This window comes from Solea solea, chromosome 2, assembly GCF_958295425.1.
Source record: "Solea solea chromosome 2, fSolSol10.1, whole genome shotgun sequence".
NCBI classification, from domain to species: domain Eukaryota; kingdom Metazoa; phylum Chordata; class Actinopteri; order Pleuronectiformes; family Soleidae; genus Solea; species Solea solea.
In genome coordinates, this window is record NC_081135.1 from 25,473,470 (window position 1) to 25,534,417 (window position 60,948).

Sequence of the window (60,948 nt, forward strand, 5' to 3'; positions counted from 1 at the left end):
GAGCCTCATCGTCAATCCTCCTAGCCTCACCCAGCAGAAGCACCACCACACTTCTTGGGACGCGTCATCCAAAGAAGAAAGAGGAGGGCGGGCTCACAGCCACCACAGCAGCAGCAGCAGCAGCATCATTCCCCCCGTCACACTTGAGGGTAGGGGACAGGGGCGGATCCTCAGTGCAGAAAGGGTCTCAGGAGGAGGAGGAGGTCTCCCTTCCATCTATATTCTCCTAATCCCCTCTCTTCTTCCTCCTGCCCCTCTTCAATTTGAGGTCCTTAACTCTGCCGTTCCCATTGTGGTTTCCTCTTCACTTCCCCCAGAGTATACTAACTCATCCAGTCTAAAAGACCCTCAGCCAACAGCTCCTCTACTACCACACAGCTGCTATTTTTCGTCTCACTGAAAAGTGGAAGAGTCGCCTATTCTGGGTTTGAAGGAAGTGTGGCTGTTTTGCATGGGCCTGAAATCATGTCATGTCCTGTCCTGCCTTTTTACTCACCATGCCTCCTCCAGCATAGACTGCTGTCCTTGTCACTCACTGAGTATGTTCAGTGTCCAGCCATGACCTGTTTTTGCGGTTGGCTTTTCTCAACCTCCACGTCTGATAATTGGTTTAATGGATTTCTATTTTCCTCATGGAAAATATATCCATCTTTTTCAAAACTGACATCGGAAATGTTGTTGTCATTCTGCCCCTCATTGTGTCCTACAGTACGATAAGTTTAGGATGAGGCTAGTGGCACCATTATGCAGGAAGAGCCCTAATTTGTGTTTCTTTTTCCTCAGCTCAGTGAGTGGGAACGAGCCCTACATAATGCATGTGCACGCTACAACAAGCTTTGATCATTTCTGATAGAACACGAAACCCCTGAAATGAACACTAACATTCCAAATGACAAGGCCACGCTATCAAAGTAAAAATAATACTAAGTGCAGCAGAAGCTGCTTCCACTGCCAGGCCTGTTTTGTCTTGTTGAATGTGTGTTCGTTTCCATGTTTGGTCCTGTCGCATCATTCAGATCCTGTCTGAGGATCCACTCATTCTCTGGCTTTATGGTTGGTGTTTATCTCCATTACCATCCCGTCTTCCTCCTATGATCTTTCATTAAATCTTTAGAGATGTTTGATGAATCAAAATCAGCCAGCCAGTTCAGGGAGAACGCTAATTAGTTTGTAGAAGCCAGGTCAATATAGCCTTGTTTCCATCGAGTGTAGCAGTTCGGTTTGGTACATCCATCCATCTTCTACCGCTTTATCCTCCACAGGAGCTGTGCCGATCTCAGCTGACATAGGGCGATAGGCGAGGTACACCCTGGACAGTTTGCCAGTCCATCGCAAGGCCACGTATAGAGACAAACAACCATTCACTCTCACATTCACACCTACAGTCCATTTAGAGACCAATTTACCTAATCCCCATATAGCATGTTTTTGGACTGTGGGAGGAAGCCGGAGAACCCGGGGAAACCCCCCCCCCCCCACACACATGGGAAGAACAGTTTGGTACAGTGCCATGAGATAGATATTAGAATAGTACCAAAAATGACTAGCCCCTGTTGTTTCCTTTTTTGACACCTTTCTGTTTGGGTACCAGAGTAAAATGGTACAGTCAGGGTGGAGCTCCACCCATGACAGTCAGCTGATTGGGTGACAGAGAAACTTCACTCCCTTGTTCCCTTTCTCTTCAACGGCCACAGTCTATTCTCTTTCAAAGCTTGACATCTTGTTGAGAGACTGCTGGTTCCCCTCCATTGTTCCCCTCCATGGTTTTTATTCTTCTCTGTTATGTCCTGTTCAATGTCGTCCTTCGCTGTCATAGCACCAGTACAGCTTCACTCTACATATCTCAGTGACATAGCCATTGGGCACAGCCCGCCTTACCAAGTAAAGGTACTGTTCGAAACGTAAGCCTGACCCAGGGCTTTGCCTTTCCAAACTGTATCGTACTGTACCAAACCGAACTGTAATGGAGACAAAGCTGCACAGTTACCTGGTTTAGAGGACTTTTACTTGCAGACATAAATAACATGACCTTGAATTTGGGGATGTATTGCAGAGAAGTTAGAAATGAACACAAGTGGTTTAATCTGGATATTTTCCTTGCGTGACAACCATACAACCGCAACTTCTTGATTGGTTTTTCCTCCTAATAATTGTTTGATTCCTACAGCAGTGTATTAGAGCCGTTGTACATGAAAATGTACATTGTAAAATACAAAGCTAAATGCAAATTGGTGAACTATTCCTTTAATAATATTTAACATCATATCAGATGGGTGAATGACTTAATCATATTATACTTCACAGGGAAAGAAAGGGATTGCCACATTAAGAGTTTCAAAGGTGACCTTGAACCCACTATTTATTAAGTGTTAAGTCTTCTAATGGTCAGCTGTGTTGGTGCACAATGGATTACATCATTAAGCGAGAAAGGACAAAAACCTCTGCAGGCTTCTTTCCACATCATACTGTAAAGAGTGGAAACCGGAAGGAAGTATTACAGTATTCACCCAAACTGTAATCCAGACTAAAACATGCAAACACACACACAGTCTATTAATTACAACTGTGTGTGTGTGTGACTGTTGGGATTGGGTCGTCCTGAGATTGCTCGCAGTCTGGCCCACTTCGGTTTGTGTCCTGTCGACTCCAACTGGAGCGTAACTGATCTGACGAGGGGTTTGAACCCGCCTCGCTGGTCGACACAGATTGGCGTGTTTCGTCTCGGTCGTCCAAACCGTGTGATTGCTGGGCCACTGTTGGCAGGAGGTGGGGGGGAGCATGTGACTTCTCCTCATGTTGGATGTGCATGCTGGTTCCAATGTGCTGCCTGTGATTCCCTCTTGTGCAGTTGTGCTTGTCCCAACTATGCATGACGGAGACAGACAGCTGATTCTCTGTCTGTTTACTGGATGTAAATAACATGCTTCTTTTTCTTCCCCCCTAACTGAACTTATCGTCTTTTCCCTTCCAGCTTTCAAACAAAAAAGGAGGTCATAATGAACAAATGTGTTTTAGTGTTCAGATTCATGTGCCTTTTATGAAGTCTACTAAATCATCACTAGATATGAATGAATAGAATTTGATTGTTTTGCTAATTAGGCATATTATTTACCTTTTTGTTTCGTTTTTAAGTCGATATGAATTACATAAGATCATTAGTACTCAAGGTCATTATTTACCAAATTGAGTTGTTCCGCTGTCTGGTGAATGAGTGAGGTAATGAAGCAGCACACTACAGTCAGTCCGTATCATTGTCATTGTTTAGATTAATTAAATTGTCAAGCGAGTTGACATCATTTTTAATATTAATCAGCAGGAAGGGTTTTAGAATTGGATTTTGAATGCTATTTATAGCATCTTCTGACTATAATAACATTTTTATAGAAATAAGAGTTTTGTTTTAATCATAGTGGGATTATATTACCACTTTAATCTCAATTGTTGTTCACCCCACTCACTTGCTTGTCTGTCATGCTTTCTCTCTCTCCGTGTGGCCATGTTTATGTTCAGATGCTGACGGCATGAGTGGCGGCGAGGACTCCTTCAACATCAATGACCCGGATGAGGGTTTCTCCTCCGGGGCGTCCAACAGCAGCCAGCCCAGCGGCATCAAGGCGAGCGGCAACGTGGGGCCGCGGCACGACAGCCTGAACAGCAGCAGCAGCAGCATCAAGAAAGCCATCACAGCACGGCTGACGCGGGACAAGGAGAGGGAGCGAGAGAGGGAGCGAGAGAGGGAGCGAGAGAGGGAACGAGAGAAGGAACGAGAGAGGGAACGAGAGAAGGAACGAGAGAGGGAACGGGAGAGGGAGCGAGCGGCAGAAAAACAGGCAGAATTGTCTGCAGATCAGCAGGCTGCTGTGAGGAGGCATCACCAGAGGCAGCAGTCGCCTCGGGCCAGCATTACCCTGGATGCCATCCAGCTGAGCCCCATACGGAAGCACCTGAGCTTCCCCGTGGGGCCCACGCTGGTGCGGACTGGCAGCACCTCCTCCAGCAAGTCCTTTGATTTCATGAATCTGAACCTGAATGGAGACAAGAACGAGCAGGGCGAGGCGCTGGGAGGCTCCAAAAAGGAAGCCGGGCTCCCCACCGGCGGCTCCCACCGCCACTCCACCATTAGCTTACAAGAGGAGCACCTCATCAGGCCGGAGGACGCACAGGACCTCCTGTCTCCTGGAGCTCCTCTCACCAAGCAATCCCGCTCCCCCAGCTTCAACATGCAGATCATATCACAGGTCTAACAGGGGATGTGGGGCATGAGACACACAGACACACACACAAAACAAACACTGTACTTACTCATAACACACCACCTCTTGCAGTTTTTCCTCTGTGACTCTTTTCAGCCTGACTACCACTACTACACAACTACCTACTGTACGTGTGTGTGTGCGTGCGCGTGTGTTTTAAGGAATACGCTCATTTAACATCCATCAAAGGTATAATTGTGGCCTGCAGTTACGGAGAATGCAACAGGAGTAAAGTAGTAAATAAATCATAACTGTACACTGGTGTAATGACAGTGGAGTGTAAATGAGTCGCAGCATCCTCCCCGTCTGTCCTCACAGGAACTCTCCTCCCCTCCTTTGTTTGGTAAAAAGGACGCCACGCTAGCTGTAGGATGTTATGACATCTCAGATTCCTTGAGCTCCTGACTGAATGAGTTGTCATGAATCAGCAATAACACTCACCTTTTTTGCTCATGTGGAGAAGAGCTGGAAATTACGGCTCTCTCCCTCTCTCTTCATTCCTTCCCCATCATTCCCGGGCTCACGTGCAATCGTTCTTGCGGATTATCTTCCTCTAGTTCACTGCTGATTTTAAGTACGCAGAAATGGTTTTATGAAAAAATAGAGAAAAGAAAATATGATTTAAATGTCTGTTAATCACAATCCAAAGAAGGTCGATTGTTTTGTTCCTTATCACGTCGCTGAAATCAGATGTTTGTCTCAGACCGTGTGACTCTGATTTAAGATTGTTGTCGAACCAAACTGGAATGTGCTTAGAGTTCGTCTTACATTTTAACTGGACACATCTGAAGTAATCACTACTGTGCAGCTATACAAAGAGGAAAGAATTTGTCTTTTTTTACTTGATTTAAAATCTGAAGCTGATGAACTGGAGTGGAACAGTGCGGGTTTCTGTTAAAAGCTAAAAGGCAATGACTGTATTTTGTACTGGACTGTTGTTCTGGTTGAAACCATCTAATGGGCGTTGGTGTTTGTCAGTCTGTGCTAAGGTCTCAGTCAACTCTGATCTGTTAAACTACTGCCCCCACTGGAGGCTTGTAGAGCTGCAACTAACGATTATTTTCATAATCGATTAATCTGTCGATTATTTTCTCGATTAATCGTTTGGTCCATAAATTATCAGAAAACCTTAAAAAATGTTGATCGGTGTTCGTCATACCTGGAAATGATGATGTTCTCAAATGTCTTGTTTTGTCCACAAACCAAAAATGATTAACTTTTAATGATTTCTTTGTTATCCAGAGCAAAGAAATTAAGAAAATATTCACATTTCAGAAGCTTAACCAAACGGAAATCTTGTTTGAATCATGAAAAAAAAGCTTCAAACCGATAAATCGATTATCAAAACAGTTGTCGATTAATTTAGTAATCGATTAATCCATTAATTGTTTCAGCTCTAGAGGCTTGTAGTAGTCACTGTGCGTCAGCGGTGACCAACGGTAACGGTCGTCGTCGCCTCCTGCTTTGTTGCTCTGATTGGATGATCATGAAACATTTTGTTCTACCTCATTGTGTGTGCTCACCTGCCACTCGCGTACAATCACATGCAGGATGAAAAGGCCCCATTTATGTGTTGAGTTTGAGAGTGGAGCACTTGAGCAGCCCGGGCAATGGGACAGTGGAGGACCAGTACGGACTCGCACTGCAAATGTGATGGCATTGTAAACATCGGCGTGAAGAGCTTTTGACTCAATATCTCTGGTCCTGCATTTCAGTTCACGTCATGAACGAAAATCTAACACGACTGCCAACAGGTTTTCACATTTCCTGTCCTATGTCAAGACAACCACACTGGCAGTGAACCCTGATTCATCTTTTTTTATTATTATTATTGTTGTTGTTATTATTATTCATCCATTTTAAAAGTGCAGTTGAGTTGTGCATGGAGTTGAATCGTCTTTGCTGTCAAATGCCTGCGTCTGCACACAGTGGTAGCTTGTGTTCATCGCGCTCTCTCCGCTCAGACTGAGTGATTTTGTCTGCATGTGTAGCTCCCGACAAAGCACTGCTGTTTTTAGATGCGTGACGTGGCCAAGTCAAACCCAAGTCTTTTTCTTTTTTTTTTGCCAGATGTGCCAAAACATCCTCTTAATCTCTTTTTTTTTTTTTTGTCCAGTGTCTTAATTTAAAATGCCTTGTTTTTCTTTTCTCTTCTTTCTTTTAAAAAGTTGCTTCACCCTCTTTTTTTTTGCCATTGTGCAGCACACTGTCCTTTCACAATCACGTCTGAGCTCTGCCGCACATGTAAACACAGAACATTATGCATTTGTGTAGTGTAGGTGATGTCAGCTGTTGTTGCTGTTGTTGTAGCGCATCCCCCCCCCCCCCATGTCTTGCTCTCCTGCTCCTGAAAACGAGGGTGAACGGTCGATGTATATAAAAGTCAGTTCCGTCTGCAGTGAAACTCTTGCACAACACTCATGCTCGCGTGGTGCTGGAAAAACCTTCACCACCACCGCTGCTGCTTCTGGTTTCAAGTGAGCCCCCTTTTTTGTGCTCCCCCCCCCCCACCCGTAAAACATTTAAAGCAAAAGAGCTTCGATTGCAGGCTCTTGGGCTTCACAGCGCTCCTCTTCCTCCTCGTGCTGGACTTTGACTGTGGAGGAAGAAGAGTGTGGTGACGGTTCACTCTCTCACCTGTTCTGTCTGCTGTCACATCTCTGTGCTGTGTCTCTCTCTGTGTGAGCCCAATTACCATATGCTGTATTTTGCTGTGAGTTGAGTGACATTTTATTTCCTGCTGTTTTTAAAACTTGGTGAAATGTTCATGTCATTGTAATATACGAGTGGCCCTGACTGAGATTACCAGCAGCCATGTTGGTTCTGTATGTTGACCTACAGTAATCCCTCACTGTCTGGTTTTATTTGCATTTAAATGATCAGGGCGGGAAATGAACAATGTCAAAAAAAAGAAAAGAAAAGAAACTTGGCTGTGCCTGAATATGTTCTCTTCTGTTCATGTTTGCAGAATAAGATCAGAAAACTTAAAGGAAATCACTTTTTGTCAGGCACTGCCGCAGGTGGACAACGTTCATTTCCTGTCCTGCATGTGATAACTGTGGGCTTTTGTTTTCATACAGTATAATGCACTTTAATCCATCCACCTCTCTCTCCTCAAGATAATTATTGAAATGATATATTATAGATGTGCTAATGTGTATACACTCAATGCAGGGTTTTAGTCTCTTTAAAGTAGTACTTCTATGTGATGTCACATCCAACAACAATGCTATTTTTGTTAGTCTAAGGGTACAGCTATCTATTTTTATTTTTTATTTTTAAAACCAAAAAAAAAAAAGAATAAGAAAAGAATAAGTTACGTGGTCCAGAAGGTCTCAGGAGTAAATCGGAATGCCACATTTTTTTTTTTAAATGGCAGCACCAAAATTTCTGTTTTCAAAGTCAGACTTGATTCTATGCAACATTTTCCTCCCCCCCTTTTATTTTTATTGATACACAGGCTTTCATTGATCCTTGTCGTGTGGGAAGAGGCAGATGCATTTGATCTAATACTTTTAAGGTGCAAGTCCTCGGCCATATCCCCATTCAACAATTCTGTTTATACACCCTGTTGTGGTGCTATAGAGTGAAGGACCTTTCTCGTGTGGGTGAAATAACTGGACCATCCATTTGTCATCTGGACGCCCTCAAAGAGAGAGAAAGCCACGGCTGGACTTTGGTGCATGACGAGCCCTTATGTCGGTTTATTTCTCTGTGGCTCAAAGACGTCGGTTTGGCGAATGAGACGTAAACGGATTTATCAGCGGTGAATCTCAACGGAGACGCTTCGAAAGGAAGCTGCTGTAACATGTGGTAACACTGTACCATTGATGTTGTATAAATGGAGAGAAAGACTTATTTTAAATCTTGTAAATAACAGATGTTAAAACACAAGAGCAAGGTAAATTAAAAAAGAGAAATCTACAGAGCAGTGTGATACGTAGGGAGAAATTTAATCTGTATATTGTTGAATAAATATTGTGCCGTAAGGGATCTGAGATTTGAGTCTGTGCTTTGTGTGGTTCATTCTCAACTCTTCTCATCTAACAATTATGAAGCAGCTCATTGTTCATAATAATATATATATATATAATGCTGTAATTCTTTCCTAACCTCAGTTAAGAATCACAATTTGAAAGAACAACGAATCGCAAATTTTGTTAGAGCTGCAACAGTTAATTAATTAATTGATTAACTAAATACTAAATTAATTGTCAACTATTTTGCCTGTCAAAAAACTGATTTCTGGTTTCAGACTCTTAAATGTGAACACTTTTACATGTCATTTAGCAGACGCTTTTATCCAAAGCGACTTACAATGGAATTGAACACTTGGTTCCTTCACAGTGGACAAAACCTTTGACAACGCTAATAAAATTTGAGAAACTTTCAATGGAATACTTTGCCAATTTGCATCTAGCTTTGTATTACTAGAATATAAATTGTGCTTCCCAACCTCAGAGTTGAGAAATATCTTCTTTCTTTGTGACACTTGGTCCTGTTAGCATAACAATTAGCAAAGATGGCCGACACTGTTTACATTCCCGCGAATAAAGTCCCGTCCCCCTACGAGTGGGTCTGAAAGGTGAGGAATTAGCGTTGCAGTTTCAAGCCTCGGACCAAGGCTTGACCCAAGTGTCACTGGTGGGCACGTAACAACAACAAAAAAGAATGAAGATATTTGTCGACTCGGGAAACTGAGGTTGGGAAGCACAATTTTTATACAATACAAAGCTAAATGCAAATCGGTGAAGTATTCCTTACGTGCTGGATAGCAGTTAATATATTTTACCGGAGTTTATGTAGTAATGTCCCATCTTGTTTTAAGTCTTTAAGTATTTAATTGAAACTTGACTTCAAATATACATCACAAATCAAATCACAGTAGCGACATATGTTAGAAAACCTTCAGCCATCACTGTTTTACATAGAAAACTTCAGTGTATTTGTGTGTACATTAAGGAGGAGGAACAGCCAGTGTAATATTAATTTGGTGAAATTTAGGATTAATGTTCACCCTCTTGGTTCTTTATGAAAGTGTAGAACTGGTCTCAAACTCACGTTCTCAATGTTCACTTTAAAGTTATAATGAAAACTTTCCCGTCAACATGGATGGATGGAATAATAATAATATTAATATTACATTAATACACTGGCTTACTTTTATCACATTATTAAATGTATAAGTGTCTACATTTAATTATAGGCAAGCTTGTCTGGTGTTTTGTTTGTTATGTAAAGATTAATTTTGCATCTTCATGTTCTTTTTTGTTATTAAGTATCAAAACAAACACTTTTACTTTGAAATGTTGTGCAGTCTCATGCTGACTAATTTTAATTTGCAACATCATGACGGATTATCAAGATATTATTTTAATTTGTAATTACTAAACAGGACTTTTTTCACTTGATCGGCCCGGGCCCCTTCCTGACCAGACTAGAAGTTCACCAGCCCCCAGGTCATTTTGAGTTTGAGGCCCCTGGTGTAGAGGCTCTGTCTGCTCTGAATTTTAGCAAGTTAATATAATCAGAAGAATCTCAGCTGAAGGAAAAAGGTTATTCTGAAGACGCTAAACACTACTTATTCATTCATTCATTCATCCATCCATTCATTCTTTTATTTATTTTCATAGTATTACGCCATTTTGGATAAACTCCCCTCACACGCTGCTTAGAAAAATGAAGGCAGCATTTTTTATGATGACTTTCTTTTGGTTTGCTTTGTGAATTTGAGAAGAATTTGAAATGAGTGATATCATTTATATCAGTGACGATTTTCAGCTGAAATATTTAGTTCCTCTAGTTTGTATGTGTGCATCTCCACCTTTTCTCCACAAGATGGTGCTCTTCTTATTATTATTGTTTTTTTCCAGGGAGTTTACGGTGAACTTACTCTTGCCACTATTCATGGAATAATTAGATTAAAGCTTGTAATAAAAGTTGTAGTGGTAGTAATTGCAGGTATTTTAATTGAACTGGTTCTCCATTCCCCCTGTGCAAACCCTTGACTGTTGTTTTATATTATGTGTTATATTATGTATAACTGAACTGTGACTGGGGAGCAGTCTTGGACAGGCTTCCCTCTTTAAAAAAAAAGAGAGATTTCTCTCGCACGGGATTTCCTGTATGAATAAATGTGAAGTAAATGTTTTTGGTTTTGATTTGAACCGGTTATTTTAACCTAAATCTCTAGAGCAGTAAAACTCTCCAGCTTGTGAGCAGCTGTGATCAGCGGTGATGTGCTGCCATCTGGTGGTGGAGACTCAAAACAATGGCTTAAACCTGTAAGACACAAATAAATGTGACTTTTTTCTTCTTCTTTTTTTACATTTCTCGACAGGATGCATCGTTCTTTTATAGCAATTTGTTTTACATTTAAAAAATATAATGAAATGTGATTTCAGACCAGAAAAAGTCACTAATTTTAATGATTTTCCATGACTGTGAAAGGTGGAGATTTCCATCTTAACACAATTCCTTATCAGTTCATTTGTGTTATATCGATGTTTAAAGAGTCTTAAAAGCTGAACTTCGACCCAAGTCTCTCGTAAATGAAGTAGCAGCATGATTAGCCCCAGTTTCCGATGGTGTTAAACACACACTAACTTTTAGAGTTAACTTTGCAAAATCCAACATTAGTGAAGTGAACTTCCACAGAATAGTTTTTGCTCAAAAGTATTTAGCACATAACACTATTATGTTTAAAGAACTGGGGGACATTAATTCATACTACATTTATACTTTATAATCCTAAACTCCACATATTCCACCTGACATTTACACCATGACCCTCTCACTAAGAGGACTCGGATGGTTTTAATAGTTCCAAATGTAAGATGTGTAAGAAACTATAGAACATTGTAACATTTTCATTTCACTGTCTGGTGTAAATGACGGGGGAATTCTTCCTATAGATGTTCAGATAATTCACTGAAAATGATAATATTATAAGATCCCTGTAGAACCAGCCCATTCAAATGGTGGCCCTCGGGCCCAAGAGCAACCTCTTAGTGGCCCAGCCAGTGGTCCCACAATGAGAAAAAATGAGACAAAAACAAATATTCCTACATATTTACCTACAGTAGCACTGACCATGTGTGGGTCATATGTGACAATAATTGATCTTATTTCAGATAATTGATTTTATGCACTTTGAGTTGCACCTGGTGTTAAATATGGCAAACTAATTTATTTATACATTTTAAAGAGAAACAACTGTGACAGCTACTAGAGTGCACATGTTTTTGTTTAGGAGCGAAACATTATTGCTACTGTCTCAGATTCTGTTGACGTACAGTTCTTTTATTATATTTATGCAATCTTTGTTTTATTAAAGAAAAAAAAAACTTTTCATGCATTTGTGCTGTTTGAATTTTGTCTTGAAAGAAAGAAAGAAGTTACACAGGTACTTTTAACAACAAGCCACGCTTCCTTCAGTAACCAGATCCCCACAGTGAAATACTCTGGAGGCGTCACCTGGCAACATGTGTTGACTATGGTTCTAACACCTGGAAAACGACATGAGACATAGAGCACTTCCACTGTGTAGTTCAGGAACAACTTCATGCTGTCGCTGTCATTTGTCCAACTGAAAGGAAGCTCTGAAGACTGTCCAAAAGGTGTTGTTATTTATTTATTTATTCTCAACATTTTTCTGTTTTCAGATTTGCAAACTGATTGATTTTCCTTGTCTTGAAGAGTAGCCGTCTTGAATGTGTTGAGGCCAATAGCCTATACTGTTTATATAAATCCTTGTGGTGTGCTGAAGCCTGAGTGGATGGTGGATTATTAACATTCTGGCAGAATTTCACTTAAGAAAAAAAAGAAAAGGGCGGAGCCATTTAACAGTGCAACAAAACAAGGAAATTGCAGTTTATCTCCAGGAGAACAATCACGTTTCTCTATTGCCACTGCGGGACATGGCGGCTGAGTCAGTGGGTCAGTGTGGATTTGTGCCTCGTCTCATCCATTTGTTGAAGTTGAGAGTTTCTTGTGTTTTTTTTTTAGTCCTCAGTGGAGGTAGTAGAGATAATGCAGAGCAGGTCACATGTCAGTGAGATAAAAGCATCTGTCAGAATACTTAAGTCCTGTGCAGGGTTTACAGATGAGGAGTGCATCACTGATAAGTTGCGTGCTCTGCCCTTTCCCTCACAGGAGATGATCACTTAGTACTTTTTCTCTGACTTGCTGTGTTGCTTCTTCAGACATGCTGCCAAAATCTGAGAATAAGGTTCATCCACAGGATTTGACTCAGCAGTTCACCAAACCTGGACTAAATCGGGCGGTTTCTCGTTTTAAAAAGGTGAGTGTGGATCAAAAAGTGATTTGTCATGAGCAGCATGGGACACGAGTGAGGTCAACCCCTTTTTGTTTTCGTTAATAATCTATAAAAATATGTAACCCAGTTGTAACTGTAGATATGCATGCTCAGATAGGACAAAGATAAACGCAGTTCAAAACGAAAGTGTTTCTTTTATGGGTGTTGGTAAAAGCTGAGGTTCTGAAGGTGTATGTCATGTAAAATCACGAAAACTTTCATTAATATTGAGATCAAATAAAAGCAATAGATAAATAAAATAATAAATAATATTAAATATCTAACAGCTTAAAATGTTGTATAGTAATATAGGGAATTGATTTTTTTTTTTTTTACAATATTTAGACCTGAATGTATTGGAGTAAAATCATACAACAACTAAGTTTTAAGACTCAAAATTGCACCTAGACACAGTACATGTACAATATTAAATGTATTAACTATATTCCTCACACACATTTTTTAAAAAGAAATTCTGATTATTATGTGCCGTTACCTGCTGCTGTGGCATGTTGCCATGCTTTTAATCTATTCCTAGAAATGCTGTGAGTGATTGATCCAGATCTGGGGCCGGGCTCCTTCCTGTTGGTCAGATTTGCGGCTGCTGTGACTCTGCTCTGACATCACTGATGCAGTGCTGACTGATGCGAGCCAGCACCCACAGCAGAAACAGCAGCAGCAGCAGCACAGCGTCTGCCAACTGAGAACTGCTCTCAGTTCTCAGCCCGCGGCAGATCTGTGCAGTGTAACCCTCCCATGTTCCCTCCAGGAGAAGTAAAGCTGACATGGAGTCCCGAGTGGTTCAGGCTATGGCACTCAACACAGTCAGACCCTCTAAGCACCTCTGTCTCTCTCCTTCCTTCCAGCATTGTGCCTTTGGCTCCTGGATCAGGGAAAACATCCGCAAGAAGGAATGTTGCCTCTTTGAAAAAGGTGTCAGGTAGGCTGAACTGCTCTCAGCTGTGTGGTTTTGATGTAGAAAGCCTCTGAACTGACCTTGCCATTGATGTACATACAGTATGTGTATACACAATAACACAAGGTTGTGTTATTGTGGTGATGCAAGGGGAGTCACTTCCCTGAATGTCTGTGTGAGAGAGGATGAAAATGTGATTAGTTCTTCCCGGTTTCTTCCCAGTAGCTGCTACTCTTGTCGAGCTGTCTGTAATCTGTAATCGTGAAAAATCACGCCAGTACATGAACGCTTTACACTAGATAAATAAAAACATACAAAGTGTAGTGAAATAGGCGCAGGGCAGACATTAAAAAAAGAATACAATAACAATATACAACACAGATAGAATAACACGCACACTAAAACATTACAGACCTACTAAAACTACATCAGACTGTATAAAACAAACCGTTTAAGACCGATACACCACAGTGAACAAGTGCGTCTTTAAATGAAGAGCTATCCGATCTCTGATCACAGAAAACGCACTCTAATGCCAGGTGTAAATGGCCCATGAGTGAGGTCTGATAGTATTGCTTGACAGAGCAATGTTGCAGTGTTTTTGTTCATGAAGACCAAACAGAAAAACAAAACTCACCAAAGGTTACATCCTGCAGCTTTAAAGTTGTGCATGAAAATGCCATAACTTTTGGTTTCTATGCTCCCACTCTAGAGAGGATGTATGCAAGTGTGGTTACTTAAAAACTGATCATGTGGACGAGGCCATCAAGCCCGAGGACTTCACTGGAGAGTCATGGGACAAACACAGACATGTTCACGAAGTGCCGACGGATGCTTTTGGGGACATCAGCTTTGGTGGGACTGGCCAAAAGACAGGCAAAGTGAGACAATGCTTTTGTTTTTTCATGTGTGCCTGCAAGCATGTCTTACCCTTTACATTCACACCTGGCTTTCCACGTGTGTGTCCACTCTCAGTATGTGCGCGCGTCCACTGACACCAGTCCTGAAGTCCTGTACCGCTTACTGACGGAACAGTGGAAACTGTCCCCTCCCAACCTGCTCATCTCAGTGACAGGAGGAGCTAAGAACTTCTATCTTAAAGCTCGTCTCAAGAACATGTTCCACAGAGGTCTCATCAAAGTGGCTCAGACGACAGGTCAGTCAGTGAGGAGAGACCAAAACAAATGTGTGTGTGTGTGTGAGAGAAGTCTGTCCCCTGAAAAACTTGAGGATAAACTCAGGTTTCCTACAGTGGAGTGGGATGACTTTTCGTGAGTGCTGAGATTTTTTTTTGCTTTAGTAAAATAAGTGGTTTCAGAGCTATTTTAGACAAATTCAAAACATGTACGTCTTGGTAAAGTGCACTTAACTGTGATTGTGCAGGACGTGCAGGACGTCTGTCCCTTTTAGATTGGTTACATTTGATTGCTAGTGGTAGTTTCATATTGACTGTCCAGACTGGTGTCAAACTCAAATGTCCTGAAGGCCAATGAGCATCTAGTCTGGTCAACAGGGGGCCGGTGTAGAGAAAAAAAAGTAAGGACATAAAACAACTGTTCAGTATGATCTTAATATTATTGCACACTTTTCCATCATGATACTGCAATTAAGATATTCATGATGATATTTCACAGATTTCAATGTAAAAGTGTTGAATGTAATATGTTTTATAATGCAATAATGTCTTATTACATATTACATATATTATTCAGTATTACATTCTATCACCTCGCTGGCTGCTGTTCCTCAGCCACACATGCTGTGTTTAAAGGAAGAGGAGAACGCAGGCCACGTTTTCATTATAATATGATATGAAGTGGTGAGCCGCATGTGGCCCTCAGGCCTTGAGTTTGACACCTCTGGTCTGGACAATAGAGTGGTATCAGTTCATCTACTCCCCAAGAAAAAAAATGCATGATCATAAATTAAACTGTTAATGTCCATAGCTTTCTCATGTACTGTATATGTAAAACTGAATTTGTACACACGCTGTGTTGCATTCAGGGGCGTGGATCATCACCGGTGGCACCCACACAGGTGTGATGAAGCATGTGGGGCAGGCGGTGAGAGACTATGCCCTGAGCAGCAGCTCCTCACAGGGTCAGATCGTAGCTATCGGAGTGGCAACATGGGGAGCGATTCACAACAGGGACGCTTTGGTGCATTCAGAGGTACAGAAAACACATTTACACTTGTCTGCTCTTTTCTCTTTCATGTGAATCTGAATCATCTGAATTGTAAATTCCTTTTACGCCATGCCCCACCTCTGCAGGGTTGTTTCCCAGCGCATTATTTGATGGACGTCAATGGTCAGGGCCGACTGTCCTGCCTCGATAACAACCACACCCACTTCCTGCTGGTGGACGACGGGACCCACGGTCATTATGGCGTGGAGATTGAACTGCGTAGCCGTCTGGAGAAGTGCATCTCCAGAAAGCATCTTGGAAACAGAGGTCAAAATGAGCTGATGCATCTGTTTCCAAATGCAGTAACCTCTCATACATACAGATACTGTCTCTGTTTCTTTTTCCCTTTTTATCTGCCCTGCTTTTAACATTGATTTCTCATTGTCCAACCTCCAGAGAGTGGCGTGACCATCCCTGTGGTGTGCGTGGTTTTGGATGGAGGTCCAGGAACTCTCACTGTGAGTAATCATTTTCAAGCCTCTTTATCTTTGTCCGTCGCGTCTGACTTTGAGTCTCCTTCCAGACCATCTATAACGCCATGCTGAATGGTACACCCTGTGTGGTTCTGGAAGGCTCTGGGAGAATAGCAGATGTGATTGCCCAGGTCGCGGGGCTGCCAGTGGGCCGTGTCACCATTGCCCTCGTCCACCAGCTGCTGAAGAAGTTCTTTAGCCAAGAGTATGAAACTTTTGCTGACCTGAAGATCATACAGTGGACCAAGATGGTACGTGACCACATTAATGACCTGAATCCAATTTCAAGTTTAAATTCAGTTAACACTTTCTGAGGAGTGTATAGGGGGCTGCAGCCTTTAGTATGAGTGATAGAGTCATTTTTATATATATATATATTTATTTTATATATGTATATATATATATGTATATATATATATATATACATATATATAATCTATCCATATTCTTTAACCTCCACATGAGGGATTTATGAGATTTAAGAACTACAAAAAGAAAACTGTTGACATTTCACCCAACCTCATATAAAGTGAAGAAAACAAAGTACTTTGAAATAAAACAATATTTGTATTTTGAGTATGTGGATCCAAAGATGGACACAACGACAAATGTGTCTTTTTCATGTGCACATTACTGAATTTAAGTGTCTGGAATGGCTTCCCATATTTCAATTTGGACATTGGATGTCATGCACAGAATATTAAAACACTTTTATTTATCAAAAGCTAAAAAAACAGTTGCTGACCCCTGATTTAATACGATGTACCACAGTATAGTTCATCCTCCAATGTCTATCTCCCCTGTAATGTGCCTCAGTGCTGTGACTTCATTAGCAAATAAGTTAATATTCTGTATTATGCAGATAACGATCTAATTTCATTTACTAACAACACCCAGTACCCAGTGACGAAATCCTCTCGTTTACTGAATCAATGACATGAAGTGCTCAGGACTGCTTAGACTAGCCAAAGGTTACAGTGTCGCAAAAGCTTTTTTGTATTGAATAAACAAACAGTATATTATAATGAGTTTATTAGTAGACATCTTCGGTGATAGTTTGTCAAAAGCTTTACCCGAGTATGAAGTGAAACACCCTGTTTGCTCTCCGTTGTAGATTCAGGACATCATCAGGTTGCCGCACTTGCTGACAGTATTCAGAGTGAGCGAGGACAGTCATGGGGATGTAGACGTGGCTATTCTTCAGGCATTACTCAAAGGTAGGAGTTTGTTTTCCACAAAATACGTAGTGACGGGACTGACGAAAGATGCAACAACACAGCATCAAGCATCAAGACAGAAATGGTGCCATTTCCAAACAGGCTCTTAGCACTTATCGTGTTGCTTCTCGAACAGTAAATTGTGGCCTGTGGTATCAAATGTGCATAACTGACATAGATACGCTTGCAGATATTTTCAGCTTAAAGATTTTCTTTCCTTACAGAGACACATTATACGCTTCTTGCAATTGTCTGGAAAGAGATTTATGAAACCTGCACAGGCCCAGCTTAATCATGCATTATTGTGATAATAGAAAACTAATATGAAGAGTGAGCTCGCCGTCCTGGGCGTTCGCTTTTGTTTTAATCATAATGAATCATTGGACAAGCTAAAAGAAGGTGTACGCTGTTTCCCTGACTGAGCTTTTCTGCACTAATTAAAATACATTTTCAGGGAACGGTCCAATCTCTTACAATCTTGGCAGTGGTTTCAGTAAAATCTTGCTCCTCGCTGCCAGACCATGTCCAGACCATAATGTTTATGTATAATTATTAGTGTAGATCATTACTCAAGTAATGGAGTTTAGGTAAAATTCATCAGTACATTTTACAGTATAATAATAATAATAATAATAATAATAATAAGGTAGTCAGTTATCAGACAAAAACAACGGCATTCTCTGGTTTACTGATTTGCTCCTACATAATTTTCAATTAAATATATTTTGGCTAATAAAATAGTTTAAGATATCATCTTAAAATTGCTTTTAAACAATAGACATAACACATGATATTAATGAGATAACTAGCTGCTTGTTGCACCATTATATGGGCTTACTGAAACCTCTTTTTTGGAATATTAATTCTTTTCTATACATTTTCTGCTCAGCTTCGAGGACCAGCGAGTCACAGTGCTGGAAGAGGCAACTGGAGCTGGCTATAGGCTGGAACCGAGTGGATATAGCTGAGACTGAGATTTTCACTGAGGAGAGCCAGTGGAAGGTGGGTCTGTCTGTCAGACATGGTCTTCAACTTTGAACCTGTGCTACAATCTTTCTTGTCCTTGTAAAGATAAGGGAAACTAGTATACATATTCAGAAAGTGACCCAGTTTTTTTCTTTTTTAAACTGGAAATTCACAGATGTCACCTGCAAACAGGCACCTATTGGATGGCACTAGCCGTCAATCACACTGGGGTCCATTCAACAGTGCGGTGCTTTATCATCTGTTTGTCATTCAGTGTGAACATAAAAGCGTTTTAGACCATTAACTCCTCAGGAAAAGGTTAACTGACTTTATACATCAAGTGAACAGCTTGAGGCTCATTTTCCCATAAACATCTAATTAAAAGGAATTCTTTTTTCTTTTTTTTCAACCAGCGGAGTCGCCCCCTGGTGGCTGACTGCTGCTTTCATCCAACTTCCTAGGCGTCTCTTTTTAGACCTGAAGACTATGTCTTTTTTCTTTTTTATATAAAGTCTATAGTTTGTGGGGAGTGTGGGAAAAGTGAATATGTATTTTTTTTGTGCCTAAACTAACAAAAAGTTATTAAAATTTTATTATAGAATGTATGACACTTTGGCTCACCTTACTTACTGTCTTCATCATCATGTTCTAGTCCACTGACCTCCACTGGGCCATGTTCTCAGCCCTCGTTGGCAACAAGCCTGAGTTTGTGAGTCTGTTGCTGGAGAACGGTGTGAGTCTGAGGGATTTCCTGCACGACCAGGAGACTCTGTCCGAACTCTACAAACAGCTCCCAAACTGCTTCTTCCTCCACAAGCTGGCCAAGCGGCTACACAGCTCCTTTCGCAGTGGGCGAACTCCATTCAGCCTGAGGCCTCGAGCTCACTTGGGACAAGGTGAAGTCATCTCCATGACTCACGTGTGTGGTGAGGTGCGTCACCTGCTGGGCAGTTTTACCAAGCCCATCTACCCTCCCTCCACCACGAGAGACAACTTCAACATGACTTTGGATGATTCATCTTCATCTGTGAGTATGTTCATCTGTCATATATTGGGCTTTGCACTGAATTCTGGCCACCAGTCGATACATTTCATGATAACATTTACAGGATTTATGCAGTGCATAACAGAACAGTGATCAGTGAAGGTAAAAACAGTGATTTTCTCTATGGACTTTGGTTCAGGAAAGTGAGAAGTTTACAAATGTCAGTTTCCAGTCGGGGTGAAAAGCTTTGCTCAAGACCACATTTCCCATGTTTCCCCATCTTTCAGACGATCCCGTTCTAGTTTTTGCTGCCACTTCCAACCATAAAAGGCTCTACTTCACATATTTAAAGCCAAATGTATCTTCTGCGTATGGACTCTTTGAATTTTATCAAGACGCTGTGGGAGGGCGACCTGAAGGAGTTCACAAATCTTCCATTTCTGGGAGAATTCAATGCACCAATTATACCAATGCATGATTATCTACTGTAAGTTTTATGATGGGATGTCCTCTGCATGCAATAGGTGCATTCATGCATTCACCTGCTGATCTAATACAGTACATACACAACACATTAAGCCGGATGTTGTTGGTGGACTGCTTGAAGTCTGTCACATTAATTGGCTTTGAGACGTTCTCCACTTTCTTAAACTAGAGAAACTTAGACTCTATAATATTATAGGGTAAATATTTTCAATATATTAGGCACATAAACTTCCCAGTTATCCCAGACTGACACTGATATAACATCATAGACATAATAGACAACATCTATATACGTATATATATATATATATGATGTTGCGTACTGACTATGTGTTAGTACCTCATACAACCACAATGAAAAGAACCTAAACTATCACTTTAACTTCTCTCCTTTAACTCCTCTAGCTGTCCAAAAGTCAAGCAGATTCCCGAAATCAACTCAGGGAGGACAGAAGTGAAGCAGCGATCCAGCGGGACTCAGGCACAGACCTTTTCCTTTGGGCTGTTGTCCAGAACAACAAGGAGCTGGCTGAAATCTTTTGGGAGGAGGTGATGAAAACGTCAAACCTACACGAAGAGAAACATTTACATAGTATCGTTCTGTGTCTGAAAACATACCCATACCTGTGTCTCTGTACAGTGTTTAGACTGTATATCTGCTGCGCTGGCTGCCAGTACGATCCTGAAGAAAATGGCGAAAGAAGCAAGTGATGCTGACGAGTCAGAGGATATGCAAGACCTTGCCAATCACTATGAGAAACAAGCCATTGGTATAATGACAGACTTAACTGATGTACCTGGCGTTTATAGTATATACAGTCGTTTTTAAAAAGGTTTGCATTGATGTTGAGTGTGTGCGCGCTCGTGTGACAGGTGTGTTCAGCAGGTGCCACAGCGATGATGAGGAGCGCGCTCAGAAGCTGTTGGTCCGTGTGTCACCACTGTGGGGAAGTACAACGTGCCTGAGGTTGGCTCTGGAGGCTAATAATAAAAGTTTTGTAGCTCAGTCAGGTGTTCAGGTAGAGCAGCATCTTCACTTTCACCTGTCTTTAGACTTATTCAAATCGGATCTAGTGTTATTGATACACATATTACAAGTTCTTAAGTTCTTAAATACTATGAGCCAATCTGAAAACACGTGTGTCCTCCAGGCTCTTCTGACTCAAATCTGGTGTGGTGAGCTTTCAGTCATCAACCCTGTGTGGAGGGTACTGGTCTGCATGGTCTTCTTCCCCTTTATCTACACTGGCTTTCTGGTTTTCAGGTCAGTCTTATTGATGATTTTTTTTTTTTAATCTGCTTCCTGTTATGTGATCTTGTTAAGAAATGATCTTTTGTGTGCATTTTGTGTCGACTAAAAGTTTGATTCTAGATGTTGTGAGTAGTGTTGCTTGTACTGCGCCCCTGTGTCATCCTTTCCATTTGATTTGATATTCTTGTTTTCCTTAGACGCGATGAAACCATCCAGAGAGAGACTGAAAAGCACGAGGAGATCAAGACAGTGCAGTCTCTGACAGGAAGTACACTCAAAACAAATTCTCGTGCCCTGTAAGTAAGCATTTATGTATGTATATTTTCTCTAAGAAAATTCTCTCACACACAATATTCAATATTTTATACGGTATGTTTGGAATTCACAATGTCATTGTTATAATTCATATAACATGCAAAAGCAAGAAAATGTCCTTGGGTAAAAACAACAGATAAAATTTAAAGTTACATAAAGTTACAACACTCGCACACACAGACAATGTAGACTGAAACGATTCCACCAGAGCTTTAAACTCATTCAATGTAAGTAGATGCCAACTCAATTTGTTGACTATTTCTTATTAAAATGTTTAAAGGGGTTTTTTTTTTCATTACATGAAGTTATTTCTAACTGCAGTGACCTTGTTTGTCCACAGTGACTCCCCCAACCTGCGGCACCTGAAGCCTCTGAGCAGCTGGTCCAGACTAGTTCACCTGTACAGTGCCCCACAGGTCAAGTTTTACTGGAATATTGTGTCTTACTTTGCCTTCCTCTTCCTGTTTGCTGTGGTGCTGATGATGGACTTCCAGACTACGCCCTCTGCAGGAGAGGTGCTGCTCTACATCTGGCTAATCTCGCTGGTGTGTGAGGAGGTCAGACAGGTGAGAAGCTGCAGCTAAGACTGACTGACATATTGCTTATGCCTGTGGACAGAACTGTGGGGTTACGGTAGCTGTTTTACTGAGACTCTTGTAGTTTGGCAATTGTAGTCACAATCCTTTTTTCTTGTGGGTACAAGGCCGACAGAAGACAGTTTTTTGAGTAAGTGTGCAGGTTCTATACCTCTTTTGAACTTTGAGTCTCTTTTAGGACCAAATATTGGAGAGGTGGGGGTCAGTCTTTCCTTAGGATTTAGTTGGCAATAAGAAAAATATGCAAAGTAATAGCAATAACTTTTGCAAAAAAAAAGCAGCAGCCTTACATCCTTGAGTTATATTATTTTGCTTTTCTGAAAAAGATAAATGTATGTCCATCCAATGAGCTTTTTTTCTCTGCTAAGGTTTGTTGAGTGGGTATAGTTCTTTTTCTAAGAAATATACATTACTGCTTTATCACAGCTTTACTAAAATCATGAATTTGTTCGTCTCCCCCTCATTTCAGCTATTTCATGACCCTGATGGCTTTGGGTTTCGTAAGAAATCCAGGATGTACATTGAAGACCTTTGGAATATTTTAGATGTTCTGTCCATCGTTCTGTTTATTATCGGCCTTGGATTCAGGTGAGCACACGTTCTCCCTCTTTAAACTTCTGCCTGCTGGGTTATCTGTGACTCACCTGTGTTTTCTATTTCAGGCTGACGTCTCAGCTCTTCTACCCGGGTAAAATCATCCTCTGCATTGATTTTGTGGTCTTCTGCCTCCGTCTCATGGCCATCTTCACTATCAGTCGGACTCTGGGTCCCAAAATCATCATCGTCAGGAGGATGGTGAGAGGTTGACGTGGTGACCGGACATGAGAGCGGCTGCAAAACACGGAATGATGTGCCAACAAGCACAAGCATTCTAATGCAGAACAATCTAATACAAAAAGAGGAATCAGCAGATGAGAAGTGATCTTTGTGTTGAATATTAAGTGTTTTCCTGTTGCACGCTGGTTTTCTCAAAGATGAATTACACATTCAGCTACTTTCAATGACTCATTTAATGATTTTTATGTTTCAACCCAAACAAACATCCCATCTCAAATATGCCTTAAGGAGATTTCTTGATCTTCTTCTACAATTTGATACAGATGTTCACTTGGACTCAAAGATGAAGTGATTAGATTTTGGTAGTTTTAGGTCAAGGTCACTGTGACCTTTTTGTAAGTTTATAGTGTGTGACTGATGTTTGTTTGTCCTTCAGATGATGGACATGTTCTTCTTCATGTTCCTGCTGAGTATCTGGGTGGTGGCGTACGGCGTGGCCAAACAAGGCATTCTCATCCACAATGACAATCGGCTGGACTGGATTCTCCGTGGAGCAGTTTACGAGCCGTACCTTATCATATTTGGCGATTTCCCCAAAAATATTGACAGTGAGTGAACATCAAGAACAGAATTTGTTTTAATTGTACTTGAAAGGTGTGCGTAATTAGGCCCCGAGCACTCACACAGTGGTGTCAGCCAAGGGTATAGTGCCCCCTGCTGGCAGGAGGACGACTGTGAGGGTCACTGCTTGCATCTTTAATTTGAATAATTTGTATGTTAATCCATTTTTACAAACATCTTAGCTTCGGTGTACCAAGGAGACATTAATGTTTTTGCCTTTCACAGACACTGAATTTGACATCAACTCCTGCACCATGAATGGATCTGATCCTCTAAAGCCCAAGTGTCCTGTCCTGAATGAAGACCAAACCCCAGCTTTCCCAGAGGGGCTCACGATCCTCATGCTTTGTGTTTACTTGCTCTTTGCCAACATTCTGCTGCTCAACCTGCTCATAGCCATCTTCAAGTGAGTTTTCATCATCATTTCATCAGTTTCTGAGGCACCTGTGCCCTTTTTTGATGGCGATGTCCTGCTGTTTTCACCTTTGCTGCGCTCCTCAGCTTCACATTCGAGGAAGTGCAGGACAACACAGACAGAATATGGAAGTTTCAAAGATATGAGCTGATTAAGGAGTACCACAGTCGCCCGGCTGCCCCTCCTCCGTTCATCATCTTCAGCCATCTTTACCTCTTCATCAGGCACATGGTTCTGTGCAGGCCTCCTGTCTTATGCAGAGAGTTCAGTAAGTGTGGGATTTTTTATTTTTCTGAAAGTGCACTTGCTGGTCAAACAACAGTTATTGTCATACAATGTATTTTCGTAATCATCAATCAAAAGATCCTGTTTTCCCAGATCTGTTTTGGAATTACAGCTATATCACATGATCGTTTTTGGTTGTATTCATCATCGTAATTATTCAGTTTACAGTCGAGATTCCTTTGTCCAAAACTGACAAAGTCTCTCTCTCTGTGCACACAAGTAGGTAGTGTGTCATACTGTGCATGTGACACCTTTCTTTCAGAAAATGAGCTTCCTCAGGTAGAGGAAGAGGAGCTGTTGTCCTGGGAGGCATTGATGAAAGACAGATATCTGATGTCCACGCAGCAGGAGCAGAGCCAGAGCGTGGAGCGACGCATCATGGACACGGCCCAAAAGTAAAATCCCACAGAAATCTGGGATTTTAGCCAAATGTTGCTGCACAACAATCCTTTAGAGCACTGATATTTATGGGGGACCATTTATTACACATTTAATATGTCTTTGAGTTGAGTGCAGTTTAATCAGTGTCAGTTTGCCTATACCTCTTATCCCATTGTTTCATCATCCGTGAATGGGTGAGTCCATCAACCGTTTTGTGACCTTGTAGATCAACATGGCAAACCCTTAGGAGCCTTGACCTACATCCATATACATACATTACATAATAATGTACATACAGAACATAATTAGAAACCAAAAAAGGGCTAATGTGCCTAATGTGTGCAATATTAGGCATCAAACTTCCTCTGTATCCCCTAATATTGCAAATGTGTTGTCATATGATATCAAATTAGTTCGTCTCATCAGTGTCAGTGAGCCAATAAGCATGCAGCATGCTGTTTGACCAAGATATAACAGTGCTTGTGATTGGCTGTCTGGAGGAGTACAGGGTGTTACCATAAAGTAGAAGAGAATACAAGGCTTATTCTGTGTGTGTGTGTGTGCTTGTATTTATTACCTCTTTAGGACGTGTTCTGGCATAAACATTGACCTTGTCAGGACCAGTAGTCCTCATGGAGTCCAACACTTGGTCCTCATGATGCAGAACTTAATTTCTGAGGAACAGGTTACGTTTTGTGCTCAGATTTGTATTGTGGTTAGGTTGAGGTCAGGTTTATGGTTGTAGTGGAAGTCAGTGTGAGTCCTCAAAAGGCGAGTTTGTGTGTGTGTGTGTGTGTGTGTGTGTGTGTGTGTGTGTGTGTGTGTGTGTGTGTGTGTTGTGTTTTAAGTTGCTGGTGCTGAAGGTAAAGTGCATGGAATAAAGATGAGAGCAGAAAGTTGCTCAGTGAAACTAGAATTTTACTGTAGTGTGTTATGTATTTTTGTTTTGTTAAAACAGTATAATATATAACAAAGTTAGTATCATTAAAAAGTTTTATTCAGGAATCAGTGTCGAAGTCCAGATATTGATATTGATACTGTATCAATACCCAGCACTAGAGGTCTGCCAAAGATAGAGACTAATGATAATAGTGAACATAGCTGCTGCTACAGTGCCTGGTATTTATACAGTAGGCTGAGGCCAAAACAGAGGAGCGAGTTGTGTTCTTACAGCTGAATACAAGTAAAAATACATCTTACAACTTCACCATATTCATTTAAAATGCACAAATAGTCTGTGCAGCGTGTTAAACTGTCCCCTGTCACAAAACCCAAATAGTTTATTTAAAAAAAGACATTTTGGGAAAAATACACTTATTGCCAAACCAATATGTGACATAAGCTTACCATAGAAGCGCCAGCAGGTTATTTTGTTGTCTTTGCTGAGCCATCAATGACACACTTTCTGCTGTTACTTCATAGTTGTAGTGCATTTCTGACATTTGTTAATGTTTAAATTCTAATTTGAGTCTGTTACATCACTGTGTGGAAGTCATATGTAAACAAAGGGCTCGCTGTGCTTGTCTGTTTCCTGAGGGTGACCACCATCGCCGATCTGCTGGAGAGGGAAGAGGAGCCGAGCTCGTCTGCCATGATGAAAAGACTGGCCCGACTAGAGGAGCAGGTTGTGACCTGAATTTTTGTCATGACGTCTGTAACATTTCACACTATGCTGCGGAAGGAATGCAGGATGCCAAGGCTTCCTGATTCATCCCTGTGATTTTCGTCTGCAGATGTGTTACATAAGAGTCGTCATTGTGTTTTATTGTGTTTCACCAGGTCAGCCAGTCAAACAGAACCTTGCTGTTGATTATGGAGAGTCTGAAATGTCAGGGACTTGTCCCAAAAGAAGCACAATCACATCCAAGTCAGGAAATCACCAGAACTGTTTATGGTTTATTTTGCAACTATATCTTGTGTCGCATCTCTGCTCACCGTGACTCTTCCCTGCAGTGTCGACCACGACGGATGAAGCCACCGACGCTTTAGGAAACGCGTCAGAGAGCGAGGGTGGGCTTCACGTGCACGCCCGACAGCTCCACTATCCAAACAGCAAACTCACACGCTTCCCTGTGCCAGAGGAGAAAGTGCAGTGGGAGGTATTTGACATACATTTCCATCATTAATTCACAAGCTGTGTAAAAATTGGTTCTGATTTGTTTTTATATCATCCAGGTCAGCTTCAGCTCATACACGCCGACCTGTGCATCTGAAGACGCTGGAGACAATGTAGATGGGTATGTTCTGACTACCATTTAAAATATAGCTTGATATGGAGAAACTTACACAGCAACAGTGATTCATAATGAGTGTTTCATTCAGAAAATAAAAGACTTTCATGTTAAAATACTGAATCAAATGTGGTTAATGAATGTACTGTACCCTCTGTCTCCTTATCTCTAAAATGTAATATCTTCTCTTTCTCTACAGATCAGATTCAGAGGCCTCAGATAATTACAGGTATAACAGAAAGCATCAAACATCACTTACAGCAACCTTAAAAACACGTCTTGACGTCTGATGTGTTATCTCCTCTGTCCTCAGAAACCCAGGAGGGAGGACTGGCATCAGGGGACGAGGGGCACTCAATCAACTGGGTCCAAATATGAATTTGAACCTTGTTGTTACACGGTAGGTCATCTCATGCCCTGCAGTGATTTTCTTTTAAAAAGGTGGTTTGCCTAGCATTGCTCTGCAAGGCATAATCATAATTATTTTTTAGTTGGCGAGACAGTGAGAAATCTGTTTTGGAGTATCTGGTAGTTTGGGATGAGAGCCAAGGCACCTTGGCTTTACCTGGGGTGAGTCCAGCTGTTGGTTCACTTTTGATATTTTTCTCTATGGCTGTTCAAATAAATGTAAAGACCTGTTGTGTGTTTGTAATCCCTCAGGGACCTGTCCAATCTGCCGATCACCTGCCTGTAACACTTAAAAGAACCATTGGGAAGAAACTGTACGAAAAACTCGATGCAAAAGTATCAGAAGGAACAAAGGTGGGTCTTTATGACACTTTACTATCCCTTTCCTTTTTTACTAAAACCAGATCAGCAAGTTCACAGAGAATAGAGTCATAAACAGTGCAAGTGTAATTATTACATATTTTACCTTTAAAAAGTAATAATATTATTTTACTTAGAAGCAACAACTCTTTTTAAATACAGTTAAAAATAAGTGTCTTTTGGAGATGATTGCACTTATATTGCAATATAATATATATATAATAAAATGTAGCAGTCAAACTGCAGAACTACAAACATGGCAGCCTCTCAAAGCAAAACATTGCAATATGCCATTTTTTCTTCTGATGTTTGCCTCTGAAGGACAAGAAAACAAATCTGATAACACAGTAACGCATTAACTGTGGCCAAAACTGTTACTGAATACAGAAGGTAAATAAATGAATGAACAAGTTCAAAGAGGTGAACTTCAACGTTAAAGTGGGGTATACACACATACTGTATAAGCACACATTTTACTCATCACTAAAACCATTTTGAGAGAGAGCAGCGAGGAGACACCAGGCACTAGGGGGCAGTCTTGTGTCATTTAGCGGCCTATAAAGTTATATTTTCTTGAAAAATCCTACAGCTGATAAAATAAAAGTAAAGCAATATTGCAATTGAAACTTTTTTTTGTCGTATTAACTAACGTATTAATTAACTCTTATTAAATAAGACAGGGATGATCCTTGAGTGATGCCCCCAATCTATTTTTCACTTGCTTTGCCTTGAACCAAGAGCTGTAATTTCAGGCTTTTTTGGGGCTGGAGCCAACAGTCCACCACAATTATGTTTGCTTCATGGGATTCTGGAGAGGGCTTTAAAAAGACTGTGTGGCATAATGTGATTCAGTGCAGTTCCTGATTTCTCTCTGAGTTCCTGTGACAGTGACACTGAAGAACACATGGATTATTTACCCACAGCTGCTGTGTTTTGTGTGTGTTCAGGTGTTTGAGGGTTACGTGGATGACTGCAGGAACACAGATAATGCCTGGGTAGAAACCACTGTCCTGAACATTCACCTGGACAGTACAAGCCAGGGACTGATGGAGATAAATAATATGGTGAGAACAAATGCTTTTCAAATGTTGAGGCTGTGGGCATTTCCCCGCAGACAACATCACTTCTTCACCCCTGTTTAGTTGCAATCAATTGCTGGATTAGATTTAGTAATTTTTGCACACCAGTAGCAAACACACAAGCCAGGTGCAGGAGCAGTGGTCAGCACTTGTCTGTGCCCAGGGAGCAATGGGGGATTGAGTCCCTTGCCATTGGCCTTTTCTAGGGTTGAACCACCAACCTTCCAGTTACGAGCCCAATTACTTTCCTCTAGGCCATTGGCTGCCCAATGCAAATGCAATTTTTTATTTAAATCAAGATAATTTAATGTTACTGTTTGATGTATCTCTGTAATATTTAAAGCTACAGTGTGTAACTTTTGGTGATATTGTGTTGCTCTTGTTGATGTTATTATTCTATTCAGAATTCAATTCTGTTTGGTCTTTGTGAAATTGAATGATGTAACATTATTTGTATGCCACTTCCTTCATCTGAAAACAGGCTCCGTCGCACAAAAAACTATCAGACCTGACGAAGGGAGCATGTGTGTGTTTTGCAGCAGCACAAACGCTTTGTGGCTGCTCCGTCTGTCTCTTTGACATAAAACCGATCACTTCCTGCGTGCAGCGCGGTAACATCACGAGATTGAAACGAGATGTAAAACACTGACTGCTCTACTGAGAATCACAGCGTTTGTGTGTGAACTGATTTGACAATGGTTTGAAATGAATGGGCATTTATATTTATATAAATGTACACACTACATATATATAATCAATGATGATTGTATTGTTGCTCTCGTCCCTGGTCTCAGGTGCTGAGCAGCCGTGGTTGTCTCCTGTGGCAGGAGGTGAGCAGCAAAACAAGACTTGGCTCAAACCAAAGAGAGTCTCTGCGGCAGGTTGCGGAACTGCACAACAGGAAGTTCTGATTTTCATGCTACTGCTGTAGCTGTAAATGTGCCTCTTCATCCACACACACACATACACAGGTTTATTCGTACCTGTTCAGTGTGATGGAGTCTAATTCTATTGCACTGAAAGCACTTGAGGAGAAAAGGACTGAGGACGAGACGATGTGAAGCCCTAAAGTTTGCTGCTTTGCTTACATTTTGCACAAATGTCAGTGTGACGTTTGAATGGAATGTCCCGCTCTTACACTGTGTCGTTCACTTTTATTATTACCTCAAAAGTAAAAACTGTTTGGTTTTCATTACCTTAGATTGTTTTATACTACATTGGAGCAGGTCCTCTTCCATGTGCAGGCCATGTTTGTTTACTAAAGTATTCAGAATGTTACTTACTATTATGCAACTTCACCCCTAGAAGCCACTACACCCTGCACACTGGTCCTTTCCTACAAACCACACAATCTAATCATTTTGTCCAACGAGTATAAGCATGAAGTATGCGTCTTCTTTCCAAGCAAATCGAGGACACTGTGACATTTTATTGTAACAATATTTGGTCCCCATAATTGTGTAGATGTAGATTCTGATGTGACTTTTTTGGGGGGGAATCTTCAAAACGTGTACTACAGCAGGATGTCCACTTTGTGTTACTTTGTACAGCTGCGTTTGGGAGCGGATAGTGAATGTATTACTTCACAGTACGGTTTCTCTCTTCACACAAAAGCAAATTATCATCCAAAATCAATAATACACATTACCAAATGAATACCAAATGTGCCAATATGTGTTTGTGTGTTAATACACAATGCAAATCATAACAATTATGCATACATAAAAATACACGATAGCTGTAGCAGTTGAAACACGACTTCCCAACACAGTTTAAATAAACACGGGGTACAAGCGAATAAATAAATGTGACTATAAGAAGTTCTCCACAGTGAACGAACAATCAGACAACTATAAACACTAATGTATTCTGATATTTTGTAACCAACTAGTGAGGACTTCTGTGATCAGTCATATCTGTGATCATCAAAAACCCAGCAATACGACACAGGTGTGTCCAAAAAGGGAATAATGTAATGAGTTCTTATGGTTTGATTGGTTTTGCTGCTACTACTGTATGTCCACTAACAATTCTTCTGTGCATTTTTTCCACCAATCAAATAATATGACATTCATTTGTGTTTCACAGAAATAAAGAAAAACAAACACTGTGTCACATGTGACCTTCACATAATAATGAAGCACTCTTACAGCATACAATAAACTACCTATTACTTTTGAACGGTGTTTTTTTTTTCCTGCCTGTGCTCTCTCGTCATTTTTTATCTCGGTACTTTGGACTTTGTTTCACAGCAGGGGGTTTTCTGCACCTGCGAAGCTGCAGCCTGTGCTTTGGTTTCGGAGCAGCTTGTGCGCGCTGATTGGCTGAGGCGCGCATTGACGCGCAGCGGCGCAGTATCGGTTCCACACCCTCCACATTCCCCTGCTGCTTTTCCCTCTTTCCCTCACAAAAATTATGTCGTTATTGATAGAAACTCAAAGCTCATGTTCACAGCGGTGTGACTTCAGAATGAACTCAGTGGACTCTTGTTTCCACTTCCGCTCAGCAGAGACGGTCATAAATTGTCTTTATAATCATCTCGATTTGTCCCGCGATTCCCTGGCAGCGAAGTTCAAGTGAGTTATACCGGGGCTATTTTTAACCACGGCGTCAGAGATGGAAAAAAACTAAGAGCTCTCACTCTGCTCTTCTTTTTTTTATTTTTTCATGTGACCATCCAACAAACATAAGATGTCAAACAAAAGTGATTTACTGAATTTACTGTGTAATATGTTGTTGTTGTTTGCCTCTTTGTTTGGTTGTTCGTTGAGTTCATTGAAGCTGTCACACGCAGATTCATTATTATTCTTTATTTTCTGATTTATAGGCTGATTTCAGGAAAAATACATCAATTTGTTCCAGTTTAATCAATATATCAATTTAATATATATATATACAGTGCCAAATTGCCTTTGCAGTAAGAAGACATGGTCGGAACAAGGGCCTTTGTGCATGGAGTTTGCATGTTCTCCCCGTGTGAGGGGGGGTTTACTCCAGGTTCTCCAGTTTCCTCCCACAGTCCAGAAACATGCTGATTTGTGCAAATTGGACACTCTAAATTGGCCGTAGATGTCAGCTGGGATCGGCACCAGCACCCCCGCGACCCTCATGTGGAGGATAAAAGTGGTAGAAGATGGATGGATGGAGAGTGCCAAATTACAGCATACTGTGCAGGGAAACCCATACAATTCATTACAGGGAGTAAGCACTTGTACAGAGCCCCTGATTGGGCCCTTTGGCGTCTATATCATCTCAGTTCAACATCTCTTGGATTTTGAATTAAACGGACATCTTTTTTCCTAGCATGTAATCCATTCTCCTAGTAATGTCCTAATGCCATATCCTCACAGAATCGTAGCACGCTGCACTGCGAGGCCTTGTGCACACCGATATTTTCTGGTGCTCACGCAAAACTATATAATGAGCACAAGAAACTGAAATATATATATTTTTTTGCTCATGTCCTTGTAGGTCAGGTTTCAGCAAGTAAATTTGGCCCGAGGGCAAGTGAATATTGGGCCACATTATCTTTTCTAGCCAAAGTGCCTTAAAAGGTCTTCAGTCAGACACTAAAACCCACTTTCGCTGCCATAAACTAACAATAATGTGGATGTTGTCTTCAATTACCAGCTACCAGAATCTATTTGAAGTTCAGTTCATATTTTTTTCAGGAGGCTCCATACACTTGGTGTCAGTGGACGAAGGATAAAAAACACTTTCAATTCAATTCACATTCATTACAATGGAACTGCTTTTGTGACATTAACCACAGAGTGATATTTTACAAGCCAAGTTTGAATAACTATTCATTGAATAAATAAATAAATAAATACCAATATAATAAGTAAAAACAGATAATATGTGCCACCAGACACTCTCTGCCAATCGATGGGCTCAGCTTGCTTGGAACTTCGCCAGATCAGATACTAACTTGTCACCTGCACTTTAAAATGAGATCACTTTTGGCTTCAACACAGAAGTGCAGTCATGTGGAACAGTCTTCCTGCTTTACCCCACAGTCTTTTAGACTAATTCATTATGCTAACAAAAATTTTTTTTTTTATATTTTACATAAGTTCTGTGGAAGGAGTCAATGTAATTTACGTATATGAGATTTTGTGAGAAATATCTCCCTTGTTTATTTTTATGTGTGCAGATTTCTATTTCCCTCTTTTTTGTATAAACCATTTGCTGATTGTATTTTATTTTATTTTATCAATGTCTACAAAACCATTTGGTTTTTAATATAGCACACTTTGAGTATGTTTGTGATTTTTACAGTATAGAGAACTTTTTTTTTATTTCCCCCTAATATGATTGTTTTCATGGAAGGCTTTGAAACAGGCTCACGTTCACTTGGGGTTTTCCCCCACCTGTTCATTTATTATTTAATGCTGTTATATTTGTTGTTTTTTTTTCTTTTGTTATCTTTCTATGCACACATAAAGAGCCAGCACCAGGGATAAAAGGTCAAGTAATGTACGTGTATTTCAAATATTATGTATTATCATTTAAAGTAAACCGGCTGTGCCACTAGTCGGAGTCATCATCTCACCAATAGACGATCTTTGGAGGAGGCTGGGATTTACTCGGATTTACAGGTGAACGGACCGGATGTGACGCGTGACGCTCACAAGACCAAACCACTGACGAGTGTATTGGACTAAACCGGACCAAACCATTGCAGAGGACAGTAAAGAGCGAGAGAGAGAGAGGCAAAGAGTAGCCGCACATCTTTGAGGCAACAGCGAGCTGAACGGTAATATTCTCCTCTAGTGTGTGACATTTATCCGCAGACGCAGCTTGTGTCGTGTAATTTAAACGCGACACGTTTGTTGTTGTAGTTTGACGAGGGTCGATTTTGCTGCGGTTGTTGTTGGGATGAAACTAAATGTTTGTCAGTGTGTATGTGTGTATATATAAACTGTTTACTCTGTTTATGAATGAAGCCACTAACCGCATATATAACCGCACACGCGACACCACAACGAGCCCACAACACTAGATTCTATGAGTTGACACAGAGTGGATTTTATATATATATATAAAAAAAAGAGTGTATGTGTTATTGTAATTTTCTGTAACCCGGGGGACAGTCTAATCCAAGATCCTGAGGAAAGACTGTTCTGTTTGAGCTAGCAGTAAATTACAGGCTGCTGCTGCTGCTTCTGCAGCAGAGGAGGCTTAATTATAGTGAGCAGGGAAGAAGTGTTTGTTTTCAGTTAAATGCTCAAAATCTACTTTTTGTTAGAATTGCTTTTGGCTCTGGTTTAACTATCTGTGGTATGGTGTTGGCAACTCACTCATCTTGTTTTGTTTTGAGCCATTTGTTCATGGGTATTAGACAATATACTATATGTTATTTGATCAAATCCATATACTGAGGCTTCAATATATGATTATTTTTATATGATTTATTTTATTATTGATTAAATCTGTCGATTATTTTTATTTCCCTGATTAGTCGATCAGTTGTTTGGTCTGTTAAACGTCAGAAAGTGTTGGAAAACGTCTTGTTTTGTCCACAAACCATCAAAGAAACTGATGGTTCTCCCACTAAAATCGATCAATTATCAAAAAAGACAGGAAACCAAACTGATCAGGAAGTAATCAATAAAATGTGAATAACATGAAAGGTTTTCTTTACTAAAACATGTGTTGCAGCTTCAAAACATCCAAAACTATCTTACAAATAGAGAAAACTTAATATTTTTCTCATCGTTTCAGTAGCAGACATTTGTCTTTATAAGTTTCTTACGACTATTTTCTTGATTAACCGATTTGTCAGTCATTTGGTCACTAAAATGTTTAAAAATGTTGATCAGTGTTTGTCAAACCTGGGAATAAGAATTTTGTTTTGTCCACAAACTAAAATGACTCAGTTCTGATGATTTCTTTGTAATATGGAGCAAAGAGCAAAGAAACCAGGAAATATTCCCATTTAAGAAGCTGAAACATCAGAGAAACTGGTATTAATTACTGGAATAAACACCCAAATCGATCAAATATCCCAAAAAAGACATGAAACCAACCTTCACTGATCAGGAAATAATCAATTACTTGTTGGTTTTCTTTAATAACACAGGTGTTGAAACTTCAAAACATGTACAATTCTACAAATAGTACAAGAAGGTTTTATTTTCCACCTTTTTCAACTTTCCTCACTTTACACACTTTTTGTGTGCATGTATGTGTATGTGTTTGTGAAAATGAAAAGTTGAGTTGCTGCACACCTTCAGTATAATCTCTGGGATAAGAGATATAATCAAGCCAAGAAAGAAGCACTTAGATTTAAGTGAAGTCAACGTGGCATTGCACTGATGTTGTCCACACCTCTATCTCATACTACAGCCTCCACAAAGACTCCAAAGGCTTCTTTAAAAGGATTTTTTGACAACATTTGACTGACAGCTAATACTGTTGCGTTAAACTGCCTGTACATTGTTGATGAGTTGTGCCCTGTCAGACACTGGGCTGGTAACATTTCATACTGCATGTTCTCTGTAAGCAGTGCAGCAGTTGCCATCTGACACAAATCAGAGACGATCACTCAGCTGTCGGTTATGAACAGTTGGTATGGTTGGGCTGCTTTTCAGTTTTCAGTTCGGTCCTGCACACTGACAGTCAGCCGGTGGTGGACAGCATTGTGTGTGTGATCGGTGGATGCTGTGTGCTGTCACGGCAGCAGCATTGTGTTCCACCCTCATTGTGCTGAGTGGCACGCTTCTTATATGTGTCCACATGTGTTACTAATGGCTCCGTGTTGTGTCTGTGGTGCAGTTACCGGTCACACTCGGTGCCAATCAGCCAAATGTAGTCCCCCGCAAACACTGTGTTGAAGGCTGCACCTCTCAGGGGTTCTTAACTATGGCACAGAGACATCTAACACCAGGTCTACAGCAAACGTGAGCAGCCACACATGTGGGCCAGTTCCTGAAGCCTCTAGAGCCATTTGACATACTTTTTATACAACAAGAACCCTGGTAGTGAACCCAAGCTCTCGCTTGCAAAATACCAGCTGAAACAACAATATTTTTCCTTTCCTGATACTTACAACTATGTCCTTCTTTTAGATGCTCTCAAAGAAGCCAAACAATCGATTGGAACACATTTCAGAAGCAAGTACTGCTTCATTAATCTTCTCAAATGTTCATTTTGTTATTATACATGAAATATCTTTGGGCTGTTGTCTGTAGACACATCTGAACACACCACTTTTGACATTTTATTGACTAAACGACTCATTTATAAATTTAAAAATAATATCAGCTGATTAATTGATACGGAAAATGATTATTATTTGATGCTTTTCTTGTTTTTGACACCAAAAGTCAACATTACATGTCGTATGATGTAATAACCCTTTGTGTCATAGAGCTAGATTGTCCAAAAACCAGTGTGAGACATCAGAGATCACATGCACTAGGTTTGCATACAGTGCTCAATGACCATGTTGTATGCAGCACAGCCACTGGAAGGAAGTTGAGTGGAAAAAGGCAAACAATGAACTAAAGAAAGGGATGCTAAAAAAGGGACGTGAACAAGAAAGTGTGGCTCTCTTCTATCTCTCTATGTTCTCTCCCTGCTTGTCCTATCTCTTTCTTCCTCTCCTCTCCTCCCCGTCCCTCCCTCAGGCTTTCTCTTCTTTTCCATCTACCAGCTCCGCCTCCATCACGGCCTCATCTTACTGTGTATATATAAACACACAGGGCCAGCTTGTTATACTGAGAGCCTGCCTGGCACTCCTCACATTGTTATCAGACCACTAAATGCCAATGATCACAACTCAGCTTGATTAAGAGACTAAACATCTTCCCTCTGTTCTCTGTTGTTGTTGTTGTTGTTTTTTGCTCTGGAGCAGATAGTTGTCCTCTGCCAGAGGGTTTGTTGGAGACTTGCAGATGCTGCAGATGGTCAGCAGACTGGGGAGACTTTTGCTGAGAATTGGGTAAAGTCTTACTTCTCTTTTCATTTGGGCAAGGCTAGTACAGTTGTGTCTGTAGGGGGGTTGTATACAGCAACATTGAGTGAGTTGGCACAAAGGTTTGCATCTGCTTGTCATTTGAGTCATAACAGGAAAAACAATTAATTTATCTGAACTCCTTTATTTGTAAAGGTCTAGTGTGTAAGAATAAGTGACATCTAGTGGTGACAATTCCCAAGCATGTCAGGCAACACTTCCACAACTCTCATCACTCCTCCACTCACTGTGCTGTTTCTTTGTGCTTCCTCATTGGTTTATGCGCTGGGTTTATGTAGACGGAACATCTGATTCTAGTTTTTCTTTCTAATTTTCAATACAACTAACTCTAATATTGTTTTGTGTGTAGATGCATTTACATAGTGGTACACACAGTAATGATAGGAATCATCGGGTAACCCATGATACCAATAATATCACAATACAGCGATTTTGGGATGGTCAATTGGTCATGTTTTGCAAGACAATCATACTGTGATACATCACGATCACAACGTCTAAATGAAGAAAATGTCCATGAAAATGTGCAGGATTTCTCTATTTATTCACAACATAGAGTGCATAAAGCCAATATTTTAAACGTGGATAGAGCTTTTCTTAACGTAGCTTTTGCTGCCATTATCCCTCCATAAACTCCCTCCTCTTCAGCCAGGTGACTTCCAAGTTTCCCTCATTCATTTGAGCAGCACTGCCACAAGGAGACATGAAGTAGTGACGCCCGGGCCCACGCCATCATTAATTAATTAAGATATCAATATTTGCCCTTAGTGTATCAATTATCGTATTTCACGAGGAGGGACGAGGATATAATACCAAATCAATATTTTGACCCACCCCTAGTACACAGCTTTTTGTGCACTTTGCATCTCATGTGATGTATCAGCTAGCGGAGATTCTATAATTACCACAGCCTGCAGCGCCTCATGGGAAGCACATTAACACACACGAGTGGACGAGCAAGGAGCCGAGCACATGCACAAGTCATACAGAGTGAGTGAGTGAGTGTGTGTGTGTGTGTGCGGCGATGGCTGCCTGAGTGTGTTTACATTATCTCCAGCATCTGACACGTGCAACTGTAATATTATATGAATAAGAGGGCTGAACAGTTATTCATAGGTCATGGTATAGATCGTTTATATCCATGAGTTTTGCTTGTGTAATGCAGTGAGGGTATTTGCTTAAATCACTCTCATGGTGTGAGTGAGCAGCATGCACCAGTTAACCAAAATAATGTATAGTATAAATAGTGTAGAAGCAAAATAGGCTTAATTAACAAATTAAATAACTCATTTTCTTTAATCAACTGATCCAGATCCTGATCATGTTGTTTATTTTTTCCTGGATTTCTTGTAGACTATTTGTATTGTGTACTGTTTTTATGCTTTGTATGATGACCTTGAGTGTCCTCAAAGGCACCTATAAATAAAATCTACTATTATTATTATTATTATTATTATTGTTATTATTATTATTAGGAGTAGTAGTAGTAGTAGTAGTAGTACATAATTTAACAAGTATTGAAGGACCAGTGTTTAGGGTTTAGTGCCATCTCGTGTTCAGGATGCTGATAGCAATTAAGTAGATTGATGGATGGATGGATGGACAGACCGGATTGGGGGTTGGACTGATGAATAGAAATGTATTGATCCCAAAACTGGGGAAAGTTTGTGTCACAGTAGATCAGTTTCAAGCACTTGGAGAATTTAATGCAGTATACATGTAAATAAGAATAAAATATAATAATAACAGCTATACGAAGAAAATAATAATGTATCCCTCCTCCCTTTTAAAATATGGAGGAGAATTTATGGAGGTTCATTCAGGTTATGTAAAACCAATGAAAGCATCATAGTTGTAATTACACATTTGCAACAAAAACAATGAAGATCTACTGTCGCAGCTCAATAAAGACGATGCTTGTAATTTAATGTAAGCCAAATATGATGAGAAACAATGATTGTTATGATACTTAAAATAGTTTCGATTTAGTTTCTTCATAATCATGCAGCTGTATATAGTACAGTGACCTCTCACCCCATAACAAGCATTGGAGCAGCATTCACCGCCTGCTGCACAGCTGTAATCTCAGGCTGACCAGCAGCCCCCCACACCCTCTCTAATCGTATACGTGTACAAGGATGAGGTTGAATATAATGTATATGAACATGACATCTCAGCATGTGTTCTCTTTAGTGAAAAATAATTAGAGGCAAGAAGAGCCGGAGAGTTGTCATAACATTTTATGTTATCTAAGACCAGCTGCTGTGTTCTGCTTTATAGCTCTGCACACAATCCCATAAATCATGCACAGGATTAGCAGGAGCGTGGAGTTAAATGAGGGAGGACGGCACTGTCCGGCTCTCTGTCTGCTGCTTATCGTCGGTTTGTACCTGCAGTTGACTCTGAAATGATGAAGAGGGAATCAGAGTGGGATATATTGTTATGGCTGAATCCTCCAGGAGCGTTCAACGGCTATTGTTATTTCAATTCTCTTCAGCTTGGATAGATCTAGCTGTTGGTTGTTTGTAGGCTCCGCATATTAATCCCACAGCTAAGCATTATCTGTTTCTCAGAATCAGCTGTTGTGATGTGCAGGACTCACTCATTCATTTCAGCTTTTAAAAAACAACAACTAATCAGCCTGGTCAGTTTGCTTATTGGTCAGCTTTGGTGATTCTCGACTCATCTGACTTCCTCTGTGTTTTTACTGTATTTTATGTGAAAACTGAGCACTGTGTTTTGTAGAATGTAGGTGAAACATGAACGTCAGTCAGGTAAATGTTTTTGTGAGTTAAGAATGTTCCAACTGCATGAAAATTAACATTTCGATTGAGACATCTCTGTGTCTTCTCTGTCTCTCTGACAGACTGATGCACTGCCAACAACTGACCTTGAACCATGCACAGTGGCTGAGACTTGCCTTTATTGACAGTTTCATTGACTTGCACGCTTTTTCCAAATGTATCATATCGATTGTCTCGGAGATTGCTGGTGCAGACTGAAGACTATCCTGTGTCCTGTGCAGAATGCACTCACATGAAACTACTTTACTGTAACACCGACTCAAGCTTCTCACTTAAGATAATAAACGTGTAACATTTCTGCATTAAACGGGAGTAATGCTATATATTTTGTTAGTGTTGTACTGACACTAACAAAAAAAAAAGGTGAAATTAGAATTTCTATTAGGAATTGGAATCGGTATAGGTCAAAATCAGTGGATCTGATATCGGACCGATAAAAATATTACATGCTTTACTATGCACAGATTGTTAAAAATGTGAATAAAAATCAGCAAAAGCATTTTAGCTGAGTCATGTTTGGGCTGTTTGTTTCTTCTTTTTGGGAGAACAATATTTGTTACACAGTTGGAGAATCATGTCTTTGAAAAGACTCAGCACAAATGTGTTATTAACAGCTTCATAGTTCATAAATAGTCTAAAATGACTGTATCAGACTAATATTGGTATCGGTAGATACTCGAGTTTGTGATATCGGACACAAAAAAGTGGTATCGTCCCATCCCTAATTTCTATTCAAGGTAATGGACCATTTTATTTCGGTTGCCTTTTACTGCTTTACTACTAGTCAACCAGTGAGTTGTCTTTTTATTTTAGTGCGCATGTTTCTCACTAATGGATACTAATACAAATGCACAGGGTCCGCTAATGACTAAAAAAGACAACAATCCCCATGCTGCTTCCCGACTTCATCAATTTTTTATTGTTTTGGCTGAGAGACCCCTAGTGGCAGAAACTACCTATTATGATTTTAGATGCTCAATGCTGCCTGCATTAAGAAAAAGTCTAAACTGGCTAATTATGGATTTAAATAAGTTGATATCTGATAAGGTGTTCAATGCCAACTTAAGGCACTAAGAAGATTTGTTGTCAGTCATAGCTGAGTGCACTAGCAATGTGTCTGTCCATGGCCACGGCATGCGATGGCAGATTGGAAAGGTAAACCTCTGTAAGCTTATGTGCACGATGGTGCTTCTGTCTTATTAATGCCAGGGACACAGGAGCTGTCAGTGCTGCTGTTCCGCTTCTGGTGAAATAGTAATGAGTTTGTATAACAGAGCTGACCCAGTGTGGTTTACGGCTCTCTAGCGTTGGGAGGTGAGGCCAGGGCAAATGGAGCTCTGACTGACTGTACATCTGGTCTGTGATGGAGACAGAGCAGGAGGCTGTGGCTGCTGCTGGAACACAGCTAGCTGAGGTACTGAGGTCAGACTCCTTTTTATAACTTGTTTAAAGAGTCAGCCTAGTATTTATCTGATTGCAACAACAGTTATTGTAACCGTAACTAATTAAAATTTTGTCTTTTGAAGGGAAATGCTGAAAATATAATTTTCTGTGCGTGTGTTAAAGTTTTAAAGCAACGTAAACTATATATATATGTTGGTTACCAACAAATTAATATATGTTCACCCTATATTTAGACCCTATATATAGATCAAAGTAAAGTCGTCTTTATTTGTCTAGACAAATGTTCCAAAAATAAGTGAACAGTTTGCTTTGTTTATTATTTCAAGCAAAATACAAAATATACAGACAGTTAATCTCTTAACCTGATTAATTCAGAATGTAAGTGATTGTTTTCCACCATGTTCTTAGCTTCTGATGGGGACAACTTTGTTTAGTTTAGTTTAATTTAGTTTTGTTTATCAGGATCCTTCATAGCCGTATAGGAAACAATACAGTACAATGCAATAAAATAGATTCACAATACCTAATTGTCATATCATTATAAAGTAAAGGAACATGACAGATGATGTCTGAGGAAAGAAGAAAATAATGTGCACAAAACATAGTTTAAAAAAGTTGTGATATAAGAACTGTGAATGACTGGTGCAAATTACCCCAGAACATCAACATGGAATGATAAACAATTACATAAAAACAGTTGGGAAGAAATGGATTCACAGCAAGCTGTGATTAATGTTGCAGTAAACAAGCTCTGATTTCTGTCTGAAAATTAGATAATGGAGGAAATTAACTTTTTTTTTATTTGAAGGTCACATTTGATCTAGTTCACGGTTCCTTTTTTTATGAATGAAAATTCTCTTTGACTAAAGTTTACTATCATTGTATTTGTGTACATTGGAAAAAAAATCAAAACTGGACTTTATAATGTGTTTCAGCAGTTTTACATCATCTTGTCCGTTTTATTGGATTTATTTGCTTGAGAGCTTGATGTTCTCAGGCAGGTCAGGAATTTGAGTTCCCTGCTCATATGGATGTCTATATAGAACTCGAGTTCTATTGTTGGGAATTCCCTCTCTGTGTGTTTCTGCGTGTATTTGTTCATAGGAGTGAGTGTCTTCAGAACAACTTTGGTCCGCACTCACTCCATGGCCAGAAGAATGGTTGACACTGTGTTTCTTTGGGACTTTGCATGACAAAGGTGTGCTTTGAACAGTTCCAACAATCAGCCGGCACATTCACCATTCCCTACTGTCAGTCCCATTAGAGCCAGCATCCCAGGCCATCTGCGCCGTGACTCATTTGACTGACATTTCAGGCCATTTATAGGCAGGCAGTGGTTGAACACCTACTCTGCAGCCGCGCCCTGGGATACCAAACCTCTTCTTCTGGCAGTGACCCTTGCTGGGGAGGTGACAGAGATTGGACAGTGCTGCTATAATGTCCCAACCCCCCCTCACTCTCCCCCTCTCTCCATGCATCACTACATTCCTGCTTAAACCCCCCCCCCCCCCCATCATCCTCCCCAAAGGTTTGGGCTTGAAACTAGAGGACAGGGTGGAGCATCTGTTCCCCAAGGCTTGTCCTCTCTCCCTCCCTCTTAATTGGTCTCTTTTGTTTCCCTCTCTGGACACAGTCTGTCTCAATCTCTGCCAATACTCATACACTTGATGAACTCTACAGACATAATAACTATAAGAACAGTACTATTGCTGGTGCTCCAATTGTGCATTATGGCTACAATCTTAATTTAACATGTCACTCACTGATTTGAACTTCATGTTTTAATGCAGGTGAACGCAAAACCAAATCAACCCTGAGCCAATGCCACACCTCTGGGATGCTCACACGCCACCTGCCAGGTCAGTGCATGTGCACAAAAGCAAGCGTGTGAACGCGCCAATGTGCTGAGGTTCTGAATGGCTGAATGAAGAGCCAATACTTCAAAATAGTGAGAGTGAGTGTCAGAGACATTAAAATGACCTTTCAGAAGGAAAGAATGAATGTTTCTTCTGACATTCATTCGCTGACCTTTTGGTTGTGTCATTGTTCTTCATACCTGAAGAGAGAGCTTCCCCCAATGAATTGTGCAATATGGGGAATTATGGGGCGACCGTAGCTCAGCACAGCCTAACCTTCTGTTCCCAGCTGGTTTTTGCTTTGAACTGCTCTCCCTCCACCCTATCCTCCCCATTCCTCTTCATCTGCCTTTGCTCCTCCTCTCTGAGTCTGTGCAGAAAGCTCCACCCCTCCCGTCTCTCCCCTTCCACCTCCTATGCTCTGTGAGCCGTGTCCTCTCTGCGTCAGACGGCTCCATTCATGAAAAGTGTGACGTGAGCAGGTTCTTTAGCGACCCAGCAGTGATGCTGACGCCCACCCACTCACATCACAGGTGCTGCGGGAGTTAGAAGAATGCCTGTGAGTCTACAGCCTCTGTCTCCTTCTTTGCCAGGTTTTCTTGCTGTTTTCTTTCTCGGATCTTAACCACCAGTCCAGTCCAGCCCCCCCCCCCCCGGCTTCTTATCAGAACAGAGTGAAGAAGACCATGAATCTGAGCTCTTTACACTGTGAGTAATGTGCTGATGCTGTGTCTTTGCCTTATGTTTGAATGCAAGCATGTGTGATGTGGGAGCACTTCTCCATTCCATACATGTATATGGCTGTAACAAGACATTCAATGTGCTGTTGTCATGTGGATCATCGGTCAGTGCTTGTTCAGGAACAGTGCTGCAGGAGTGTGTTGAGTGGTCGTGTGTGTGTGTGTGTGTGTGTGTGTGTGTGTGTTTGCAGGAGCTATTTTAGGCTCAGTGGTGATGCTGCTGCTGCTCTCTGATGCGGTACTTCTCCGTGCCCTCTGAAGGACAGGTTGAGACGTAGGAAAGGTTTATAGTAAACCAGTAAAACCCATCCTTCATTTTAACTCGGAGGAACAACGGTAATCAAACTCAGCCACTGAGGCGTCACATCACTGGTGGTCAGAAATGACACACTTTTCTGGGGCACACGTGTATTGTGCATGGCAACTTGCAGTTTTGCACATGCAAGGGCACTTTCCTTTCTCAGGCTCTCATGTTCTCTCACTTGACCTCTGATTTTCCATATTCTCTCTGCCTCAACCTCTTTTCTGACTTTCTCTATCCTCCTCCATCTCTGTCTTTACTCGGCTTGTCAGCAGGAAAGCTCTGTGTGTGCCCACCTCTGTGCTCTGCTACTAAGCATGTTTATGTAACTGCACAGGATGAGTAGCCGGCAGCCGGGCTTTGGAGGAGCATAGTGGGAGGAGGGGGAGAGTTTCATCTGTCCATCTATCTGTCCCTTTTTCCACACAGTGATCAAATTAAGGGCTGCATATTCATCATATCCAAGAAGAGTTTGTCGTTTGTGTGACTTCAGCAGCGTTGGTTACAAGATTTAATATTTAAATGCCCATGAGTGACATGTCGCGGTTATTTTAAGAGCGAACAGAGATAGTATGAACTCAGGAGCTAATAGAAGCACTAATGTTTATTGATTTTCCAGCTTCCTGTCTATCTTAAGGCTGGAAAAATACAACAACCACTTCCCCTCACATGCTTATCTGCACATTTTTCTGTGCACTTTCACAGCGCAGCCATTAAAATGGTGTCACTCAAACCCAGTATCCTGCAATATTTGTATTTGTCTGTCTTGTCACTTGTGTGTGTGTGTGGGGTTGTATCTCTCCTCGGCCCTTGTTGTTGGCAGACCAAGCAGTCCGTCCGTATTAAAAGAGCACAAGGGGGATTGTTGTGGCAGCAGCTGCTCTGGTGTGCAGTGTGTGTTTGTCTGTCTGTGTGCGTGTCTCTACTGCTGTCTCCTGGCCGTGCAGGGCAGACGGGCCCAGTTCACATGGAGCCGGCTCCTCTTGTGTCCTTTGTTGTCACTCTGGGAGTCTTTCCCACTGGATCGTGGTTGGTACAGTATCATGCTGCGAGCAGCCACATCAGAAGCACAAAAGCATGTCTCCTTTTTTTTCTTGTCCCTCATGCATTTTTCTCAAAACTGCCTCCACATGTCCCCTATTCACAACCCTCCTTTCCTCTTTTTGTCTTTCTAATCTGCCTTTCGTCATGTACCTTTCTATGAGCCGTTCTTTTCTACTGTCTTGTTGGCCCCGCTGTCCCATTTCTCTCTGTTAGCATTTATACAGTCATCATCTTTCTCGGTGGGTCTTGTTTATATTCATAAATGGAGCGCTATTAAGCTTTATCAGTGAGCATCACTGGAAAAAAGAGTCTGCCTGCCTGCAAAGACCAACATTAATGCTTTTTGAGCTTTCTGGATGCATGTTAGTTTCAGATTTTAGGAGGCTGTGTGTCCTGGTTGCAGTGCAGCCTCACTGAAAGGCTGGGAGAACGAAGCTTGGGGGAGAGTGTGTGACGTGTCGATGGCGCACAATGTTTTCTTCATTTATTTATTTTTTCCAGTTCTAGCTGGTACCAGCGGAGGCTATTTTAGGCACAAGTTGTGTGTGTGTATGTGTGTGTGTGTGTGTGTGTGTGTGTGTGTTTGTTTGTGTGTGTGTGTGTGGGTGAAGTGCTAATTATTCTTCACTCCGTGTCTGAATTTGAATGCTTAATTAATGAAATCAGTCCAAAGCAAATACTCACTAGACTTCAGAAGGAGAAAATGAGGGGTAGCTGTTTATGTTTTTATACACTTTTTTTTTTTTTTAATCTCAACTCTATACTACACTCCCTCCTGCTGCTCCAACAAACCATTCATACTTTAATCCCACCTGGCACTTTCCCTGTGGCTTTGACCTTGTACCTGTTTGCCCAGCAGCACCACTCAAACTGTGGGTTGGCGCGTAGATTATGTGACCTGCTTTCCTTTTCAGCTTCAACCAGGTATTTAAGTCAGTCCAGGTGAGTCACCAGAGGGAGTCAGAAACATGAAATAAGAGGGATTATAACAAAATGGCAAACCGTGTGATGGCAGATGTCTGAATGCTCTGCCAGAAATTGTTAATTTTCCTGTCCACCTGGAACCAAATGTCCAATCCACTCTGGCAACACTCAAAGCCATGATAGCAAGAGAAAGCTGAATTAGACTTCTGTATACTTCCCGAAAAGAAATTCATGAGTTATCCGCAAATATGTCATATTTTGTCTGCTTCGGTGACGAGAAAGAAACATATGAGCTGAGTGTTTTCAGGTTCTTGCATCATAACAGTGTTTGCTCTCACAGTGAGTCCATAGTCTGCAATGACTTGGGAAATGAGTACAGACGTGAAAGTCCAATTGTTGTCCTGTGACCCCAAATAACAAACACACTGAAATCTCATAGAAACTTCTTCTTCTGATGAGATGCCCTCACATTCATCCAGGCTATTTGGATTTTATTTTTCCTTGCTGAGATGAGCATCTTATTTTTTTTTTTTCTATTTGTTTTCAAGAAAGGAGGTCAGGGGCGATGGAAACCATCTAAGAGAGACGTGTATCTTTCCACCCCGCAATTAGCTCTGCAGGATAAAGTGAGGAGTCAGTCTACTGGATCTAGACATTAATTGTGAAAAGGTTTGGCTCAGTGTGCTGCGTTCATGCTTCGCTGCAGGCCTAATTTCTCTGAGGATATACAGTTAAAGTCGGTTCATGTGTTTTCAAGTGCTGTACAGGTGTAGAGGGTCTGGTAACTCATGGGGCTGAGACTTGCCGATACAGAGGTGCATGCGATGCATTTTTCAAAAAAGGCTGCACGCTACAAATGCAAAGAAATCTTATCATTTTAGAAGTAGTGGAGACCACTGTATTGAAAGTGTTGCAACATTTTCCTTTGGGCTTTTGGCCTCTCCAAATCTGAGAGTTGACTGAGAGTGAGGCTTACTGGTAGCAGAAGGTCAGGATGGATGCTGTGTTGACATGGTAACGTTTGAATCACGAGGTGGGACAGGGTCTAAATTGGTTCTTTGTTGGTGGCGCAGCTGTTACCTTAACGGAGGTTCCCCCTGTGGGGCCCAGCAGGGCTTCCCTTAATGAGCAGCAGAGTGATGGAGGCGCCGACAGACACGGACTCTGCTTGTGGTGCGGCGTTTGAGCAAGTCTTCAATCTATATATACATCCGTGTTAAGTGTCTTGTCTTTTGCTACTACTAGATGTTCTAGATTTTCCAACTGCTGTTTTCCGAAGCTACAGTACACTCAAACACAATGTCGAAAATATTGCCGTTCGCTGAGTGGCAAAAAAGGCAACAATAAAATAAAAAAAATGCCTTCCCTAGTGGATTGCTGGGAGTAGTGGGATTATTGGATCCTGCCAGACACGCCCCAGGCGTGTGTGTGTGTGGGAACACGTGCATTCTTTCAACCTGATCCCCATGCACCACCAGCTGCCATGTACACACACACACATTTTTATACAGTTGTCTTAGTGAGGACACTCGCTTTCTATAGTCTATAAGTATAAAGGGGCCTCCCATAGATATACACACAAGTGTACACACACACACACACACTCATATACAGTGGTTCAGTAACAATACTGTCGATCTTGTGTTGCACCTTTAAGTGTGTTTTTCATACTACAAATGTATTAACCATGATGTATTGTGCCAGTGATAGTAGATGGCTTTTATTTTTAAGGGGAGAAATAAAAGGAAGCGTGTAGAGGATACATGGAGGGGGGAAGGCTGAATAGGGTCTGTGTTTGTACAAGCTTGTATTTAGAGCCCTGTAGAAGGATTAAAGGATCAGCCCCTGATAATTTCTCTCTCTTTCTCACTCCCCCTCCCTCCCTCTCTCATCATTTTGTCCATTCTGCTAAATATCTGTATCGTGTCTTTCTCTGAAGAGATACTGACTTTGTAGTAATGTGGGTATCACAGTGTTTTTAAACTTCAGACGGTCAGCATGTCCCTTTGCTCAGTCATGGTCGCTTCTCGAAAGTCTTGTAAATAAATGACCGTAAATGAAACCTTGCACTCGTCTTGTCTTGTCAGGCGCAGACATTCTATGCTCATAGAGATTGTAGATTAGGGATTAATTGGAGACAGCGCGAGGTCCATTTCCTTTTCTGTGGTGTCGGATGCAGATGCATAGATGGAAAAAGAGACACAATTAAAAATGTGTTTGATTTATTTTCTGGTCATGCTGTGCTCTGTAGTCATTATCCAGTAAACGTACAGTGTTTTAGTTGGTTTGTGGAAGTTGCTTTGCGTGCAGGCTCATGTCTTCATGTGCGTGTTTCTGTCCACCCACTGCAACCCACGTCAGAAGCCCAGCTCCGAGAGTCATCCGTGGGGTGGAATTACAGCGTGGGGCCTCTACTCGCACAGCTCAATTGTCTCTGCTTTGGAAGGGACGGATTTATTGGATACCTGAGAGAGCATTCTCTCCTTCCCCTGCACTCTCAGCAGCCTGCTTAGACACAGGCCTGCATTATCGATGAGCCCTTGGCAGCCGCCGCACTCTCACAGCGCTCATGTTACCCCCCAGTAGATGCACACATACAAGGTACACATTCACACAAGCTGTTACTGTAAACTGTCTTTTTCCGGGTATTGAATGCAGGCTGCGAATCCCAGCTTTTTGCAGAATTTCAACAGCGACGTTATCTGCATCCAATGGATCAGTGCTTGATTGTACTTTGACCTGTGCCAAGTGGACAAGCTGTGCTTTCATGTCAGCACTCCCCACAGAGGGCAACATAAACAAAGTGTGTGTTTTGTGTGTTTCTCCATAACTGTTCTCTCCCTGTCAGGAAACTTCCACGTAACACGGAGCCAACTCACAGCCCTGCCTTTCCGTCTCCTCCCTCCTGGACTTTGATCTCCTTTTCTTGACTGTACACACTGCACTGCCTCTTTCAATCTCCCTCTCACTGTATACTACACTCTCTATTTTTCTACTGCACTGCCAAACCTGATTGAATTTCTGTGGCTGTGTCCTAAGAGTTTAAAGCAAAAGAAAAAAAAAACCCAGACACCGCAGTTTATTCATTACATTCATTACAGCCAGTCTGTAGATGTGTGCTTTACTGTAGCATCTGATAAATGACTTCAGGACTGTCTCATTTTCTGCAAACTAAAACATTGCATTTGATGGCGATGTCACAATCATGTGAAATACAACACAAAAGTACCTGTTACTTGATATGACAGAACAAACGTTTTATGTAGGTGTTTCAAAATAAACTAATGTGGCTTTTAATTTAGTGACTAAACATTCTTTACTTTAACTGGAGAATTATGTTTAGTGAATTCCGTTTCACTTAAGCACAAATCAAATCAACATTATGTACTGTTATATCGTCTTAAACACGTCTCTGTGTTGACTGGTCCATCTTTTTATTCAGAAACCCTTCATATGTTTGTAGTTTTATCATGTTTGACTGTATTGAAATTTATTTGGATAAGATGTAGAAGTTTGTTTTTAATCTGTGAATGCAAACTTGTGTAAAAATGTTCGAAGGTGTCTTGTTAAGATGAGAGAATCACATTGGAAATACAGACGTACATTAATCAGTACACATTTTGTCGCCACACAGCACCAAAATGACGTTTGTGGAATTGTAAAGTAACAGTGGTCGTGTCGCTCTCTACTTTTTTTTCTGCTTCTCACATAGTTGGGTTGTTCTAGTTTGTCTGATAGTGTGGAAGTTCATACTTGACCTCAAGATTAGTGGGCATGACAAAAATGATCTCTGCTCAAGGTCCATTCACCGTGTAGGATTTCTCTACATCAGCATGTACAGTATGGCAGGAACGTTTGCTATCACATGACCACACTCATCACGTGTTTGCCGGCTGATCCCGTTCCATTCACTGATGTGAGTTGTGAGATTGTGAGATGTGATTAATATCGGCAAATGCTGGTAGGTAGACCATGGTTTGAGATTATTTTGTCACTATATTATCCTTTAAGCTGTTGGACAATCTAGTCTACAATAGTGTATGTGTATTTGTGCCTAAGAAATTCACTCACTCACTCATCCTCTACCGCTTTATCCTCTGTAAATAGTATGATATCATCTTGATAATTTTTGATGAAATGTGTTTAAGATCAGTTATATTTATTCAATTATTTTGCCAAACCACTGAGGCTGCTCTTAAAAAAATCCCTGACCGTAATGAGCCACCATGGGCCTCTGACTTGAATGTTGAATGCCTTGATTTATTTTTTTCAGGTTTTAAATTCAAATTTAGACATTTCAGTTTTGTTATTAAATCCATTTTTTTTTTCTATTTTCGATAATGTTTTTTATCATATCAAAATAGCGATATCACAGTGTTACCACAAACATGACCCATCATTCACCCTGTGTAAAGATGGTCTTGTGTAACTCCAACTGACAGATTAATATGCAATAGATTCTCTCCAGCCGCTTCAGGGACTGAAGTAAACTGGTTTATTTGCTGTGCAGCTGCCCGTGGGTCTATTGCACTGACGTCCGGCTCTGCTGGTTAAGCAGTGATGATGGGCTGTGTGTGCCAGATGTTTTACTCTCTGTAGTCCTAATACATAGCAAGACCTTTAATCCCAGCTATATAATTCTACTGTTCCACGGAGATCAAAGTAAAGCCAGTTGTGTGTGCAATGTTTGCCTGAGAGGCATTGTTGATATGCATGTATTCTACAAAGTCTTTGATTTAGAAATGGTCTCTTATTCCGCCAGTGTGTCTGCTGTGTTCCACTCTGCGTCGTTGCAGTAACGATCATTAATGATGTAACCTCCCATATCCCAGATCGATGAGAGGAAGTGAGAGGATTACATTTCTATTTGTGTTCGGCCATGGCAACAGATGCAATTGTGTTTATATCACCTCAGAGATGACAAACATCTGTATGGAATCAACAAAGCTTTTTATTTTATGTGTACTCTACAATTTAGATAACCTCTCTGTCTCTCTTTCTCGTTGTTTGTTTGTTCCCTGCAGGTGATTCTCAGAATTCAGACAAACCACTGTGTTAGACCACGCCCCGCTCTTCGTCACTGGGCAGCCCATGCACACGCACGGCACCATGGGAAGCTCCCCTGAGGTGCTGTCATGGACTTCCTGCCCCAGTCTGCTTGTGGGTAAGCTGAAAGAGGAGCTGAAGCTCACTGTGGTTGGGGACGCCATGAAGAAATCAAACTCCCAACCCCAGGCTCCACAGGCCCCTCCCTCTAATTTACCTCCTCAAATTATCACAGACCTGGCTCCTCCGACGCACTTGCCCGTTCCCCTGCAGACGCTGCAGACTCCTGGCCAGGATGAGGACTCCGTGCTGGGGGGCATTACCCCGCAAAACATAGCACTGAGTGTGGACTCTACACGGAGCGAGGGTGGGCACTTTGACAACAGTGTGCTCCAGCTGCAGGAGCATGACCACGAAGAAGCTGGCTCTCCGGCTTCCTGTGAGCACTGTGGGCATGGTACTGGGATGGAGGAGCACATGGGAGAAGGGGACTGTCCCTCGGACCACAGTGGCGAGGGGAGGCAGAGCCACCCACAGCACCCTGATGACATTAAGCTGCACTTCCAGAGAGCAGGACCTGGGTCCGGGGGCTTCTTAGAGGGGCTCTTCGGCTGTCTTCGGCCAGTCTGGAACATCATCGGGAAAACATACTCAACAGAATACAAGCTACAACAGCAAGGTGAGCTCTTTGGTTTTGTCTGTCTGTATGACAACAACTCACAAAGTTAAAAATACTCTGTGTTCCACTTTCAGAAACCATCTTTAGATCCACCATTTCCTTATTGACACACATTGAGTGCAAAATATGAACATAAACAGACATAAGATTTAAAAACATAAACAAACACGTCAACCTACAAAATAAAAACAGTATCTATAAAATACCCATAATTTAACAGGCATTATAATTCAGAAATGTGTTCCAACTGCAAATGTGGCAGGACAGAGAGCATTATTATTCTGTGATTTTTTTTTTATATTGATAAAATGTATTTTTATATTTAAATGTACTTGTTTCCAGACATGTGGGAGGTACCGTTTGAGGAGATTTCGGAGCTACAGTGGCTCGGCAGTGGAGCGCAAGGAGCGGTCTTCTTGGGTAAATTCCGCTCTGAGGAGGTGGCAATCAAGAAGGTGCGCGAGCAGAAGGAGACTGACATTAAACACCTGCGAAAACTCAAGCATCCCAACATCATCAGCTTTAAGTGAGAAAACAAGAAATTACCTGATGCTGTCCTGTCGTTATCAGCACTGATTGGTTATCCAGTGGTGTTTACACGTGTTCTTATCCCACCCAGGGGAGTGTGCACTCAGGCTCCGTGCTACTGCATCATCATGGAGTACTGTGCCCAGGGCCAGTTGTACGAGGTGCTGAGAGCAGGCAGGAAAGTGACTCCCAGGCTGTTGGTGGACTGGGCCTCAGGCATCGCCAGCGGCATGAACTACCTACACCTGCACAAGATCATCCACAGAGATCTTAAGTCTCCTAAGTGAGTTTGTTGTTTTGCTGGACTCAGCAAATAGTACAAATGTACAATTTTTTTTCCTACTTCCCACTTTTCTCCCACTACAATTGTGTTATTACTAAAGAAATATGGTTAAAGAGGACAAGTTGTTGCTTTCAAATCTACAGGGAGATACAGTATGTTTTCTCTTTATTGTTGTTCAGCATCCAGTGGGTGCTGTTGTCCAGCTCATGAGGCCAGTCTGTAAAGCGTCAGCTCCGAATATTTTGACATTAGCTGAAATGCCATTCTCCGAATTAATAAAAACCATTATGCTCTGTCCCATTCTGCTGTTCCTTCCTCATAGTGTGCACAATGTAGTACTTTTTCCTCTAATCAATATCATCACTGCAGCAGTGCCAAACACTGTATGAGTCAGCAGGACGATGGCAGGATGAATGTGCTGAAAAAGGTCAATCTCATTTGGCTAAATCGGGTGATTCAGATGCAGAAATGTGCTCCTGTAACCACGAGTGCTGGCAGGATGGACGATTTTGTAAGCAGAAAAAACAAAACAAAAAAACCACTGTCATAGGAGACTGTGGGTGTCATTCTGAAACCACACAGTTGACAGGTTATCACAGGATTTCTGAAAACTTGCATTAAGATGGACTTGTTTTGGTTACTTTAGCAAACCTTTCTAACGAGTGCCTATGCTTCTCTGTTTGTGTCTACTTTAGTGTTTTAGTCACCCACTGCGACACTGTGAAAATCTCTGACTTTGGAACATCCAAAGAGCTCAGTGACAAAAGTACAAAGATGTCATTTGCGGGTACGGTGGCCTGGATGGCTCCGGAGGTGATCCGAAATGAGCCTGTGTCAGAGAAGGTGGACATTTGGTAAGTCATAAAATATGACATTATTTTAAGAGATACAGTTCAATATAAATTCAAAATATGTACAAATGCAGCTTGATACAGTTTACATTTGAGATTTGTAACTTGAGTGTAAATACATTGTTGATACAAACTGTTGCCGTTGTTGTACTGAGACCTTTGTGTCTTGTGTGTTGCAGGTCATTTGGAGTTGTGTTGTGGGAACTGCTGACTGGTGAAATTCCCTACAAAGACGTGGACTCCTCTGCCATCATTTGGGGTGTTGGCAGCAACAGTCTTCACCTTCCTGTCCCCTCCACCTGCCCAGATGGTTTCAAAATCCTCATGAAACAAACATGGTGAGTATGGACCTTACAACATTTGGATTCCGATCTCCTGCTGCTGCTGCTGCTGCTCCTGTGTACTTGACATGCCAACAGAACTGTGGAGCTGTAAATTTCCCCACTCAATCGCATCTCCTCTCTATGTTTTTGTTTATTACAGGCAAGGCAAGCCCAGAAACAGGCCTTCATTTCGCCAGATTCTCCTTCACCTGGATATTGCCTCCTCTGATATCCTCGGAGCTCCTCAGGAGACCTACTTCAAGTCTCAGGTTGGCCCAGAAGCTGAAAAACACTCACTTTGTATTGATCACGTAATCTATCCACAGGCACATTTGATACACATTCAAAACAAAGAGCAGTGTGATCGAGATCAGATCATTTTATCTGTGGTTTTAACAGCGTTTCCACCACATCTGTTTATATTACAGGCAGAGTGGAGGGAGGAGGTGAAGAAACATTTTGAGAAGATCAAGAGTGAAGGCACCTGCATCCACAGACTGGACGAGGAGCTGATTCGACGCAGGAGGGATGAACTCAGGTGAGTGTGAAAGAAAACGATGGATAAACAGGGTAATAGTAGCCATGTTACTTTTATGGATTATTTCTCCCTGTTGGTAGAAAGCGTACTGCAGCACCCTCATTTGTGTAATCCACATAGACGTTATCAGCCCCTCCTAAATACGTCTGAAGTGCTTTGAGTCAGTAAACAATCCACAGAGCTCCATTTCCTGTTTTACCTTCAGGCATGCACTGGACATCAGGGAGCACTATGAGAGGAAACTGGAGAGAGCAAACAATCTTTACATGGAGCTCAGTGCCATCATGCTGCAGCTGGAGGTCCGGGAGAAAGATCTAATGAAGTATGTATATAAATCATGTGCCAAATGAGTTCTTATTTAGATTTTTTACCACTGCTGTTCTCCTTTCATTATTGTCAAGCCTTACTGGTCATGTTTAATCAGTGACCAGTGACCTTTTGGAGTCACATCACAGTCAGTTTTCAGATGTTTTTTTCTCTGCATTTTAAGGTTAACAAATAAAGCTTTTATATTATCCCTTAAACCATTTCTCTTTATCTTTTCAATAATCGCTTTTATGTTTTCTGTTGTATTAAGAAAAGATAATCTGCATTCAGACATGTATTTAGATTTGTGCACCTTTGACTTCTGCCTTCCAGAGGTTAGAGTAAATAATAATGAACAACTGTGTGTAGAAGTGGATGTTGATGCTGTTCACAGTCGTACACCTCCGACTAAATGCTGCTGTCCCTGCAGGAGAGAGCAGGCTGTGGAGAAGAAATATCCCGGTAACTACAAGAGGCAATTGGTGCGACCTATCGTTAGGTCCAATGCTGTAGAGAAGCTCATCAAGAAGAAAGGAAGCATTTCCCACAAACCTGGGATGCCCAACACCAAAAGGTCTGTGCAGGAGCATTTTAGCGAAACGTAAAATGATAAATCTCTGTTTCTTTCAGCTGTTGCACACCCATGAGCATTTGCTGTTCAAACTTTTATCTGTTCCATGAATAAAATGAGTTGTTATATGTTTATATGATAAAACACACAGGTACACGTCCACAGGAAATGTAAACACATGCTTAATGTTGCTGGATGCATTTTTTTACAGGCCAGACTTGCTTCGTTCTGATGGCATTTCCAGTGTTGACCCTCTCCCCTCCCCCTCACCACTGTCTGCCAGCCCAAAGGTCTCCACACCTCCTGGTAAATCTCGCTACCGTAGCAAGCCTCGTCATCGCCGCGCCAACAGCAAAGGAAGCCACACTGAGTTCCCTGGCGTGCTGAAACCTCTTGCTGGTGCTCCAGAAGACAGCCGCTCTCTCCAGGAGCAGCTGTTCCACCATCACCACCACCACCACCACCTTCTACCAAATCAGGGGCCCCTCCTTCCCTTGAAGGGCCGTGAGGAGGCTGTTGTCAACTGTGCCAACAACTTGCGCTACTTTGGCCCTGCAGCTGCCCTGCGTAGTCCTCAGACAGACCACCTGCAGCGCCTTGTTTCTGGCTCCAGTCCCGACCTCATTTCCACTGCTGTGGATGCGGACACTCGACAGCGGACTACAACCACCAGCTCCAATCCTGTCCCGGGTGCTGCTGCTGGTTCTCTGTGCCCCTGCTGCCAGGCACACCCCTTCCCTGGATGCCTACATTGTCAGGAGACCCCACCTGCACCCAACAACCCAGAGCTACCCCACTACTCGCTGCTCGGCACCCAAAAAGGAACCCAGGCTTCCTTAGTTGTGCCCAGTGAAGATCCAGCCTCGAAGGCTACAAAGAAGCTGGAGCCACAGGAGGCGTCCCAACACACGCACACCCTGCCCACTGCACTGCCACACATTCTAAGACCTCTCAGGAAGGTAAGTGTGACTGGTTTTACATCAGGGAGTCTGTGATAAGTGTTTGTGTTAAGGGAACTGTGAAGGTTGATGGTTAGTCTCTTCTCTTACAGGGTGGTGATGAGTCATCCGAAGAGGAGGAAGGAGAGGTGGATAGTGAAGTGGAGTTTCCAAGGAGACCGAGGTAAAATACAGATGGTTATTCAGTTTGCATACTAACATTTACTGGTTTTTAGCCATAGACTGTAGATGGTAACACAAGAACCTCTTACCTTGTTAGAAAACCTGTTAGTAACTTTTTTCAAAGCTGTCGTCCCCAGTGCTCATCTCTTTTTTAGAATTAAGATTATTGACTGAAGTATTTTTGTAATCGGTTTCTGTGTAATTTGAGTAAGATATGAAAGTTCAGATTTACAACATGGCTCTGAATCCATCATTTTTCAACGAGACAGGCCATGAATCTAATATTAATTGGCTATATACAAAAGGAAACTAAGTAATGGGCAGGTTTCTAAAAATATTGTTTCTGTACAATATTGATTACTACCTTAGGAAACAATTCACATATTCTTGCTTTTTACATATACAATATATTACATTGCATTACATTACATGTCATTTAGCAGACGCTTTTTATCCAAAGTGACTTACAAGGGAATTGAGTACAACCTGCCTGTCTTTTGCACACAGGGTACCGGTCTTAACCACTGAGCCACTCCACCCCATATATATATATATATATATATAATATATAACAATTCTTCTCCTTCTCCTTCTACGTCTCAGACCTCATCGTTGTATGAGCAGCTTTCAGTCCTACTCCACCTTCAGCTCTGAGAACCTGTCGGTGTCTGATGGGGAGGAGGGAAATACGAGCGACCACTCCCACAGTGGGCCCCTGGAACGGATGAGTGCCAGTCAAGAAGAGCACCTGGACGAGCTGCTGTCACACACACCAGACATCCCCATCGACATCTCCACCCAGTCAGACGGCCTCTCTGACAAGGAGTGCGCTGTCCGCAGGGTCAAGACCCAGATCTCTTTGGGAAAACTGTGCTCGGATGAACATAGTTATGAGGTCAGTACACAGTTCACTTCACCTCAGTTCTGTTTTATTGCCAGACTCAAGGTCCAAATAATTTAATTGAAAAAAAAAACAGCAAAACAAAAAGATGACTCAGGTTTTGCAGTAAAGCTTTAAATGTTCTGAGTCCGTTACACTGCTGCATCATGGTTTCTATATCAGTAGACACATTTCCAGGTTTGCAAGTTCTGCGTTTCCGTGAAGAAATCCCCAAAGGAGCAGTTATAGGGGCCTGTGCAATATGTGTTATAGAGGCTGGTCTTAACAACTTCAAAGCACATATTATATTTTCTTGTTAACATGTTAGGTTGGGCATATCATATGCAACACTGCCCAAGTATACCATAATCATCAGACATATTATTTGTGATAAAGTGACCCTAATTTTATTACAAACAGATATAGATAAAACTCAGAAAAAAACCACAGATCCTTGTCTCCTTTAGTTCTACCAATCACCATGCATTATATACCACATCACATATTCTGTAGATGTGAGGAACATTATTTTACGTCCCATAAATTTATGATCGGAAATTAGAATCAAATATTTGAAACAAATGTGTGGGTTTTTTTTGACTCTTTTTGTCTTAGAATCCGCTTCAGTTTGGAGACTCCGACTGTGATACGTCAGAAGCCGAGTGCTCCGATGCCACTATCAGAAATAACAAAGTGGGGCCTCCGTCTTCGTGGTGAAACCAGCCCGAGGACACAGTTGTGTTTTTGCCTGGAGGTCATTGTGTCCCGCTCTGCGCCGCAGAAAATACAGCAATAAGAGGATGACTTTGTAAACATAGCTCACTATAGCAATTCTCCATGCAATCTCTCCCAGAGCCTTCCCGACCCTTCCCCTTCATGAGCCTCACCTGCCCTCATCTTTGGCACAGCATTCAGGCAACCCATGGCAGGGATTCCCTTTTGAAAGATAATGTACAGTAGATAGTGTAACACTCATAATTTATTTTTGTCAGAGTTCTGAAGGAAAATTCAATGTTCTCTGATCTGAACAGAGACAAAAAAAAATAACTTTTCAAAACTGACCACGGGCTATCTGTGTGTTGGACGGAGGCTGAGGATGACGATGCAAGTTGTGATGAAGTAGAGGATTATGTATTAAAGTGCTGATCCATCTGAGGATGACAGCTGTGGGAAAGACGCATCATTGTTACTGTTGGTCTCTCAGGCGAGTGACGCATTCGGAGAGTGTCACTTCATTTGATCTGGCCGCAGTCGCTCTCAGCATTTGACTATTTTACAAGCCCTCTCTTTGTCCACAGTTTGGCCAGTCTGCTTTCTCATGACTTTACAGTGTAGAGCCTCAGCTCCCCTTCTCATTTCTCCACTTCCATCCTGTCCCCCAACAAGGAACAGGAAGCTCATGGAAACAGTGTGAAAAACACCAGCATGAAACAACCTGCCTCACAAGTGGACTCTCTCTCTCTCTCTCTCTCTCTCGCTCTGTCTCTCTCTCCCCAAAACCACCAATGGTGTGTAGTCATCAGGATTTCTCCAAGCATGTCTGTGCAGTTTGCAAAAGCTTCCTGAAGACTGCATGAAGTGGACAACCAAGCAGAGCAACAGGGATGAAGACTCGTGTGACAGCTGATGAAAAATCAAAGAGTTTTTTTTTTTTCCTTTCTGACCCTGCTTATCCTTTTATGACATGCCATCATCATCACCCATCAGATATAATGACCTAAGCTACTGAGGGACTTCAGTGTGTGTGTGGGTGTGTGCGTGCGCGCACACGTCCGTGTGCTCACAAAGCCTTTTTCTCTCCATTAGACATTACAGTTTCAAGTCTCATCTCAGGATTGTTTCGAGAACTGTGAGAAACTGGACTGGACCAATTATTGTATGTGGGAATGTTGTTCTTCGAGCGGCACATATTATGGACCACACAGGAATATTAAAAACGGTCTTACAGATAGCCTTGATGTTCAACCCTTTATCGCTGGACATTGACGTTATATGAACATGTAGAGTGCTCTAAGTGCGTTTCAGGTGCAGTATCCCCTTTCTTGAAATCAAAAGGTGCAACATCTCACACGTACCATTTTCTAGCAAGATAATTTAAACTGTCTGATCTATAATGTCCAAAAAACTGTTTCCTGTGCTGTGCTGAATGAAACGGCAATAACATAGGTTGGCACTCAGGTGAGAAAGTAGTTGCTTGCTCAGGTTTCCGGGGCTACAGGTGCTGGCTACAACACGGTGACTGGTGGGAGCAGCAAAGGTCAAACTATTTATTTGAAATGCAGTGTCTTTAAATTGGCCCAATTTCTGTGAAGCCACAAGGCTTGGTGCTCAGGCTTAACGTTGATGATAAAGAGCGGAAGCAGTGCACCAACAGCCACTAGATGGCGACACTTACAATGACCAAGTTTGCCTTGTGATATGTAAATACCTAGGCTTCATTTTCTACCCTATGTAATGTATTCCACGTTTCCTTTGACCATCCTAATCCCAGGATTTCATCAATATTACTTGTTTTTGTCCAGTTGTCTTTGAAGAGGGGATACTGCATCTGTGAGAGCTTTATTTTAATCCTTGTCGGCGTGTTTGTCCTTCATCATAATGATTTAGCAGTTAAAAATAGCCAGCCAGGGTTGAATTTATATAATGATGTCAAGAATGCTCAAGTGTTTGCAGACAGCTGAGATTCTGCATAAGGAATAAAAGCCAGAGACAAGGCCACAGAGCAAGTGAGCTGCTCTTGGTTTTCAACAACCTCATCTCAGTGTTAGTGTATATAATCATCCGTAAATGTAATGTGACCTGTTTTTGACCTCTCTCTGTAGTGAATGCACAGCTCTGACAGAGGCCTGAGCTTCTGTCACTGAGTAGTTCAAAATGAGCAGGAAATTCTTGAATCGGTTTCACATCAGTATTGAACACTGCAGGAGGATGTGAGCTGCACAAACTGAATCTAAAACTGAAGTGAGGTATAAATTACCTTTTGTGGAGTTTTGTAAAGGCTTCGTCCTGATAGTGGGAACAGCTGCTGCCTTTCCTCAAGCCTCCTTAACCTTCTTCATTCTGTTGATGTTGAAGTGAAATAACCTAGTGTATTGTAATGGCTGGGTGATCTGATCAAGCTGTTGATAACCTTGTGTTCCTGACATAATATATCCTGTGAAGTATGATTGCTGTAAAGGTTTAATTTAATTTTTTTTTGTAGCTGGCCTACATGACTATTGGATTAATTTATTATCGATGAATGTTAAGGTGCATTTTTAATTTCAGGCAGCTTTAGAAATGTTTTGACCTATGATTTCTCCTTAAAAGTATTATTTAAAGGAAGCACAATGAATCGGTATGGGAAGATAAAAGTATTTTTTATGTGAGAACAAAAGCATTTTCATATCACTGAAGGGGACCATTCATCATTTAGACCATCACTGCAGATGTGAAGTATTGTATTGCAGACTTTACATCACTAATTAGTTACACCAAGTGTTCCTCAGTCATTTTTTTTTTTTTTTTTTTTAAACTCAACATAGGTTTATTATATGGAATCGTTTCTGTTTCCAACCAAGAACCAGTCAAGTGACTTTCACAGCAGGGTAAATAAGACTCAAAACCTGAAGGCACGTGCAGTGCCGATATCTGTACCTCTGCAGTGATCCCTTCCTCTTGTTTTTAATCAAAATACCACTAACTTACATTCAGTGCAATTGTCTCTTAAGGTAGACATAAGGTTGCCTCATTCAATGTATCAAGCACCGGTTTCTTTGTTACTATTGTTTCTAACTCCCTGTCCTGTTGAATGGCATTACGATCAACCAATCCTGTAATTATTCCTGTATTAGCCAGTGTACAGTGCAATGGGTATCTGGGAGAATAAAATCAGAGCAAACAACTGCATGGAATAAATGCTGATGTACTGTACCCAGAACATTGTGGTTTCTCTCTTCTTTGCTGACCATTGTTTGTGTTATCAACATCGCAGCTATGCAAATGTATACGTGAACTCTGCTTTAGGCTGTTCAAGTATCCAAATTCCCCTAAATCAGTAATGAGGACATGATCGTTAGCTATGGCTGAAATAGTAATACAATTTCAACATGTTTCTCACCTACAGGTTAGATATAGTGACTTTAATGTATGTGCTATGTTTGGTCCAAAAATGTATGTTTCAGGGGTTATTGACACATTATCAATACGACTGACTTAGCCAAGAACCCCGCCAAACACGCCGCCTTCTCTGTGGACCATTGCAGGGAGT

The 60,948-nt window shown here is 41.4% G+C and overlaps 3 protein-coding genes across 12 annotated transcripts in view; all 3 read left to right on the forward strand.

The window, feature by feature from the left end:
• LOC131455486 (hyccin 2-like) overlaps positions 1-5,625 on the forward strand; it is a 37,843-nt gene extending 32,218 nt beyond the window's left edge. Inside the window, exons 11-12 of the mRNA XM_058623140.1 lie at positions 1-149; positions 3,511-5,625. The exon at positions 1-149 is cut by the window's left edge and continues 31 nt beyond it. Coding sequence (XP_058479123.1) covers positions 1-149; positions 3,511-4,244 — 883 coding nt within the window. The 3' untranslated portion in view covers positions 4,245-5,625. The remainder of the gene's footprint in view (positions 150-3,510) is intronic.
• Positions 5,626-11,712: 6,087 nt separating this feature from the next.
• Positions 11,713-30,667, forward strand: trpm2 (transient receptor potential cation channel, subfamily M, member 2). The gene is made up of 34 exons (XM_058623318.1): positions 11,713-11,872; positions 12,458-12,555; positions 13,437-13,510; positions 14,199-14,367; positions 14,462-14,642; positions 15,491-15,657; positions 15,759-15,939; positions 16,069-16,130; positions 16,196-16,396; positions 17,260-17,362; positions 18,252-18,364; positions 18,981-19,355; positions 20,205-20,348; positions 20,440-20,569; positions 20,673-20,818; positions 20,951-21,063; positions 21,249-21,347; positions 21,707-21,932; positions 22,432-22,550; positions 22,625-22,757; positions 23,176-23,347; positions 23,586-23,766; positions 23,862-24,043; positions 24,323-24,455; positions 25,978-26,065; positions 26,221-26,308; positions 26,395-26,540; positions 26,617-26,678; positions 26,872-26,901; positions 26,986-27,072; positions 27,164-27,242; positions 27,333-27,434; positions 28,388-28,504; positions 29,314-30,667. The coding sequence occupies exons 1-34, from the start codon at positions 11,818-11,820 to the stop codon at positions 29,428-29,430; spliced, it is 4,473 nt and encodes a 1,490-aa protein (XP_058479301.1). The 5' UTR covers positions 11,713-11,817; the 3' UTR covers positions 29,431-30,667.
• Positions 30,668-33,189: 2,522 nt separating this feature from the next.
• On the forward strand, positions 33,190-60,618 carry si:ch211-45c16.2 (mitogen-activated protein kinase kinase kinase 13). 10 transcript variants are annotated; one of them, XM_058622244.1, is made up of 18 exons: positions 33,199-33,278; positions 36,381-36,467; positions 42,499-42,567; positions 43,158-43,272; positions 50,598-50,737; positions 50,855-51,298; positions 51,641-51,824; positions 51,918-52,109; positions 52,805-52,963; positions 53,140-53,298; positions 53,444-53,552; positions 53,712-53,821; positions 54,027-54,143; positions 54,558-54,701; positions 54,910-55,657; positions 55,750-55,820; positions 56,423-56,714; positions 57,315-60,618. In XM_058622244.1, exons 5-18 carry the CDS (start codon positions 50,665-50,667, stop codon positions 57,414-57,416), a joined length of 2,904 nt encoding a protein of 967 aa, XP_058478227.1. In that variant the 5' UTR covers positions 33,199-33,278; positions 36,381-36,467; positions 42,499-42,567; positions 43,158-43,272; positions 50,598-50,664; the 3' UTR covers positions 57,417-60,618. The 10 variants fall into 10 exon arrangements, with proteins under 10 accessions (XP_058478217.1, XP_058478216.1, XP_058478227.1 ...); XM_058622232.1 differs by having other exon boundaries at positions 50,598-51,298; XM_058622234.1 differs by lacking the exon at positions 36,381-36,467 and having other exon boundaries at positions 33,190-33,278; positions 50,598-51,298.
• The last annotated feature ends 330 nt before the right edge of the window (positions 60,619-60,948 follow it).

What these genes read in the sequence shown, in the direction of transcription:
- trpm2 (XM_058623318.1), top strand. Translation starts at nt 11,818, where the DNA reads ATGCTGTCGCTGTCATTTGTCCAACTGAAAGGAAGCTCTGAAGACTGT. An exon ending in CTGCTCATAGCCATCTTCAA is followed by an intron (nt 23,767 to 23,861) that starts GTGAGTTTTCAT and finishes TGCGCTCCTCAG; the next exon opens with CTTCACATTCGAGGAAGTGC. An exon ending in TTGAACCTTGTTGTTACACG is followed by an intron (nt 27,073 to 27,163) that starts GTAGGTCATCTC and finishes ATTATTTTTTAG; the next exon opens with TTGGCGAGACAGTGAGAAAT.
- si:ch211-45c16.2 (XM_058622234.1), top strand. Translation starts at nt 50,665, where the DNA reads ATGCACACGCACGGCACCATGGGAAGCTCCCCTGAGGTGCTGTCATGG. An exon ending in AGACCTACTTCAAGTCTCAG is followed by an intron (nt 53,553 to 53,711) that starts GTTGGCCCAGAA and finishes TTTATATTACAG; the next exon opens with GCAGAGTGGAGGGAGGAGGT. An exon ending in GGGATGCCCAACACCAAAAG is followed by an intron (nt 54,702 to 54,909) that starts GTCTGTGCAGGA and finishes ATTTTTTTACAG; the next exon opens with GCCAGACTTGCTTCGTTCTG.